General features: G+C 40.7%; 2 protein-coding genes across 3 annotated transcripts in view; one reads left to right on the top strand and one right to left on the bottom strand.

The window, feature by feature from the left end:
- hrh3 (histamine receptor H3) overlaps positions 1–662 on the bottom strand; it is a 3,652-nt gene extending 2,990 nt beyond the window's left edge. The window contains exon 1 of the mRNA XM_030048214.1: positions 326–662. Coding sequence (XP_029904074.1) covers positions 326–662 — 337 coding nt within the window. The remainder of the gene's footprint in view (positions 1–325) is intronic.
- An 11,274-nt stretch (positions 663–11,936) lies between these two features.
- shcbp1 (SHC SH2-domain binding protein 1) lies at positions 11,937–38,278 on the top strand. 2 transcript variants are annotated; one of them, XM_030076087.1, is made up of 13 exons: positions 11,937–12,244; positions 13,170–13,373; positions 13,688–13,803; positions 14,249–14,457; positions 21,155–21,250; positions 21,959–22,189; positions 23,829–24,003; positions 26,129–26,249; positions 30,648–30,779; positions 33,994–34,112; positions 36,095–36,181; positions 36,898–37,042; positions 37,145–38,278. In XM_030076087.1, exons 1-13 carry the CDS (start codon positions 12,082–12,084, stop codon positions 37,444–37,446), a joined length of 2,100 nt encoding a protein of 699 aa, XP_029931947.1. In that variant the 5' UTR covers positions 11,937–12,081; the 3' UTR covers positions 37,447–38,278. The 2 variants fall into 2 exon arrangements, with proteins under 2 accessions (XP_029931947.1, XP_029931937.1); XM_030076077.1 differs by having other exon boundaries at positions 37,142–38,276.
- Positions 38,279–72,089: the final 33,811 nt, after the last annotated feature.

Raw genomic sequence — 72,089 nt, 5'->3', positions numbered from 1 at the left:
TAAATTCAGCATTTATCCTTAAATGACCCTATGTCTGACAGTCTAGCTTACCTTACTCCAGTTGCATGCTGCTTACTATAATGTGCAGCCTATAGACCACTTGAATTTATGTCATACAAAAGTAGGCTATGTGAGCCTCCAATAAACTAAAATTAAGTGGGTTCACCTCCGGCTGTATCCTAACAACAATAGTAAAAAAAAAAAAATAAAAATAAAAATAAAAAAATAAAAATAAAAATAAAAAATCGAGATCTAGCCTATGGAGCATGGGCAGCTGTACACAACAAATGAGAGACAATACGGGAATATGAAGAGAGCAAAATACCGACGAGAAAGTCCGCTATGGCCAAATTTAGAAAGAAAAAGTTTCCTCTGTTCCTGAGTCTTTTCTCCACCAGGAAACACAGGATGACGAGCGCGTTGCCCAGCACGGTGGCGGCAACGAGCAGGGTCATGAGCAGCGCGAGGAGCACCATGGTGTACGGAGAAAATGGACGGTGAGGCGCGCGCGGTGGCTCCGTCCGCGGCTCTGTCCCGGAGCTGCTGTTCACACCGACCAGCTCCGACCAGTTCCCAGTGAAGAGCTGCTCTGAGCGGTTGCTGCTGGACGCCGGGGTCCACAACAGAAACCCCACAGACAGCGATAAGCACCCGGAGCGCATGGTGACTCCTATCCAAAACTGGGACATGAATGAGGAGGAGGAGGTGATGCTGACCAGCTATACGACGCGCTACTCAGTTTCTATTGGTTGGCTCGTGTTAGGGGTGGAAAGAGGACCAAAATCCTCTGCACAGTTACTGTCACTTTGCTGCGACTTCTATATGCCTGCAAAATCATAACACAACTAAAGCTTAATCAGATCAGAATCAGAAATGCTTTATTGATCCCCCAGGGGAAACTGGGTCAGTTAGCAGCTGCTCAAATTCTCAAGAGAAGAATTACATCATAAGAAGTAGAACAAGAAATAAGACTTAGGCTGTGCATTGTGTACAAAGTTTAAAAAAGCATGTGCATGATGTCTAAATATGTGCATTAATCCTCCAAAGACCACGCCAATAAATACAGAAATAAGCATGAAAAAGTATACCTATGGATATTGCACAGTTGAATTGTTGTCAAGTCCTGCAGGTGTAAAATTTATTATTAACAAAGATAACAAAGCGAAGGTTGAATATGGTTCATAACTGGCAAGTGGGGCTGTGTGGGAAGTATCTCTCCTGCCACATATATTTTTCTTTTCATGACATGTCTCTGTTCAAATTGCACGTCTAGATGCAATTGAGGACATTTGCATTGAAATAAATGGCATTAAATATTCTGTCAGTCGTCTTTGAGAACAGAATTTCTATAATGATCATCACCCACAATGAAGATATAGTCCCTTTACAACAATATTCTCAGTTTCCTAGTTTGGTGCCATGTTAGCACCATTACTGACAATGGCAATGCCACTAGCAATATTATTTATCTATTTATATTTATGTATTTATTTTGAGCGAGTGAGCTCGATGTGCTTTACATTGAAAGACAAAACATAAAAATGTTGCTATAGTCATGAGTGTATAGGTAACATAATAACAACATAGTATAAGAATATGACCTTTTTTAAATTGCAGTGATTCATGCGTCCAGCATACATCAGACACACCACACAGCAATTAAAAACACAAAAACATCAACACAACCAAATAGCACTATCATGTGTTTATGCCCACGTGCACTATCACATGGGCACATGTAACCAACTGCATGAGAAACAGTGCCACCACACACACAAGCATGCACACACGGATGCGTGCGTGCGTGCGTGCGTGTAAAGCACACACACACACACACACACACACACACTCAGGCACACACACAGAGGCAGTAATTGTAAGAATTATTTTAAGTTTGCTTCTGAACACTTGACATGGTTGTGATGGACCTCGGGTCACCAAGCAGTTTGTTCCAGAGATCAGGGCCACAGTCACTGAAGACAAACTCGCCAACCTTGCACTGACTCTCGGTACAGCTACAGAATCTCTGCCTGGTGACCTGAGAGGCCTGATTGGCTTATAATCAGCGAGCAAGTCAGACATGTACTGAGGAGCCAAGCCATTAAGAGCTTTATAAGCTATAATGTTATTCATTTTTCACATTGTAGAATGACAGACTATCTGACCTCACCATGGCTTTCTCTCTCTCCCTTGGCCTAGGCAATTCTTTTTGTGTTTCCCTCCTGCCCACTGTGCTCTTGCCTCTCCACTAGTGCTTCACACTAATGATCTCACTGTGTTATTAGTGTCCTGTGTGCCATAATCAGTCACTTCCCTGTCAGATCATTCTGCTGTGTTCCTTGTGGTACCTAGTACATACCCCCTGCCTGTTTCGGCTCTGTCTGCCTGTTTTAGACAGGTTTGCATGCTAGTCTGACTGTTGGGCTGATTGCCTATATGATTTCCTGCTTCTTGCCTGACTGTCTACGAGCCTGCCTTTGGTCTTTTTAAAGTAATTTTAGAAGAACGTCACAACTGCAGTGAGACATGGTCCATGAAAGGCCTGATCACAAACGGAACATGCGTCATTCATGTTGGGCTGCTTAGCTATAAAGGAGATAGGGCAGGCCTGGTTTGTGCAGATGTATGTTAATAATAACACCCCATTTATGCTTGACATGTTATGCATCTCTTATGCATGTGATATCCAGATACAGTTTATCCACATTCCATTTATACACGGTCTCATCAGTGCGTCTTTGTTAGACAGCAAAAAAACAAACAAACAAAAAAAAAATCTGTATTCCTGTATTTATGCTCCTCTCTGACGAATAACAGCATATCATGATGAATAAATATGAGAACTATAAAAACATACTGTAACACTGACAATGAGGGTTGCTGCTACCCATTAAGGCTGGATTGCAGATTGTACAGATAATTGCTGCCGTGTTTGCTGATTCAAAGGTATATTTTAGATATCTAGTGGAATACTAAATGGCAGGTCTAATCTGGTGCATGGATTTTCCGTCTTTAGGCTAATCTCTGTTTGCCATAAGGGTTGTTTTGAATGTGTCTGTGTTGTATATGAAGATGCTCTCTGAGTTAAGGAATCCAATCAGGAATCTAGCCAGGGTCCATTGAGATCCCTGCCAACTCTTTTTCTCTGTCTCTCCCAACTCATTTCTTATCCCACTGTACCTTTTTTTGTGTGCTTGTCCAGTTTGTTAGTGTGCCTGCTCTGTATGTCTCTGTCCCTCCCCGCCTCAACCCAGTCTCCTGGTTTCTCTGCTCCCGCTCTGCTCCCCTGCTTTGCCTCACCTCCACCATCCTGAAGCCACTTCACAGCCAATCATCTGCCAGCCCACCTGAGTCACCTACACTCACTTCACTACACTCCTCTCATTAGCTGCTTACACCTGTCTGTTGTTAGTTAAAATCTGCCACATTGTCCCAGTGGTTTCCCTGATCCTGTCTCTGATCTCTGGTCTCAGCCCTATGTTTTTTTTTTTTTTTCTTTTTTTAAATTCTGCTTTCTGTTTTGATACTTTTGCTTGGTTGGATTGGATTCTCTGGCTCTTTAGCTGGAGTGTATTTTGACAGTTGAAGACTGTCTTGGAAAGTCAGAGATCTGTGCTTGGTAAGCACTGACAGGATTTTCACGTTTTTGGCAAGTACCTAAATCTTTCCGCCAATATGTCCACAGCCCTGCTCCATGAGTCCACATGTCAAGTTAGTCATTCCTCTCACAGTGCTTACTTGTCTTCCAGTTGTAATCCTGTTTATTCCCCACTGACCAAACTAAGGTAGCTGATGTCATAACTCTGCTGTCTGGGAGAGACAAGAAATGGGGCATTATGGTGTGGGAGGCAAATTTTACAAGGTGCAATTCCCCAGATAGATTTTTTTCAGAATTTTTTTCTGAACAAGTTTTTTTTTTTTTTTTTTTTTTTTTTTTTTTGCAGTTCTGCCATAGGCAGGGAGAGAGCTCTTCCAGCTGTGGCAAGATAATCACACAATATCTGATTTTGCTATTGAGTTGGATTGGGTTCTGGCCCGGGTTCTTGACCTCGCCCTTACTCAAGACTTCCACTGTTGCCAACCTTAAAGATCTTGTAGTTTCCCCCTTTCTAGGGATTACTTTAGGGGGAAACTTAGCAATCCAGCCAGGGTCAGGCACTGCTCCATCCTCTCCCTCCACGGATAATCTTCATGGTCCTGAAGAGCCTGGCCTGATCTCCGCAGGATTAGAAGTTACACGTGATGCTGAGGTGTGAACGAAGTGATGTGTATTTAACTCTGTGTCTCCAGGTGTAGAACACTGAGTCTTGGGAGAACCTCAGCCTGAGTGGACGCTCAGCCTTCAAAGTTGCAAGTTTGAAGAAAAAAATGTGCTATAAGTATGGTAAAATGGGAATCATACTGTATCAGTGAGTTGGCCTGAGGATGAGAACCATGTAACTCAGACATCATATCATATGTTTACTCCACATTTCTCAGCTGAGTCTACAGGCTCCTCACTTGAAGCAACCCTCAACAATTTTGCACAATGCACCTTTAAGAGGATGTAGCTTGAGCCGTGTTCTCTCATCCCTTTATAAATGCATGGAAAAGACACCTAACACTGTTACTGTTCTGAAAAAGTAATTCAGTAACTTTTACTCTGAGAACTTTTTAAATGAGCTATGTTTTACTTTTATTTAAGTAAGTTTTTACAGTATAACTTCTACTTAAGTAAACTATTAGCAAAGTCACAGTGCTTTTACTTGAGTAGCAATTTGTAGTACCCTTTCCACCACTGGATCAAAGTGTAACAGGAGGGAGATGTGCTCTTCATACACCTACACCTACCTAGTTATACCTGAGTCAAATACAAAATCACACATCACTTTGTATTTGACCTCACTGCATTATTTCCCTCCTCCAGATTTTTTTTTTTTTTTTTTTTTTTTTTTTTTTTGCATTTCTGCTTTATTTGATAGTGACAGTAGAGAGAGACAAGAGGGGCAAGGAAGAGAGAGGGGACGCGATGCAGCAAAGGGTTTGGGCCAAATTCAAACCCAGACACACTTGATGTGTGGAACGTGCCTTACCAGGTGAGCTGCCCTGGCGCCCTGAATCTTATCTGACTGAAAATGAGTGACAGTTTTAGAAATTGAAATGTCACTCTAGAAAACATTCCTGAATATTGACTGAAAATGAGATTATTTGAATAATAAGAAAAATCACACTGAGATAATTTTCAGTGAGTCAAGATGAGAACATTTTTTCCATCACAATTTCATATAAGCCCATTTTGATTAAGCAATAATACTCTATTTCCATCTCATACCTGGAACTGCCTGAATGACAAGGGTTACATCCAGCCATCCTTGATTACCTGCTGCAATAGCGGCTTTTGATATTATGCTGGAAATGAGGGATCAGGCACTGATGGAAGTGAAGGACTATCACAGTATAATTAGTTTATGTTTCTTCTGCGAAATGGGGGCGCTGGTCTGCTCTATAATTTGTAAATCTATCTTGTCCTCTGACTTGTGGTTCAAGTCAAGTTTTTACTTGGCCCCTTTTTATAGCCTCACGATACATGGAGGTAAACAAAAACAATTTAATAATATCATAAACACACACACACACACACACACACACACACACACACACACACACACACACACACACAGTTAATGTAAAAGAGAGCTTGACCCTGTCATCTGTTAAATTAGGGTCTTTTGAAAGGTTTATTTTTCCTTACTTTTTTGCCATAATTAAATATTTTTGTATGTTTTAGCAATTTTCATATACTTTGATCACTATGACAATTTTACAAGGAATATCATACTATTTTAGACTCTTAGATTATTATTCCATTTGTTTTAATACAGTATGGAAATCACCTTGCAAATACTTAAAACAATGCTGCAGATAGGTAGGTAAATCTAGTTATTTTATCCAGTTATTTTACCAGATGTCATAATTAAGCAGACATGGGTATCATAAGATGGTGGTTTCTTTTTGCTTACAAAATAGGTTTTGATCATTTGTCTGGCTAACTACAAAGTAGCAATTTTGTTTTTCTGTTGTGTGTATGTGTTGAATGCACCGTCCTTCCGCTGCTAAACTTGAAAAAGGTTCCCATGAACAGACATGCACCCAGTGTCTCAGATTGTGCCACCAAAGTTAAAACTAAAGGTCTTCCTACATTGACAATTTAGTGATTCCTAATTATTCCACTATCAATCAGGTAATGATGCATGCAAAAAGCAGACGGTAAGATGTCTTTGGAGGACATGGTGGAGAAATTTGGTTGTTTAGTAGCATATGATCAATCATCAACACACAATTTGTAGACCAGTGAAGCAGTGATTCTTCATGTAGCTTGACTTCCTAAAAGTTGTCCTTGAGACTGCCAAAACAGCATCCTTGTATCTTGAAAATGTTCATGCCATGATGATGTAGGCACAACAGATGGACCAAGGTAAGCACAACAGTTTCTGCCAATTGTCGAGTCATTTTTGCGAGACAGAAACTGATATTTAAAGTCATAACACTGAAATTCCATGATGGTCAGCACTTTTTTTTTTTAAATTAAAAGTTTCTATATTGTGCCATAAAACATCTGATGTTTTTTAAAATCAGAAAACAGACATGAATTGAGCACTTTACTGAGACAATGTGGGATTGTGGGTTTTCCGGGACACTTTTCTTTGCACTGAAATGATAGAAAAAAAACCTACAAAACACTACCTGAGAGTTGGCTGACAAAACTTAAGTGACAGTTTTCAAACATGACTTGATTTTTTTTAAGTGTCATGTCATTATTTATTACAGTTTCACAAGTTATGCACTGATAAAACATAGCAGGGCAAAACATAAATCGATGGAGTGCCAGGTATTTTGAAGGATTCCCCACTCCTTCTGCAGTTTTCTGTGTTTTATTTGGAGTGGAGTTTTACTGCCATCTCCTGGAGACTAGTGTGGATCCACATTTGTTTGAAAAGCCAAGAAATATATGCAGCACATGAACACCTGCCATAGTGGCATCACTTCCACTGATAGGATTTTTTGTTGGCTGATACAGATATTTTTGGACTGAAGCAGCCAATAGTCAATATTTTTGGCAGATGTTAGTATTTATTTGGGTTTTCAGGCATAGAAATCTCCAAAAGAGGCATGACAGGTGTTTCTCTGCAGCCAGCCCAGACTCCTCCAGCTGCCCCTCACCCTCTAAAATCAGTCTTCGAGGTGCGCCACAATATCTAGTGACAATACTTGTCTATTGGTATGCCCATCAAACTATGCAGGTCAGATGGGACAATACTATTTTGAACCGATTTTTGAACCAATACTATTTTGGTGGGGTTTTTTTTCTTTTACCTGTTTAACCTGTATGGATGAGCTCTCCTTGCAGTTAAATGCTTGTAAAACAGGTTTGGTCACTGGTAAAACTATTATTTATCATCTAATGTATGCAGATGACTTTATAATGTTTTGCCCATGTAGTGTCGCTCTACAACACTGAATCTGTTCCAACGCTGATGATAAATGATACTGTTTCCTGCTGGCCACTGTATACCGCCCCCTCGTGGTGTAGGTGTAGAAAAGCTAGAGTGCAGAAACATAAAATGGCACTCAATGATGCACTGAGAATGCTTTTGTCTGTGCCTAGATTTCATAATGCTGGTCAAACGTTTGTCAGTATGACTGCACCTATACCTGCCAGGCTTTAATCAGAAAACTTATGTTTGAATGTACCGTATGTGCAGGTAGGACAGCTCAGTCAGTCACATCAGTGAAGTCTTGGTAAATACTCATTAGAAGTTGTATATGATTTACAGAGCTGTGGCTATTCTGGTGGAAACTGGTATTATGCAGGGTGATTTAAGTCCGATCTTGTCTGAAATGGTACCACCCCTTTGGGCTTTTATATTTTCATGATTGTTCTTTTTTTTATTTGTTATGCGTGTGTTTGTTTTCTGTGGACCTTGTAAAGCATCTGAAATAGAGCTATCAATCAGTCTACCTCTTCACCCCAATTATCTTGTTTTGAATGTCAAATAAGAACAATAATAACAACAACAACAATAATAATAATAATAATAATAATAATAATAATAGATTCAGTGCTTTGGCTACTTTCGTATACTTCCTATTGTTTTATTTATTTATTTAGAGGGGTGGTGGGGGTGCCTGGCTGCAGGACTACAAGAAAAGAAAGCATTTGGGGCCAGGTAGGACTTGTGATGTGAAGGCAGTGGAGAGGTTGAATATTACGTCAAACTTTTGGTGACATTTCTTTGAAGTGAACGTATGAAACATCATCTAGTAGTTGTAATATTGTCCTTTCAGCCTGTACTTCCTTTACTGCGCACAGCTTTCCAGGTTTATCTTCTGTTTTACAAAACTCACTAAAAGACTAAGTCACAATTTTCAAATTAGGATACCCAAAGTGCAGTACAGAATACTGACTGTACTGTTCAGTATGCAGCGAGTGTACATAACAGACAGATATAACAGACTGCATACATCTGCCAGGTGAAACATGTAGGTACGGCCAGCTGTTTTAACAGCGTTCAGGTCAGAGAGTGATTATCCTCTGCAGATGACAACAGCAGAGGCCAACAATGCCACTTTTAATTTGAAAATCCAAACTGAAAAAAATTCAGTGGCTTAAATGAATGTTTTTTTGTGTTTTGTTTTGTTTTTGTTAACAGGAATTTGCTGCAGACTCTCCACAAAATATTCTGAAAAAAAAAAAAAAAAAAATGAACAGATAAGTGCTGTAGGATGATGTGCTGAGGTTCACCTCCGTCTGCTGATGTTTGGAAACCAGTGCAACCTCTGAAATGAGGAGGCATATATGTTTTTTTGGAATTTGTTGGAAAAAGTAATTATACAGCAGTACCTTAGTGGTTAAATCCAGTCATATTTATGTATATGCTTACCAGCTTGATTCAGGTTCCAGGTACCATAACAGTGACAAACACATAATTACCAGTTTAATAGATGAAGTATCTTGTCAACACAAAGGAGTCTGTTAATTGGGTAAATTGATGGCACCTGTTACAAGTGTTTAAGAAAATAGTAAGAGTCGTGAAAAAAGCATGTGGGTCTCAAACAAGAAAACATAAACAACGGAAAACAAACAAACAACTAATGCACACAGATAATGGAGAGGAGCAAAATATTGTTCTGATTACAGGCTTCCCCACCTACAGAGAGGATAGTTACACAGTTTGCCACCGGATCATAACCTCCAACCAAAACCTTCTGAGTGAATTGAATCAAGCTCCCATCCATTTAGGCAGATAATGTTGACCAGCTGATGCTTCACAGGAAGGAAGGTGAGAGTCAGCACTTCCTTTTCTTCTGAGGAATTGATTCAAACGATGTAGACAGGCAGCTAGAAGTGATAAGTCATTTGATCATGGCATGCAGACAGTGTGGAGTGACAGGAGGAACAGGACCTGACACCTGGTACTGAAAAGAGCCTCCTGCTGGCGTCTGTCAGTGCCGTTAAAACTGATGTGGCAGCCGGTTGGGAGGGTTACACTCAAAATGTTATCTGATACAAATTACTATAGCTGCCAGCAATCACAATCAGTCTTGCAATCTATTAATTACTCCAAATCAGTTAAGTAACTCATTATGGTAAAAAAAAAAAAAAAAAAAAAAAAAATCTACAGGTGTGTGGAGAGCTGAGCAGGCTTCGCCCCGGCAAAGCTGCAGGTCCGGATGGAGTATCCCCACGACTGCTGAAGGCCTGCGTGTCAGAGCTGGGAGACCCTCTGCAGCACATCTTCAATCTGAGCCTGGAGCAGGGGAGGGTCCCACTGCGGTGGAAAACATCATGCATCGTCCCAGTCCCAAAGAAGCCACGTCCTGCAGAGCTGAATGACTTCAGGCCGGTCGCCCTGACGTCACATGTGATGAAGACCATGGAGCGGCTGCTGCTACACCATCTGAGACCGCAGGTGAGCCATGCCCTCGACCCTCTGCAGTTTGCGTACCAGGAGAAGGTGGGAGTGGAGGACGCCATCGTCTACATGCTACAGCGATCCCTCTCTCACCTGGACAGGGGCAGTGGTGCTGTGAGAATCACATTTCTGGATTTCTCCAGTGCCTTCAATACCATCCAGCCCCAGCTGCTTGGTCACAAACTGACTGTCATGGGAGTAGGCTCACACCTGACGGCATGGATCATGGACTATCTGACAGGCAGACCTCAGTATGTGCGACTGGGGGACTGCAGGTCAAACACTGTGATCAGCAGCACAGGAGCGCCGCAGGGGACTGTGCTCTCTCCAGTCCTGTTCACCCTGTATACGTCGGACTTCCAGTACAACTCGGAGTTCGCGGACGACACGGCCATCGTGGGATGTATCAGCGGTGGACAGGAGGAGGAGTACAGGAAACTCATCCAGGACTTCGTAGCATGGTGTGGTTCCAACCACCTCCACCTGAACACCTCCAAGACAAAAGAAATGGTGGTGGACTTCAGGAGGACCAGGCCTCACCCGGAGCCCATAAGCATCAACGGTGCCTGTGTGGAAATGGTGCGGACCTACAAATACCTGGGAGTGCAGCTGGACGATAGACTGGACTGGACAGCCAACACTGAGGCTCTGTGCAGGAAAGGACAGAGCCGACTGTACTTCCTCAGGAGGCTGGCGTCCTTCAACATCTGCAATAAACTGCTGCTGATGTTCTACCAGTCTGTTGTGGCGAGCGCCCTCGTCTATGTGGTGGTGTGCTGGGGAGGCAGCATCAAGAAGAGGGACGCCTCACGACTGGACAAACTGGTGAGGAAAGCGGGCTCTGTTGTGGGCACACAACTTGAGAGCCTGACATCTGTGGCAGAGCAACGGGCGCTGAGCAGGCTCCTGTCAATCATGGACAATCCACTGCATCCACTGCACAGCACCATCACCAGGCAGAGGAGCAGCTTCAGTGACAGGCTGCTGTCGCTGTCCTGCTCCACCGACAGACTGAGGAAATCAAGTCAATAACACAAACTGCAAGTCAATAACACAAACTTATGAACTTTTGCAATGAACATTTACCCCTAAAATGTCCAGGGTGCCACATGTATATTTCTTCTAAATTTGCACATTGACCTACCTCTATGCACATTTTATACACCCATGCACACGGTTTTTTCTGTTTTTTTTTTTTTTTTTTTGTTGCACATTGCTTTTTGCACACTGGCTTGTACGTAGATCTTATTCTGTTGTACTTAGATCTCATTCTTTAATTTTTTTTTCATCTTTTTTATTTTATTTAATCTGTAATCTGTGGATACTGCTGAAAAACTGTAAATTTCCTGCGGGATGAATAAAGTATCTATCTATCTATCTATCTATCTATCTATCTATCTATTAAAGGTGGTCTTTAACACTGCAGGATTTCACACGTCAAGACCTGACAAATTTATAGATTTGATTTTTAGCACCTAAAACTGACTTTTCCGAATTCAGGCATGTTTTTCAATCAGTCAATCAATCAATCAATCAATACCAACTATAACTTGATGAGTTTCTTTCTTTCTGCCTATTTGTGTATTTATTTAATTGTTTATTTAATCTAACTATGGCATAGCTGATTATAATTTCCAGTTTTATAATGACATTTGTAATCTCTTACTCCACAGCCCTAGTTGGAATAAAATCTATTCAGCTCCGAGCTGTGTACTATGGAAGCCCATTCCCATTACATACAAAACCATTTAAAATAGCCATATTGCGACTTGTTGTCGTTCTTATAATTTTGATTTCATAACTCAGAATTATAAATTATTTTTTTTCCCGCAATTACGACTTCATAGCCCAGACTTGTTAGTTTTGTTCCTTACAATTGTTTCAAGAAAGCGTATGAGCGTCCTCCACCAACCATCACACGCTGCGCATTACGTCAGAGGCTCTGATGGGTGCGTCTCTGCTGATTGGCTGCGGCGGCGCGGACCAGGGAAAATTTGAAAGTACTTTGGGCGGATAGAGTTTTTGAGATTGTGCGGAAAAGCAAGCAAACAGACAGAGCGACAACACCGGCTCTTTAGCTCTCAGGGACTTACTTAGCAAAGTGTGTAGCACCTCGCTTTACTTCTTCATGGAGCCAGAAGCTCGGGAAAACACGGTGTCGGAGAAGAATGAGGCTTCGGACGAGGTGGACGCGGTGGAGCTCAGTCTGGACTCCTTCGTCAACGTCGAGCTCAGCACGGAAAACAACAGCGGCTCTGATGTGGCACAGAATGCCTTCAGTGCAAGTCAAGGTGTGTTTAAGGGTGGTGCTGAAAGCTGCCTGTCTTCAGGCTTCAACAATAAATGGCGTTAAAGTTGCTGTCGTTTATTAAGCTAGCCGAGTTGCGTTACAACTTGATTCAAAAACCGGGTAATTTAGCCAATGTCGCTTTGCCAAACGACAAACATAACATTAACGTCAGACCTACGTACTTAAAGCATGACCTTCTTATTGAATCATCTCTTAACTGTTACATTATGAATCCATATAATTGAACAGTACTTATTTTAATATATATATTTAAAAACCGTGTATAATTTGTTCTGCTGTCATTCCCACCTCTTCTACCTACCGCTAGCTTCGCCTAGCTAAATAATATCAGCCATTGAGTGCAGCTGATGTTGGCTAACCACAGTCTGTACTTTTTAGCTATGATTTTATTGGCAAAGTACTGTTTGACGGCTTTATACACAGGCCGAATTCACCAGAACTCTGCAACGCTTCGTAAACATGCCCTCACTGTGATTACCAGTATGTGTGCGTTTTGCAATAAGCAAAGCAATATTAAAGTCAACTTTTTTGAACGTTGTTTAGCTTGAGCTGTGATTGTAACAGGGATGAGGGACTGTGCGCCATGGAGGGCCAAGAGGCTGCAGATTTTCATTCAAACCAAAACTGACATGGGATGATTTCACTGATTAGATCACCTTCAGCCACGGAGGAGGAACTTCTAATTCTAAGTCTGCCCACCAAAACTGAATTAGATTAAGATTAAGATAATGAAGTCATTCTGGTTAACAGTTGACCTTTGTTAAGTCACCTAACATACAGTACTAGTGTCCAAAAAGTTGTCTGTCAGTGCAGGCCGGATACCTTTTCTGCACAGTAAACTTTTCAGTTTATGACATCTTGCATTCATTTAGTCACTGGTTAGTATTAAATCTCCCTGCCCACAGCGCTGTTTCAGAATGATGATGAGGAGGATGATGAAGATGATGGTGATGACAGCGGCACAGACCACTGGGTTTCTGACCACAAGTCAGGAACCCAGCTTCAGAGAGCTGAGCGCCAGGGAGGCAACGCATGTCTTCCTGACACCTTCCAGACCAACCACCTCCTGTTCTATGAGAGGTTCAAGGCTTACCAGGACTACATGCTGGGTTTGTCTCTCTCACTCATTCACACACGCACACACACAGACGGCATGATATCCCCTGTTTCATTCATATCATCATTAGGTAAGGTAGGTTAGGCTCATTTAGGTTGGGTAAGGTATATTTTACCGTAACATTGGGCTAGAGAGTACTACAATCACAACTTGTCCATGTGCCATGGCAGGACACAGCGACTCTCTGGATTTTTGGTTTGTGGTTTGCATGGCTGATGCTGGTTTAGCGTTGACTGTTGACTGTTGTCTGTTGTCACCCTCTGATTTGGCTCTTGTATGTCAATCATGTTTGCTGTTTGTGTCCAGGTGATTGTAAACAATCAGAGGTGAAGGCCTTCACAGCAGACTACCTGGAGAAGGTGGTGGAGCCATGTGACTGGCAGGCCCTGTGGTCTACAGATGTCTTTGATGTTCTGGTGGAGGTGAGGCCAAGTCTAACACCTGTCTAACCCTCTTTTGCGCCTGTTGCTCTATGATGTTTTCACCCCCTTACTTTTAGACGACTAGAGGTCGGTATTTGTAAGGTTTTAACAATACTCTTAGCAATACTGCTTATCACCTAGGTACTAATTTGATGCCATTATTGGTTCTTTTTATTTTTTGGTACAACATAGAACTGCACATTTCTCCCCGACAGTGTTGTGCTTGCTGAACTGATGTTTTAATAAATTGCTGGTGTTGCCTCCCTTACTTGCAAGGGTTTTATTGCACTTCATGGCAACAAACACTATTGTTGCCAATGCTAGTAAAATGTAACCAAACTTTCAAATGTTTAGTTCTCTTTGCTATCACTTCCCTAGAGTCTAAGTATTAGGGTGATCTATGAAAATTCAGTTGAACTTTAGGTAATACTGGTGATCATTTTAGGTACAAGATGTGGACTTCAGCGAACTGAAGGCCAGTGTGAAGCTGGTGCTGCCTCTGCAGTGTGAGACCAGGGGCTGTGAGCTCACTGAGGAGGCCATGAATGCGCTGCTGGAGGCGACTCAGCACATGGTGCCGCTGCATGAGCTTCAGGTGGTCTACGAAGAGTCTGGGGACTTTGACCAGACTGCCCTTTCCATTGAACATCTCAGGTATTGCTTTGCTCCAGTGCTGGGGGTAAAAGCTTCCAAAACTGGGCATATGTAACTCATTCTCTCAGTGACTTCACAAATATAGAAATGGATAATGTAGAAATACGCTCTTTTTGGCCTCTTCTATTTGACTAATTTCTCTTTTGTGTGTGTTTGAGCTGGTTAAGTATGATGTTTATGATGCCAATATATCAGCAGATTGCCACAGTGTCTCCAGTGTTTGTTTTTCTCCTTTTTATACTATTCAGGGAATTGTTTTAGAGGAAAAAATCTACATAAAACACCAAACATTGTCAAGCAATTATTTGTAATGTATTTGGATGGGTACCTGTTGGAGCCATTGCACTTGCTATACACTTTTTAAGTCATGCTCAGTTATAGATGGTGCTCTTTAAAAAAGTTATTGTAGGTGCACAAACTGAAGGTGTGTATGATGGTGTCCTGATTGGGAGGGACACACAGTTTTTCGTGTCGTGTCAACATGTGAATGAGTGTGTGACTGATAGGATCTGGTTAAGACAGTCAGAAAGGTGTTAATTGGGTGGAGTCATGGTGCTTGTCTTGTGCAATCTAGTGTTTGTGTTGGTTTCATGTGACTGTCAGGTTAGAGAGTGTAAGTATGCCTCACAGTGTTTGTCTCCTAGTCTTTTGTCTTGTCAGGGCGGGACCCTTAGGGCTTAAACATGCTAGAAACTGGCTCTACTAATTTGTCTTTTAACAGGCGATCACATTTTACCTTCCCTTTATCTTCTTAATACACAGTTATTGTTAGCTATTGTAGTTGGAAATAGCCAGTTTTCTTATCAGAAGAAGCAATTTGCTGCCATTTTTTTTTTCATTTAAAAGACAAACTTCCACAGACTTGAAAATTGCCCTAGCTAGATAAGTCACATCCACCTGCAGAAATGCAGCCTTAATTTTGTTCAGTCAAGTTTCTGTTTCAGCATTACTTAATTGTGCCTGTTCATCATGAATGTTTTTTTTTTTTTTTTTTTTTTTTTTTTTTTAAATATTGTTGCTTGTTGCTCTGCTTACTGTCAGTCACCCATAGGAGGAAAATGGGATTCTTCACCAGGAAATAATCCCTCAAAAATATGCTGCCTTACCAGCTTAATCATGTTCGTGTCTTCTTGTAGGGCATCTTTGATAATCAAGACAGCGGTTAATTTCAAGCTAGGTTGGACAAATGTAAAGTTTGTATTTTAACCATACAAAATGAGTGAATGTTAAAGTCTTAATTACTTATGGCATGAATTGAAAAATAATTGTTGAAGGGGTTGGTAAACTAGACACAGTATTAAGTGGGCTATAACTCTACATGATGCTGGGATTTGATGTTGACATTTGTGGACCTTAAAATTTGATTTGTTAGAGCTCAAAACTCTAGTATATTCAAGATTACACAATCAAGACTGGAGATGGATTTTGTTTACTCATTTCACAGACTGTTCTAATTGAAAATATACTTTTCTTGAACAGCATTTCATCAGGATTTTAGAGAGGCTTCAGCTTTAAAGTCATCACTATTAATTGGTAGTTTATGAGGAAATGAGTGGTTGAAGACTTAATAAGGACACTCTGCAACCTTCAGAAAGACACATGTGGTCACTGGAATGCATGCCAGGTAACATAAACAGCCACAAACCATGTGTTTTCCTTATGACCTTCCCTGCATACAGTCCAGTCCACTTTTGAGACATTTGTATGTTCAATTTTCCTGATAATGTGGACTAATTATTGTAGTGCTGCTCTAAATGTAATCAAATCAAACTTGTAATTAAGAAGTTTACTGTCCGCAAAAATTTCATCCCAATGTAATCAAAAAGCAATTTGGCTACAGTTAATGTCATTACAACAAACTATCTAACTTAAATGAACTCTACAAGTAATTAAATTTAACATGATATTGAAAGACAACTATAGGGCTACTAGTTACCCTTTTTGAATTATGAAACTTTGAAACAGATAATGCTTTTTCAAATTTTATGGCACAAACTACGTTTGGATTTATTATTACTGCATAGTATGTCCAGCATATGTGCTTATGCTTAAATTAAATTATGCTTTGCACAGATGTGATTAGACTTGCTCTAGAAACGTGTGTAATACATGCATTGGCTTCCTTTGTTTGAAACACTGCAGACACCATTTAGATTGCCAGTTACTAAGGCTGATGAAGCTCATTTCAAACTGAGGCAAGCACACTTCCAGCTGCTCTCACATATCCCAGATACAAGTGGATGGTAGATTTCACATTCTTGTTCAGGTGCTCATGAAAAACTCTGAGAATGGCAGCATAACAAGCAGGGAAAACAGCACAATCCTTAGAAAATACTCTCTGTGCACATCCTGGGTAAAATGAGACATCAGAAACTGTTGTCTCTGGTTATCTTGTGTGCATAGAAAAGATAGCAATGGCTGTTCACTGTTGCAGACTGCATTGTCCTGGGGCACATGAAAACTGTTTGAACATTAAAATGCAGTGGTAGTCCCTGATTAAATGAACTGTATTTAGACTGCACTAGGGCCTGCAGCAGTAATTAAGTAGACCATTTCATTGTCTGCTACCTTCCTACCTCATCGAAACACGTAGCTCAGATTTGACTGTGTATGCGCTAGGGCTGGAACCAAATATTCAACTATTCAGATTCGTTTATTGGGTAGGTATTTGGTTTTCATTTCTGGGATTCAGATATTCGCATGTCGGGATTTTTTCACCTGTAACTTGAGCCAACACGGCCACAATAGCAGTCAAATAGGAGTGAGCTACACATTGCATGAGATAAGAAAGTGACATAGCGAGCCAGCAGTATGAGAAGACAGAGAGAGGAGGTGGTTGAACGAGATAGACAGTGAATTGCAGAAAGAGAGAGTCTCTGCCAACACTAACGACGGTCGTCACAACAGGGAGGAGCTCAGTTGTATCAATGACCTTGATAACCATCCCACGTTAAAAACGTGGGACTCCCCACCAGTTTGTTAGAACTGCAGAAACTTCTTGGGTGAGAAAAGAAAACATCTTCTACGCCTATCTGAGGTGCATTAGTATCAGCGTCTCCATGACCCTCATTATGTGAGAGGTTAGAGCTCCCGGGCTGTAGTCATTCAGGACTGCAGGACGACCCTTTCAAGGCACTGGCAGCAGACATGAAGTTTTCCATTGCACCAAAGACTCTTGTTGAAAAGGTGTTTGAATACTCGACAGAGCTGGTCAGGACATGCCTTCAACACCTGGGGGCTGATGCCGTTCGGTCCAGCAGCCTTGCCCTGCTCTTCCCAGATCTCTCTTCACCTGGTTGGCTGTTATGTAAAGTCCAGCCTGGGGGATGTGGCGTGGTCTGCATTGTGTGTCAGTGTAGTTGTGGTGATTGTGAATGAAGGGGATGTGAACAAATATGGCTGCAGCTGAAGGTGGTGGTATCCTCAGCTTTATATGCGTTCCATTTTAACTAGGAAATTGAACCTTCTGAGTTCACTTTCGGAAATTTCAACTTGAAGTTGGAGGAATCTCACCAGCGCAGACCTTGAAATCCAATGGCTACTCTGCCCATTGACAGTAGTGAAAGCTATAGTCATGTACTGTTCAGTATCACTTCTGTCTTATTTGTGTGTCATTAAATCACTTGTACACACAATTGAGTCCAACTTCTATCTGTGGACATGTTGCTTTAGTGTTTGTATGTGCAATATACCACGTACTGTGTGATTATCAACTGTTATTGCTAACAACAGCTAACTTGGCTAGAATCTAGCGAACCTAATCACTGCCTGCTCCCTTGAGATGTCGATCTTTGGTGCTCCCACTTTTTTGTAATTGGATGCAGTCAACTTGGGTGTGTCATTCCCTGCTCTGACATTTGATGTCAAAAGAATGTAGTATTGATCCTCTCCAGTTTGTCCTCTAGTTTGTCCTCTAGTTTCCCTCTATCAAGGGATCCTTTCTCTCCTTTACTCTGTTTTGGTAAGAGCTCATGTTTGAGCTCCACCCGGTCAGCTGTCCTAAAGGCTCTCTCCTTTTAATTAAGTAGGGCCTTCAGGTCACTGATAACCCAGGATTTGTTGTGTTCGTAGCAGCTAACATTTTTTTGTGTGGGTGGCGTTGTCAAAGCAGAAGCCGATATAATCAGAGTCTGTTATGCCCTCACTGTGCTCAACATGTGGTTCATATAGGGAACTCCAGTCAGTGGCCTTCAGGGTACCGCACAGTATCTCCATTGCCTCGTGCAAACATTTCCTCACTGTTCTCACTGTCACTGGTTGCTGCTGAACAGCTGGTTTGTATGATGTTGTGAGTAAAATTAGGTTCTAGGCATCTTTAACATTTGCACACAGCAGATCCAAAGTCTTATTTTGTCTAGTTGTGCACTTGACAAATTGATAGAAGGTAGGAAGAGTGGTAGAGAGAGAGAGAGAGGCATGATTGAAATCGCTTATGATTGCAATGAAGACTCATGGGTACCTTGTATGTAGTTTCACAGTTACTGAGTGAATTAGGTCACACGCTGCTGATGTGTTCCCTGATGGTGGATTATAAACACTGATGACAATGTTAGTCAGCTAGTAAATTCCTTTGGCAGATAGTATAGACAAAGTCTGATGTTAGTCATCTCAGTGGCTGGGCTGCAGACACACTCCTTAACAGCAATATGTCCTGGATTCATTTTCTGTTGGGAAGATGACATTTCTTAATGTTACAGTCTAGTAACAAAGATCATGCCGTGGCCTGGGTAATAAGGCTTACCTATTCTAAATTGCTAGAGGAGTCTAGTGTGCCTTAGTAAACTTCAAATCCAATTTTAACATATTTCTTCACATCTCAGGAAAAGCTCTCAAACTGGAAAAATGTAGACCGTTCAGATGAAGCGAAACAGTTTTTGTGTAGGTGTCCACAAACAGAACTTAATGGTAGGATGAATTGGACAAGACCAGACTTTATTACTTAACTGACTAACTAGCTGGCTGCCTGGTGACAGACTATAGAGAACTGACTTTTTAAAAAATATTTTTAACTTCACTTTGCTTTGGAAAACTTTTTTTTTTTCAGCTTAGTGTGTAGACCTTTTCATCTAACCATGAAACTATGAGCTGCAATTGTCAGTCCAAGCTAGGATTAAGTGTTTACCCAAAGTCAGATTTTAGATCTGTTTCACATAAAATAACTTACCCAGTCTGATTGCTACACAGAACTTACATCAACCCCTGTATAGGGCAGATCCCTGTAGACAGCACTCGTAATGGAGCCTGGATGTGAAAGGCCACAGATATTTTGAATGATGGAAAACCTGACACATGTCTTAAAAAAAAATCAATATTGTGGGGTAATCTCAAAACATTCAGGACATGAGTCCCAAAATAAAACCCTTGGCAACATTACTGACAATGATTACTATACTTAAAGGATTGAGGGGTCAATGCTCAGGTACAAGTTTAAATTTTGAAAATCACAACAGCACAAGAAACTAGACCAAAAACCAGCAATTTAATTGAGCAATGTAGATCCTACATTTATAAACATTTCAGTGAAATCAGCAACTGTTTGTGACTGTCACCTTCACATGAACATCTGACTTAGTCTTGTGTTTTCTAAATAACATTTTTGATATTTGTTTGCTGTTAAACTTGAACAAAGCCAATATATTAGAATCACAAATAGCATTGTGTTTTATTCATTCATTGGTGACCACTTTCAGAGTTGCTTCAAAGTATCCCCAGAACAACTTGAGTGCTAAAACTAACCCCTGAGGGACATCATAGGAAATGCCGTTTTACCTTGATTCTTTATTAGGGTGGATTTTTCGTATCACTTGTCAAATTTGTACTCATTTTTGTAGTCTTTATGTATTTTCATTGCTCTCATTTTCAGTTGACATACATTTTTTAATCACAACTATTATAATTTAATAATACTTGTTGCTCCCACCCCTTATGGATGTAAGTAGATTCTGAATAATTTAAATTTTAAATTGCATTGCATAAACAACTAAGTAAATAATATAGCAATTCAAGAAACTCAGTTGCATAAGCAAATGGTAAGCTTAATTATGTAAGACAACTCTGCTAAAAGCTGAAGAATGTGTATAATTAAGAATTTGTGTTGCTGTGACTATGCTGGAGAAAAATGGTCAAAAAGCAAAGTGTGGATGCTTAGCATAGCCATTGTAGTTTGTTAGCAGGGCGTAGGCACACAGAGCAGTCCGCAAAGAGATCTTTTCTCTTGATTTTAGGGCGAAGAGAAGAAAAACATTTTTGCTTTGCCAGCTAATGGTAGGTTGGAGCATGTTGGATCCAAATGGAATCATGCTAATGATGCACATCCAGGTCAAAACATTATTTTGAAAAATGGCCTTCAGCAATTACGTACACTCATTACTTTATTTGTTATTCTACCATGCCTGCTTGCTCCCACCTCTGCCACCAGTTTTCACTTTGGTAGGTGTCATCCTGGAACTTCATTCCTGAGGTCTGCTTTTTAAAAAAAAAAAAAAAAAAAAAAAATGGCTCCAGTATGCGATGCACTGTCCTTTGAACATGAATGTGTGATTATTCATATTCTAGTGAAAATGAATAATCATTCTAGTCAATAAACACCAGTCCACCTGTCAGCCTTTTTACAGTGTTCACTATCATGAAGTTTATCCTCTGTATGTACTTGAAAGTATACTGCCCCTTTTGTCTCTCTTCCCACTTCTGTTCACAGGTTTTTCTACAAGCACATCTGGAGGAAGTGGGACGAGGAAGATGACGATGATGATTTTGACTATTTTGTTCGTTGTGTGGAGCCTCGTCTCAGACTGTGAGTGCCGCTTTGTGTTTGAGTGATGTGACAGTGACGGGTTGGTCCAGCCTCATTAATCTAAATATGTCATCAAAACCATTCACATGGAGCAGGGAACTGAAGTGTGGTGAATTGTTGTAGTTCAACCATGCTTCAGAAAGCTCTAGATCAATTGTACAATCTGACAGAATAATCATAAGACAAATGCTGTTTTTTTTTTTTATGTAAAATTGTAGTTGTTATTCTTACCACAAGATGACACTATGCACTAGGAGATCACAAGATGGCAGTGCTGCGGCAACATGTTTTTAAACTGGTTTCACAGAAGCCACTCCAGGGTGGTATAAAGCTACGGCTGAGGATAGTTTTAGATGTGGAGAAGGCAGAACTTTCTCTCTTCAATTTGCCAGACAATTTAAAATACTTTGTTTTGTTGTATGCTAAAATCCAAGCACATTACGTAGCTGATCTGTATGTCCCAGACAATGTAATTGTGACCCATAAATATATATATATATATATTTTTTTTTTAATTACTGCCTCTTATCTCACCCTCTACTAATGATCTTCTGCTTTGTTTCTCATTACTTTTTATCACTCTTTCCTCTTCTATCTCACGCCCATGTACTTCTGTTGAATTCAAAATTTTCCTTCCTAATTCACCCACTGCTCCTGCCTTTGCTCCTCTCCTCCTCTACCTCCATTCCTCTTCATCCATAACTCCAGCTACTACGACATCTTGGAGGACAGAGTCCCAGCAGGCCTGGTGGCAGAGTACCAATCTTTGCTGGCCCGCTGCTCCCAGTGCTTCCATGAGTTCTCCTTGCTACGTAGTGGGCTCAGCAGTGACTCTGACTCGGAGCTGGATAATGTGTCCATGGTGGAGGGCTTGAAGCTCTATGAACAGCTGGAAACCTTCAAACGCAAGCTGCGCATAATTGAGAACCCATTGTTAAGGTAGGAGATGTCTGAATCATTTCCTCCTTGTTTTCTTGTTGGGCCTCATATTGGATACTTTTTTTTGACAGATTTTAATATTGCATTTTGAGGATTCAAAGAGGAATTACTCTGCAGCCCAAATGTCCCAAAGCACACAACATCAGCAATAGCTATACAAAATCATAGAACATTTTGTCTGTGCCTCTCACTGCCCCCCAACCCTGTGAACTTTTAGTCTATTATTATTTTATGGTCCATATATGCATACATCTATAGTACTACCACATGCAGCCATGTGCACATATTAAGTTCAAATACAGTAATTTAGTGTCAGTATTTAAATTACACATGTAACACATACACATTAGTGTAATTTAATTGGAATTGAATAAGAATGTAGTGCATAAACAATAGATGAGAATTTATGCTGGATAAATTTCAGATTTCAAAGTGGAGAGCCTAGTTTCTTTCCAGAGTTTGTGAGTGGAAGCCTCTGTGGTTGCCTTTCGCTTTCAATGAGGATGCACAAAACAAAAATGAAAAGTCTTTATTGCATTGTTAGTTCAAAAGACACGGTGAAAATCACACATAAGCATTTTTTGAACATGCTGTAGTTGTCATGAAGGATCATGCCAAACTGTTTTAGGAGCTCTATAAGGAAGTTTGAAGTGCTTGGGATTAGAAAAGGCTTTTACTCTGTCTATTTATCTATCTGTCTGTCTGTCTGTAAAGGTTTCTTTAATATTTTTACTTTAACTAGCCATGCAATAAAGCCTTTAATAGTTTTACTTTTAAGAGTATCTTGGAGTCCCTTTTTCACTTGATAGTTTGTCTGATTTTATCATTTTGGACTAGGAAAGGAAACTGACTGCTTGTATCAGATTCATGATGGGCAGCTCGAATATGAGTTTGGTGTGTTTCCGAAGAGTCCTTCAGCTCACAAGGGGCCTTGAGGCTGGTAGGAGAGAGAGGGGATTAAAAAAAAATGAAAGAGTGAATCTTTTCTGAGGCCTTTGGCTTGACCTCTGTTTTGTGAAACAGTAGGTCTTGACCCATCCTAGCCCCAGAGTCCAGAGCTGGCGAGACAGCTGGTAAACAGGCCAAATGATAAAGAGAAGTGAGGACAATCTCAGCAACTCAATTGACTCTCTTACCCACTGGTGGACTTGATGAATAGTGCTTTAATTACTTATTTAACAGCTATGTTCTTTGTGAAAAGAAGAAAAAAGATAAGTTTAAATAAAGAAAAAAACTCAAATTAATAAATGCCTTATCCAAAATACAAAGGCAGTATTAATGTAAAAATATTTCATTTCATTTCATTATTAATTTGGAATTCAGTGTTTCTATACCCTTTCAAAACTCCAGGGATGTTTACCTTGATTAAGGTCAAACTAATTAGCTCAGCTCTTTTTGCAGGTGGAAAACAGTGTTTTGTGTTGAACAAACAAGGACACACAAAAAAAAAAAAAAAAAAGTGACAAACAGACATTAGTTAATTTGTCTCTTTGTCAGCAACTGTTTTCACACAAATTCCCCAGCATACTCTGTTAGGTTCTTCTGTGTGTCCTTCATGAGTCCATTTCCACCACCTCCTTCACCACATTTTCCTTCAACAATTTCTCTTGTTTCTCCACCCCTGCTACGCTGCCACCAGGTATGTGCTTGGCTACAAGGGTAATGCCAGGCAGCAGTGTGTCCAGCGGGGTCCCAGAGCAGCAGGGATCAGGGTGGTCCACATAGTCTCAGCCTCCACCACTGCCAGCCAGCTCCAGTCTCTCCTCAATGACAGACTGCTGCCGCTGTGCTCTGCTGGAGACACTGAAGTCCAGGTAGGACCTGCTGAAATCACATTTCCAATGTAGAACACTTATTTTTGGAAAAATAAAAATCAAATGAAAATACTAAAGTAAAGAGTTTAGAAAACTATTTAATTCCTTTGCTACTGGTATGGGTCAACAACCCTACTTTACCTTAAATTGTCCCATTTTAGATAAATTCAGTTATGTGTTAAAGAATGTCTTACGACTACATTTTGCTTTAGTAGCAAATAGTACAAAAAAACCTGCTTTCTGTTTTCCTGTGCTTGTTCTAATTTGACAAAGCTGACAATTGAGCATCAAGGACCATTTTAATGTGTGTGCTTTCATTGAATAATATTTTAAGAACTTGTGAAGGAAGGCCCTTTTTGAATTTCAGTATTCTCTTTGCAAACTGAACAAACTGCATCATAAATTTTTTAGGTGAGAGATTTTTCTCTTTTCTGCAATCGTGGTTGATGCATGCTGTGCAGTGTTTCTCAGTGAATTCCTTCAAGTACTGAAACACTGAAGTTCACCTCCACTTTTTTTTGGAGGAAATCCTGCATCCATATGCATTTTTTCGCTGTCACAAACAACTACACTTTGCTCGATTCAACTCACACTCTTCCTTTGTACTGTTTCTTACAAGATACTTTGAAATGTTTTTCAGAATATCCCCTTCATGGAAAAATGAGTATTCTTAATTTTTCACATTAATTCTTCCAGTCTTTCCACAAACCTGAAATGAAAGAAGTGCTAAATTCACTATCAAACTTTTAAAGGTACGTTCAAGTTATTATGCAAAAAAAGGTTTTTGTGCCTCATCCCTGTTTGTTGGAAAAGAAAGAAAAAGAGGAGCCTGAAAAAGAAGATGTGATTGAGATCAGCATCATAGATGATATTCAGTCTTTCCCTTGCTAATATATTTCCTCTATAGAGCCTTTTGATCAACACCACTCCAAGCAGTCATCACAATATTGGAATTTTGCAAACTCTCCCATGGAATGGCCAATTCAGCAGGGCACTTGTAATTTTGGCTAATCAATCACAAAATCAATCGTTTATATTGGTGGACTTCGACTACAAGCAGCAACAGCGTGTAGCTTTATAGTGGGTGGAGGAGGATACAGACACCATGAGCTTTAATTGACTACGACTGCTACTACTACTACTAAGGATAATGATAATGATAATAATGAGAGTTTTAGTACTCAACATGGAAGAGCTCAAGTTACCTCATTCTAACTTGTATTATTATAGTTTTACAATTTATTTGCAGCCACTGATTTTCATACTATGAGAAGAACTTCTGGCAACATGAAAGGACCCTTTTTAAAAAAAAAAAAAAAGAGAATAATACAGTTTTTTAATCACAAAACACATTCAAAGGCGTTGCTTTTACTTGCTTATTACTGTGCAGATGTAAGGCATATTTATTAACGCCGGTGTCCAAGCACAGCATTTTCCTTTGAAACTTTGAGCCCATGTTTTTTCTGGTCTGAAAAAAAGGATGAACTCTGAACTATTGTTGGTTGTCCTGCCCCATTGACTAGTGGCACAAAACAAATTTCCATGTGAAGGGACAAATGATACACTGCTTCTGTGGTACTCAGTAGACTTCTAATCACAGGAAGTGATTGTATAAATCACACCTCTAATGGAGGGTGGTTAGAAAGCTCAAAGCTGAATACAGGTCTGTATGCTGCCTTTCAGGTTCACCAGGAGCTCCATCGCTGAGACTTGGAGCTTCTGGTTTTTTTTTTTTGCCTTATTGGTTGTGTGTTGTGTTCACAAAACAGCTCTCAAAAACATAATTCTAACTACATTAAGTTAGTAACAAACATGACTCCCAGAGTATCTAATAGGGAAGCCACGGTTTAATAGGTTTGAATGCTGACCGGTGCATTTTCAATACATGTGAATGAGAAAGTAGATCAGATTCACTGGATTTACTGCAGTTGGTTGCAGTAAACACAAAATCCCAGACCGATTTCAGTGCATAAGACTGTTGCCATTCAAGTATTTTAATGAACAAATTAAAGTTTAGTGAATAATGATCTTGTTTCCAGAAGAGCAAACACTGTGAGATATTTGAGGTTAGTCTAGTGTCTGTCTTTATTTTATGTGTTTTGTGTGTTTGTTTATGTGTATGTAGTTCCATAGTGACCCAGTGTTGGCGGTGGGTTCGTGCTATCAGAACGATATTGTCATTATTCTCCCCGGACACTACAGTGTTACCAGCTCCATCTTCCTGCCAGACTCCATCACTGTAGAAGGTATGAAGCTGTTTGTCTATCGGAAAATCTTAACCAGAATAAGTATGTATGATGATTCTTTTTATTGTGCCATTTAGAAAATATTGAATATCTGCACCAGCATTTTGGCTATCAGCAGTCTCAGTCCAAGAATACCAACATCAGATATTTCAGTCTGAACAAGCAGTCCCATTGTGAAGGAATGGGTCTCTTTATGCCCCCCTTCAACCTTCTCCACAGCGGGCTCTTAGATAACCCTAACACTTGTGCTGATAAAACCAGACACAATCTTAGTTTGGAAAAAGTCCTGATCCTGCAGGACATGGCCTGGGTTTGTAGACCTTTTCCAAAACAGTAGTCACTCTGCTTGAGTTTTACTTCATCAAATCCGTAGAGAGTAAAATCGGGGGAAGTTGAGGAGATAACACGAATTAGTCTCAGGCAGATTTCAGGACACTCAATATTTGCTGATGTTTGCCAACACTTTCTATCACCTTAATCAACTGTTTACACCTACAGATGATTTTGATGACTGAACTTTTCGGTAATTCCTAAAAATGTGTATAGGCCAAGCTTGGTAATTATGTTAACGTGAAATTGACAAAGACAACATTTCCCCATTATAATTTTATCTATTCATATTTATTAATGCAAAAATCCTCTATCGGCTGGATCCTAGTGTGAGTCTTCAAGCAGGTTTGCTAGTGAGCTGGCCAACCACTGGGGCACCGACAGGTCTTATTTCCACTTCAAAGTACATCCATCTCCTCTGAAAAATCATCGTGGAGATGGATGGAGGCAGACTGGGCACAGTGGGAGAGAGAAGAATATATGGCAAGAAAATCCCTCAGGGAGAGAATTAAACTCAGGGGAACAATAAATGCCTGGCCATGATAATGACTCATGACAGACAGGCATGTTTAAGGCGGTAATCCTTGAAATCGCTGTGTATGTTACATCTTTTTTGTTAGTTTGTGTTTTCTTTGTCTGGTCTTTTCCTGACCTGCTGTCGTCGCCTGTACTTGCTATCCAGTTTTGTTTCCATGTTCATGTACATACTGGAAGCGTAAAAGATAAGACAGATAAGATAATAATCCTTTATTAGTCCCACGACGGGTAAATTTGCAGTGTTACAGCAGCAAAGGGATAGTGCAATAGCAAGCAACATCAGTAAAAGGATAAAAAGGAAGACATAATAAATAAGTAAAAAAAAAAAAAAAAGAGGACATCGTAAATGCATAACCAGACTGATTTGACATTATTGTGCATAAGAAATATTGGTTTTGCAGAGTTAAAAAAAAAAAAAATCACTTTCAGTGCAGTGTGGCTGTGTACTGAAGGTGGGCACTTTTTTGCTCCTTACTGACTGAATCAGGTCAATTGTACAGAAACATATTAAACACAGAACAACTTTTGGTGTGCATTCATGTGCCAAAGGGAGAAGGATTTAGGCCTGCACTAAAGATTTGCTCCTTTTCCACCAAATCATTCAGGGGCCAAGTTACTGGAGCTTGCTCCTGGAAAACTGCTCTGGGGGAAGAGTGCCCTAGGCTCTTGTGTTTTTCTTCCCACAGATCCTCGAGAACAGAGAACGTAAAGCTGCAGTAAGCGATTTCTGGCCACTAGAGGCTGTTGAAAGTTGTGTTTATATACACACAGTCACTCCTGCTCCTGGGTTCATGGTAGATTGCCTGTAAATAAAAAAACATGTTTTTGGATGGAAATAAGGGATATATGTCACTCTCAAAAGGCTCTTGTTGGATTACTTGGATTATTTTGTCTCTGAAATCTGAAATTTGGGTAACTTTATCTGTAGAATGTCTGGTTTCTGAGAAGCTTTGAATGAAGTTGAAGCAGCAAGCAGGTGATGTGGAGGAGGAGCTTATTCTCTTTACTCTGTTTATAAAGCTTTAAACATGTTTAAATACATGTGTAAAGTTCAAACCAGGCAATAACAATTAATGCATGCAATACTGGTTAGTGTAGCTTTAATGCAAATAAGAGGGAGGTGTCTAATCATTCTGAGTGCGACTGTCAAAAGCAAAACGATAAACACGAAGATGTCGACAGGTTATGTTCATGATCATTTTTATTACTGTGACACTGATGTTGAATTTGGTTTTGGTGATCAAAAATTTAAATTTCAAGTGCTAGAAAAGTAAGAGCTGAAAAGACGAAACTGCGTTTACATCATGGAGGTTGACTGTGACATGCCATGCAGTCGCAAACGGACACAAACGTTTTTTCTTTCCATTATCAGTGGAATAATCTCTTCATGGAATGATCCGTTTCATAACTTGTTTGTGGTCTCTTGCCCCTGTTTTTAAAAATGCAGGCAGGTATACTCAGGTTAAGGCAGACCTTAACCAATCAGGGATGTTCTGAACTAAAACTCAACCCTGGTGGCCACAAGGAAGCTCAGAGAGTACAACCTTGGCAGTAGGGATCATTTTGGGCTCAGGAACTCAACCCCAGAGCAAAAAGAGGGACTGCTTCCTTCAGTGTGGGTTGGGGGTTTCTGGCTACACAAAAGACATACTGTGTTCTGGGGGCAGTTCCTGTTCTGGATGTGAGGTATTTGGTTGCCTCATTAATGATTACCAAAAGTATTAATTTGGGATCAGTATCTAAATCCAGGTACCAACCCTAGTAGTTTTCAGATGATGCCCAGGTCTATGGTGCTGCACAGGATTTTTCCTGGGAAGAAAACAGCAAATGTAGGCATTCATGAACTGAGTATACATTGAGTCACTATTGTTTTTTGTCAGATAATGACAGAGTAGCAAAAAAGGACATTTATTTAAATGAAAGTAATATTACTTGAGTGTGTTTAAGTCACATGCTGTCTCCAGACTCACGTATACCACAAATGCGTAACATGAATTTTTTTCTCTTTTTTTTTCTCATTCAGTTCTTAGATGCAGTTCCCCATTTCTTCCTCTTATTTCTGTGGTTGTCTTTCTCCTCATATGCATAAGTATTATATGAGGAACGTCTTGGGAGTGGAGATAAAGAGCTGGTTCAGACAGACAGTAGAGGAGCGGCTCAATTAAGACTTCACCGCCAAGATTACCATAATACAGCTCTCCTTCTGCCAAAAAAGCACTTCAATATCCAGCTACAGCTGGCAGCACCACTGCATGCACACATATGCACACATGTGCTTTTGATCATTTTTAGAATAATTTGTAAAATGAAGTTTCCAATGGCCAAAAGACTTTTGATACATTTTTTTTTTTTTTTAAATCTGACCATTTTCAAACCATGGATTTGCATGGATATTTTTGCACTTTTCTCCCTGATTTGTATTTTTGTGAGGGTGGAAAAGCCTCTGAAACAGCGTGCAACATTAAACCTCTTGATAACCAGATACTGATACTAATGCTTAACGTATTCAAGAATACTTCTGTGGAATCTGATCAGAATGTTGCATTAGTCAGGCAAAGGACTTCCTGTGTACAACCAGTGTAATATTGATCAATTTTACAACTGCACCATATCCAGCATGACAGATGGGCAACAATAAAGCGGGCTAATCTCAGCCTGATATATTGGTCTGACTCTACCAGCTATAGTGATATCATCACTGCATGGGCTGCATACACACATGCTGTGCTTTCTGGGAGAATATTGTTGGCTATATTAAAGCATAGGATATTATGTGATCATTTAGTCAGATTTGGTTGGTACTCAGGAGGTATTTCTTTGAAATAATTTAACTTTCTCTGGAAAATAGGGAGTTTATCAAAAGAACATCAAAAGGTGTGTGTGCACGTGTACTCTATATTATGCCCTGATCTGCAGCACTACTTTCTCATTCAATCAGCGCAGACTTGCCAATCACAAGGACAAATTTAGGAGCAAATTACTTTCTTCTGTGCTTTTAGTTAGCAGCGTGATTGCCATAATAGCTGCACTATGTCCGCCATCATATGTCACACACTGGCTGTCAGGACTGCTGTTCCTTTCTTACCTCTCTCTCCCCCACAGTGCCTGCACCCATGGGCGCAGAGCTTTTGTTGTTGATCTTACAGTAACATGGCATCTTGACAGCTCTCAACACCAGAAGCAGTTAATATTGCATCTGAATTTTGATTTATTTTGATTCTTTGCATTGCACATCAACTTCTGTATTTATAGAGAACAGAATTAGTAAAATCATATGGATCATATCTACTTTACCAAACCCAATCTGACACTCCTGTTCTTTTTTTTAAAATTATTATTATTATTATTATTTTTTTTATCCTGGCTCTCAATTTGCAGTACATATGGCTTTTTTCAGGTGACAGGTGTACACTGGTTGTGACAGCTCAATTTTATCTTAATTTCTATGTAGCTTTTAAAGAAAGTCAGATTCAGTTGGATTCTGTTTTTTTTCCATGCTGTTTATTTCTAATTTCCTCTCTGTTTGTCCAGGTTTCGGGCTTCCTGACGAGGTAGTGATCGAGAACAAAAACAAGGGTGACTCGTTTGTTGAGTCCACGGGAGCTGAGATCAAAATCTCCAATGTCAAGTTCATTCAGCATGATGCTATTGAAGGCATACTGTGTGAGTATTGCTGTTGCACCAGAGGCCAGTACCACAGTTATTTCTGCAAGATTCTTGTACAGGTGTAGAATGTATGGAAAAGGGCTGAAAATCATTTTCATTATTCATAAAAGGGAAATATTATTATGAAAAAGGTATTTAAGTCATGTTTCCAAACTTGTGTTAGGCTGCAGACTGTATGTTAGTAAGACTAAACCTGGAGGGGAGGCACATGATTGTGATATTGAGGCTATGTGGAATTGTAAATTTGCAGAGAGCTGACATAGGTCCTGTCAGGATGGGATTAGTATTGGAGGACAACGTCGGTAATGCAGTTTAGTACATTGCATGTCAGTGATTTTAATAATCCAGACGGCAACATGTATTACTTTATTACTCTCATAAATTACTGAGGCGGGACAGTCATTGCTGTCAGACCCTGGAATACATCTATGACACAAAAGATTTGTACTGTATGAATCATATATCACTCCAGACTGTAGGAGAAGACAGGGGATGTGGCAGTTTACTGAAAAACAGTAAAGCTATTACCGAATCATCCTGTCAAAAACTACATCACCAGACTTCTACTGTTACTAATGCTGCCTGAACAGGTCTTCTGTTGCCCAGCCTTAAACATGTAAACTGGTTTTCACTGAAGGCTAAGAGAGACCTGTAAGAAGACATTTGACATTTTGAACATGGGAAAAGCAACAGTCACAACCCTTAGAACCTAACATTCATAACATTCCTACAGACAACATTTTTATGATTCATTTTATGGTTGTGTTTCACTGCCTGCACTGGACAAGTTAAAACCAGCGCTCTACTAAGGGCCCACTCACATTGGCAAGTCTGAGCCCGTATCGTGCTAAAGCCAAAATCCCCCCCTCCCCAGTCCCCGGCTGGCCTGCACTCACATTACCTTTTCCCAAACGCGCCCAAGCACGATTGCCCCCGGTGTGCACGTCATCACGTTGAAATAGACAACAACAGGCATGGCCCGACCTCATTATAAATCAATGTAGTTCAAATACATCATGTCTTCCTTTTAACTAAAAAACGTTTTTGGTCCTTTTAATCAGACATGGGATGTTTATTTACCTTGACAGTTTCGGAGGTAACTTCCTCCTTCTTCAGAAAGGTCCAACTGACAGCCGGAGCGGCACCTGGCAGATCCGGCAGACCGGGTGACCGGGTGGCCGCACACCGCGGCCAGTGCCGGCCGGTGCCGACGCGGTGCTGGCCAGCACCAGGTCTGCCGGATCTCCGCACACAGACTGCTGTACTTTCATTATAAACCGACTTTTGTTTATACGCGGTTGCAGCAGCACAACGGACACAGACAACATGGTTGATTATTGATTGCGCAACGCGGCCATTCGCCGGTAATCGCGCTGCGCACATTAAACAATTTTGCAGAGGCAGGAGGAAAGTTGCACGATTTACATCCGCGCACTGCGTGTGTGACCGTGCATGTGCTCATGTACGCGCCCGTACCGTGCAGAAGCACACCCCTTTCAACCGTGCCAGAGCGGGGGAAGTGAACTGTATTCAAGCACGATACGGAGCGATCACACTGGTCAAAGAATCCGGATTTTAAGGGCAATCGTGCTTGGGCGCGGATCAAACTTGCCAGTGTGAGTGGCCTCTAAGGGTCAAAGAAAGTTTTTACCGCCTCTCCAGGTTTTAACATATACATACTTATAAGGCCTTGCATGGTCTTGCACCACCTTACCTATCAGAACTAATTACACCATATACACCAGCACGCCCTCTTCGTTCTCTTAATGCTGGTCTCCTGGTCACTCCTTCTTTAACAAAAAATTGGCTGGCACGGTAGCTTTTTCCTACCGTGCCCCATATCTCTGGAACCGCCTCCGTTACATGTTAAAGAAGCGCATTCAGTGGAAATCTTTAAATCAAGACTGAAAACCCACCTTTACTCACTAAATTACAGCCTCCCCTAAAACTTAGCTAGACATATCACTTTTTAACACTTACTTATCATTGATGTTTTTTCACTTTCATTTTTATTATTTTAAACTGATTGCTGTATGTTGTACTTTTTAACTGTAAAGTACATTCATTATAACTTGTCGGGCTTATCACCTTTTAACATCTATTTAACACCGATGCTTTAAGGTGGTTGCTCCACTTGTAATAGTTATTGTTAATTGATTGCTGTGTGTTGTTCTTTTTAACTGTGAAGTGTGTTGGGACCATGTTGCATGGTGATTCCACATTCTAAATAAATAAAATTGAATTGAATTGAATTAACGTGATGCTGAATTCAGCTTTAGCCCAGTATTGTAGTGCAATGAAACACTCATACCTCTGTTCTTCTATAAGTGAGTAGAGGAGGTCAGGATAAGTCGATCCCTTGGTGGAAACCACTGATGTACATGCACAGTGTCAGTTTTGGGTTTCATTACCACAGTTTCGTAGTAATGAAACCCAAAACTGCACCACTGCAATTTTTTTCAGCATTTTACAGCTTCTGTACCTCCGGTACTCATGTTCAATCAGAAATAGGCTCATACAGACAGCTTTATTTTGATTCATTATTTACAGTATTTATTAAAAAAAATAAATACTGAATTTATTTCCATGTGGCATTACCAACGTCTTTATAAAAAGTCTTGCACTTAGCTGCAGAAAAAGACCAAAATGTTAGGTTGCATTGATCCCTATATACAACAGAACACCTTTGGTGCAGATCATGGACCAGCATTCATATTTATTCATTACCTGAGAGGCCAGACTGTCACTGCATCAGCACCTGTGAAGGCTGTGAAGTTGTGAAGGGATGTTAAAGCTTGTGTCGGTAACTTTGTGGACTGGGTGGAATTTTGTTGAAGCTTTTTAACTCAGACCCCCTCAAAGCCACCCACCTGAGATTCAGTGCCTCCTTCAAGTCCCTTCCAACCACACGCGTGGTTCTGATGCCGATGCAGTGGGGAATTGCACGAATTTTCAACTTGACTCCTTTCTCTGCCATTGTAGCTACGGTAGGCTAAACTAAAGTACCGTAGCTGAGGTAGCTGAGTTTTTTTTTTTTTTTTTTTTTGGGAGGGGAAGTGAGCGTTCACCACAGCAGTGCATGGTGCTTGTGCACAAGATGTGATTGGCACTGAGGTAGTGATCGCCCCTTGAAGTGATAAGATATTGACACAGGTTTTGATATAGGCTACTGAGTTTTACCCTCTGCTATATTGTCCTGTCTGGTGGCCAGGTGTGCGTCAGGGGTCTCTGCAGATGGAGAACTGTGTACTGCAATGCGAAACCACCGGTGTGATTGTCCGAACGTCTGCCCAGCTCAGCATGGACATGTGTGACATCTATGGCTCTAAGGTGAGGATGAAAATCCTGAAGGGACAATTGATTTTGTCAGCAGGAGCTACCAAAGAGAGCTATGAAGCCCCTTTTTGTCTGCAAGTCCCCCACCATCCCTCTGTTTTCAAATATGTTTGGTTTATTTACTTAGATTTCATATCTTTAAGCATTTTACACAAATCTCAGCTTTGCTGTCTTTGTCAATACATGTATGTTTACACTGGCCATGCTTTCACAGTGGTATTAAATTCTGTAAATGTGAAGCTTTTTTTTTTTTTTTTACATCAAAAGTATTCACTGTTCCCATATAATTTTATTCTTGTCAATTTTGAGAAACTTCTGAAACAGCATTTACTCTTAAGGATGCAAACATATAGCAGTTTTTCCTCATCAAATACATGCTCCAATCCCGCAGTGTCTCCACTCGTGTAGTAGGCTTTTTTTAACACCTCTCCAGGCCACAGCATACGCACGGCCGACAGTTTGATTTCCACCTGCCATCTGTTTCCCAAGCATGAAAAGATGATATCGTACCAGGACAAATATCTTGATTCTATTCTGAAAAATAAAAATCAATGCTGAATGTCACAAGCAGTACACAGAAGTATTGGGCAGTGACAGGCCCCAGATAAATATACTGTTGAATATATTGATGTAGTGACTCTTAAATTAAAAAAAAACAAAAAAACAAAAAAACTCAAACTTAATCTGATTGGCTGGTTTTCTGGTCAGTTTAGTGCCTTTAAATGTGGGTTATTGCATCGGTAACAAGTTATAGTGATTTCAGTAGTTTCAAATTGGCATGTCTTCATATTCCACTCATCGGTATAACGGCAGATTTCCGTGATGTAGGGAGATGTGTTGAGTGATGTCCAACAATCGGTTGTTAGTGCCACATACAGGTCGGATGACAGGTCATGTTTGATGACTGACATGTAGTCGTGGGCCTGCAGTGTGTAGGGTGGAGGTAAACTGGACTGGTTGCTTCCATTCTAGATGATTAAGCACAGTTACTCTATTTTTTAAGATACATAATTTCTACTTGACGCAGTTTACCTTCCACGTCATCTCCTCCTCCATCCAATTCAAAATAAACCATGTGATACATTGCTTGCTGTCAGCCGTGTGTGTGTGTGTGTGTGTGTGTGTGTGTGTGTGTGTGTGTGTGTGTGTGTGTGTGTGTGTGTGTGTGTGTGTGTGTGTGTGTGTGTGTGTGTGTGTGTGTGTGTGTGTGTGTGTGTGTGTGTGTGTGTGTGTGTGTCAAATCTGTCAGCGCAGTCAGTGACAGAACGCGTCGGCCAGAGTGGAAACAACAATGGATGTTTATGCAAAGGTGTAGGCTTTAAGATCTCCTGTCCCATAAATTTGTGAAATACATGTATAAAACATTTATGACAGGTACTTGTTTACTCAACTACACGTTTGCACCCCTAGTTTACACCATTGGATACCAGAACTCTCCAGTGAAACCAAGAACTAGAAAAAAGCATTCAGTGTTCACCACATTCACCAGGATTCACCGCAATAACTGCTGTCCCAAACCACCCAGCAGGGAGTGGAAGTGGACAATAAAACCGTCAGGTAGTGAGTCTACATGGATACAGACTCACAGCATTCCACTTCCATTAAACAAATACAGAAATATGGAGCAAAAATACAAATTCAGGTTCCTTTTCGTGACGCGTTACTTTGACAAATCCTGTTGTGTCCCCACACAGCCTGTTCACTTAGTTCAAATGTAGAATAGAATGACCGAGATAGAGATAGAGATCAAATGCCATTTAAAATCGAGGAATGTCTAGCGATTAAATTTGATTTAAATTCAGTCACTAACCCTTATACTAATAATACTAATGCTCTGATTTAAAATCTAAGCCTATGCTGTAGTGTGAGGGATGTGCGCATAAATGTTAGGAATGTGATGTGCAGGGAAAGTGTCTGTGTTTCTGTAAATGTGATCTTGTGCTGTGGTTCATGATGTTGCTTTTTGTCATTTGCAGGGGGCCGGAGTGGAGATTTACCCCGGCAGTGTGTGTAGACTGGTTGGCAACGGCATCCACCACTGTAAGGATGGGATCCTCATCAAGGTGAAAGAGGGAAACATGCTTCTTTGAGCTGCTCATTTGAACAAAAATTATGTATCAGTGATGAGTTTCTGAATGTTGAAATTGTGTCCCGATTATTGAAAAAAGGAAGAAAAAAAACAGTTAAATTCATATCAAATCTGATTCTGGTCCCTGAAACTTCAGCTAAGAATGATGCACTTGTCTGTGCTCTTTGCTGTAATTTATCCTCTTGGTGTTCATGGCTGTTAAGAACACATGATGAAATATGAGCATCAGTCCAGGCTGCAGTTTGCCTGCAGTTCATTTTGTTACGCTGCTTTCCACGCACGAGTCACTGCTGACTACCAGATGCCAACATCCGCCTCCTTATACCTGCCCAAACAAATGGAATCAAAGTAAAATTTGAATACACTGCTCCAAGTGTGCAGGGTGTAAACCCATCCTAAAACTCTCTTTTTATACATTTAGAGGCTCATTAAGGTGATCCAGCCCGTCTTTTTAACAGCAAATTCTTGAATGCATAACAGCATTTAAATGAAGAGTGTTTGCACAGAAAATAAAACTTTGTTGCAGTCTTTGCAGGGAGAGAAAAATTAAAGTAAAATCCTTAATATATTGTTATTTTATTGTTTTTTTTTTTGGGGGGGGGGGGGGGGGGGGGGGGTTGTTTTGGTTTGTTTTTTTTTTTTTATTTCAATTGATGAGTGTGTTCAAGTCTGCTGTGGTCGCCTCTCCAGGACTTTGCTGATGAGCATGATGTAATGCCCTCCATCACCTTGGAAAACAATGTGATCCACAACAACGAGGGCTACGGGGTGATCCTGGTCAAACCCAACAGTGGAGAAGACCAGACGGACCAGCCAAACCAGGACAAAGCTGGAGGTAGAGATTATTACCCCTACTACTGCTGCTGCTGCTGCTGCTCCTCTTTAGGCATTATGATACTAAACAGAATCTGTACTTATTCGATGTCTTCTCCAGAAGAGCCTGCAGCGGAGGAGCGTGGACAGACAGCTGAAGAAAAACCGGAGGGAGACGTTGCAGATCTTGCTGTCATTAGCCGTGCTTCCCCGATGTTAACAACACCGACCAGCGGTGGCGTGGATGGTGACGTAGCCGCCAGCTCAGCCAGGAAGTGGCGTCTTTGTCGCCAGTTGAGCAGAAACAAGGAGTCGTCCTCCAGCCGAGCTGTGGAAGGTCTGATCGACCACCAGATGTTCGTCTCTATCCAGGGAAACCAGTTCAAACGTAATGGCATGAGCGACTTCGGCACCTTCCTCTACTAAGTGACCACACTCTGGACTGACTCGAGGCCGCTATTTGGTTGTAGGGGTGCCATATCATTTGTCATGAGCTTAAAAGAAAGGTTTACTTTTGACAGTGAGGACATTTTTAAGAAATATTTATTTTTTTGATTGAAAAAAGGTTTCATTTTCATCATCAAATAAATATTACCATTAAAAAATCTCACTGTCATCTATGAGGTGGCACTCTGACAGAGATTATCTTTTGCAGGAAGTCAGCACATTGAATTATGCCTTTAAGTGACGGTGGTTGATCCTCACTTTTGCACACACTTTTATCTTATTTATTCCTGTCGGCGCTCAACTTAAAAGGCTGCACTGGCTTGTGAGTGTATGCATAATTGTAAATGTTTTAAAAGTGGGTTTTAACAAACGGCTAGTTTCAAATACACTTTTTAATGAGCTTTGCAATGATTGAAATAATTGTAATTTTGAAAGTTGTTGACAAGCCTTAATGTAGATGTAATAAACTGAATTATCCTTGAGATGTTTTTTTTTTGTTTTTTTTTTTCAACAAATATGTTGTGAATTATGTTGAGTTCCTATCAAAATATTCACCAGAAAGTTCCTTTGTTACACTTTATTATCATGAATTTTGTTTGATTGTCACACACGGTGCCTAAGATGTCTTACTTTGAGTGATGTATTTGATGGTTATGGGGAGTCACTTTTTTCTGCTTTGAAAGTTAATGATTTCACATGAATATGTATTTTTTGCACTTTTCAGACATCTCTCTGTGAACACCAATAGCCAAGTGTAAATAAAATTAGTCCATGTGTATGCCTTGACCTTCCCTTCTTGCTTTTAGCAAAAGTTTTTTGGGGGATTTGAATTGCCTGTGGCAGACAGAGCTGAGAATACAATCCAGGTTCTCTGGGATTCAAACTGCAACTTCTGGAAGACAATTTAAAATTGTTTAATTTTAGATGATTAATTTCCCGGAGATTAAAAAGCGGCTGTTGAAACCTCATTATGCCGCAGCGCAGTATGATTAATGACATAATCCTCCTTCTGTGTGTCTTGAGTGTTTGTCCTGTTGTAATGCCTGCGCAATACATTTTACTGCGGCTCCTGAGCTTTTCATTTGGTGACCTGACTAGACCGACTGACTCCGCAAACCCAAAGTGAATTAAATAGATGTAATAATTATTTCCCTGTGTGAGAGATAGACTGTGTCTTACCTGCTGAATAGAGTTGTGTGAAACGTCTGCTCTGAGTCCCACATGCAGGTGGGTGATGGATGAAGGGTTCAGACGAAATTTATTTAACTTTCTTACAGGAATTCAGCACATTTTTGGGAAATTGTTAATCTATTGTTAAGTGATGGGTGGCTGGTTATTAAAGGCCACAAGAGTGTTTTCATCCTCCCCAAGAAATCAAAACACACCATGTTTTACCCAGTCTGGAAATTAAATGTCTGCAGCTCCTTCTGCTAAAAAATAACTGCACAAATTGTTAGACATGGGGTTAGGCCAGTGGTTCCCTGCAGGTTTTTGTTTCAGCTCTACTCTTTCACACATGATCCATTTAAGGGCCTCATGCTGATTGGCTGAAACAGATCTACCTGAACAGGGCATTGATGAAGCTGCGTGGGCCTTAACTGGGTCAGATGTAGAAAAGTAGAGCTGGAACAAAAACCTGCAGGACAAGGGGGGGCTTGAGGATGGGGCTGGGAACCACAGGGGGCAGGCCAAAGTGCACTGAGGAGCAAGTAGAGGTACTGGCGCCTGTAAATACAGTTTAAACCTCTGCCTTCACTTGCACCATTAACTATGATTAATTTTGGTGATATCTGTTCTAGCAGCACAGAGAGAAGTTTCACCTGCAATTCTTCTGGAACTGCAGACCCCACAGAGTTGAGCCCTTACTGACACAGTGGTGCACCTTGTGGGTGAAAACTGAACATTGAATTACTTAATACAGATGAAAACATGTTGAATGATCACATTACATGGTGCATGAACTCACTGACCCAGCAGAGTCTGTGGAGGCCGCCGAGCAAAGTGGATTGAAGAAAATCTTCATCAAAAAGCTATAAAAAGTTTGTCCATTTGCCATAGGTTGCATTTATTTATCTGTTCATACATAAACTATTTGAGTATTTGAGACTGACAATGAACAAGCGATTGACAGTATGTACACCATGTGGCTTAAGTACCTGGGAGCTTCATAACACATCTTACCTCAAGGCCGAATCCTGTTGAGAGGGAAGACAACTCAGGAGCTCATTGTTTTCCATACTTGGTATTTCTGTTGTAATCTATTTTCTGTACAATACAACTCTATTGCTTTTATTAGAGGGACAATTCAGCATGAAAAGAAACGCTGACAATGGAAAACTCTCCATACAATAGCCATGTATAGAATAGAATAGAATAGAATAGAATAGACTTTATTGTCATTACACGAAATGCAGCGAAAATTCTGCTGTGCCATGCCTGAACAAAAAAAAAAAAACACAAAAAAAACAAGTGCACAACACATGCATACGATATACACAATCATCCACAGATAAAAGAACATTAAAAGCCATAAAAAAGCTATACTAGACTGTATATACTATATACAATATACTATACTATTGCTATTTCAGAATGATTAGTATTCCTAACAATGTATCATCCCTCTGGTTTGCACATGCTTTAACATCTGAGCTGCTGCACTCCAGTTTGTGCTTCATCTCTCTGTAATCAGGACATGTGCTTAGATAAGGATGAGCATAAAAAAAAAAAAAAAAAAAAAAAAAAAAACAGACTTGGAAACATTTATTTTTAGACAAAAGATCAAATCACATTGTACTCTGCAAACACACGTTGCACAGTTGGTTAGCTTCACATGCTGAAGCGCCCACGTGGACTAAACTGCAGGTACTGACCGTCGAGCCCCAGAAATAGCATTTGCTAGTGGAAGATCTGAATCCAAGAGGAAAACAATTTCAAAAGATTTCTGTAGCTGTTTATTCACCGGTTAGCTGTGATTGGTTCATAAGTGAAACGAGGAGCAGGGCCTAAATGCCTTGGATATGCTGGAATAATGCTGAATCATCATCTGTCACGTGGATTGATTGTAATAAACCAAGAGGCAGTGACAAATGCTTTGATTTTAACGTGGAACCGAAGAAATTAAAATACAGGCAAATGAAACAGATTCACTGAATTTTCAATCTAAACTAAATTTTAGTCGTGCGTCGCACTGGGACTCAGCTGTCCGATCTCACCGGCCAACTGGGCTCGTGCTCCGACCCCTCAAGCTCAGAAATATTCGCCACAGGCAGGCTTAGGTCGTCCCCTGTTTGTTAGTGTCCACACACTGAATCCTCCATTTCAGAGGAGCACTCTGGGAGAAAAAAAATGAAAGGTTTCAGTGTTGAAAAAAAAAATAGCAGTGAAGGTTATTATTGATTTTCTGCCACCCTATAGATGTGAAGCAGAAAATGGGTGGAGACAGAGGCAGCAGGTCTGCACTGCAATGATGGTTTTATCTTCAATAAGTAAGCCAGAAGGCAGGAAGACCAAACCTATGGCCCTAAGCAACAAAGGAAGACAGGGACATTAACTCTCTGTGTGTGTGTGTGTTTTTGTGTGTGTGTGTGTGTGTGTGTCTCCAGTTTCATGTGCGTATCCCCTTGAATCTGTGTGTTTGTGTGTGTGTGTGTGTGTGAGTGCAGCGTCTGCAGTGGACTGAGAGTATTCAACCCAGGTACAACCACGACAATATTATTTCCCAGTGCATTTATTTTGTATTTTTTTGGCTCGAGACCTATGTACTTTGTAGAAATAAATGTGTAAATATAAAATTCTGTTGGTCTAAAGTGGTCTAAAGTGGTCTAAAGCGCCACGGGCAAAAACAGTATTTTTCAGATCATTCAGATATCATGCTCTGATTGCAGTCACGGGGATGTTCTCCATTGAAAACTGTCTTGACTAAAGGTAACAAAGCAGAGCCCGACCCACTTCACTGTACTGCACTGGGGGGCTTAGCTCTGGTTTCTCCTGATAAAAAGGAAGTATGGGACTGCGGGAGGACACATCACATTATTGAATTCTGTTAAGTGCTCATGGGTTCAGCAGCTCATTACACTGTATTTGAGGAGGAAGCAATTAAAACAAGGAAACGGCGATGAACAGATTTTATCGCCATTCTTGCTGTAACTTAATAGGATGTGGTGCCTTGTTTAATTCACTCGGATGCTAATCTGTGGTAATGATGAATACTGTGTACATGTAACTTTGGTAAGAAGTCCCTGCATATTGCACCTCTGAGGGAACGGGTGAGTCAGCCGTTATGGAGCCTTTGCTGGGAAAACTGAGAAGAATACTTGCAGGCGTTTTTTGAGTGCATGTTTTGGATTGGCATAATTTCTGTGATTTTATTTCCGGTCTGGATTATCTCCCTGGAGAACCTGGTTGGCAATACAGTTTGATGTGGGCTTACTTTGGAGGTTTACTTTGGACTCTCGGTCAGCATGATGAGGCATTGTATTGGATATGTGGTCCCATCGCTGAACACAAATAATTTGATTTATTGGAAATAGGGCATGTGACTGCTTGTTAAAATGCTGCATGCTTTCTTACGGTGTATTGCATTGCAACCCCATCAAACTTATCAAATCAATTCAGTCACCCACTGCTCTCTCTCTCTCCCTCTGTCTCTGTCTCTCTCTCTCCCTCTCTCTCTTTCTCTCTCTCAAAAAAAAGTATTTTTAATGACACATACAATTTTGGTGGCTATTTCCATTCAGTACCAATCCAACAAACCCCAATTCAAACCCTTACCTCGTGATTTAACGTGGCATTCAGCACCAGACTTGTCTGTTTTTGCGCGTCCTCATCAGCACCTAACTTAATACTAATTGTAATTCTACCTTCAAAGTGGCATCTAGACTGAAAAACAGCAGGATGCCCGATGTTTGATACACAAAGGCATGAGTAATGGCCGCTCTGTAATTGGAAGACATGCGTTTTGACTTATTTTCATTCCAGCAGAGAGGAAAAAGAGCCAGTGAAGTGAATTTTAAGATTCCGTTAATTAAAAGCTACTTCCAGCTGCTGCTTAATTAGATTGTTGTCCCGAAACTTATATCCAGCTCTCTGCATAATTCTCTCTCATATTTTCCTCTTTATCAATTTAGAGGGTGTTTGGAGTGTGTGTGTGTGCGTGTGTGTGTGTGTGTGTGAGAAAGAGAGAGAGCTAGGGCTAGAATGTAAATTCACCCGGTGGCGGGGGGGGGGGGGGGGGGGGGGGGGGGGGGGGGGGGGGGGGGGGGGGGGGGGGTTGGGGTTTCACCAGGTGTGATTTTACAGTTTTTCTCAATTGCTAAGACACATTTCTTGAAAGTTGCTCTCCTTTTCTCTAACCTGTGAACACAAAACCCAATTTTCAAGTTACATTCACAAACCTCAGACTCCTCTTGCAAAACCAAACTTTCACCTGTGCTCAAAACTGAACTGTGTTGTCAAGTGCCGGAGTTGTTGCAATTACATTTCACTGCTGCTGTACCTGTACATTCATGCATGTGACGAATAAACCTTGAATCCTTGAATCCTTGAAATTGTGTCCCGAGTCAATCAAAATTAAAAACACTACTAAGCAGTCACTAAACACTACATAGAAAAATAGAAAACACAATGCTCAGGACATGAAGCTGTAGAAATAAATGTTTATTGTTCACTGTAGGCTAAATGCATGTTGCAAAACAAAAAACCTGTGCATTTAGCACTTGTATATAGTAAAAAAAAAAAGTACAAAAAACAGAAATCTTGTGCATTTCCACATAGCACTTGCAGTAGAAAAACAAACAGAAATCTTGTGCATTTAGCACTTGTATACAGTAAGCCTACATAAAAATAAAGTACAAAAATATACATGGAATAGTAGGCCTACAAACAGTTAGCCTAACCCTCCATTACAATACTACAGTACATTGGCACAGTGATGTACTGACACATATATTTACTTACAGTATACTGTGGTACAGTATATAGTATAGTCATACTGTAATTGCTGTCAACATTTACATACTATAATGTCAAAAAAGGTAATTACCTGTTCTCTTCTCTAAATCTTCGGATTATGGTGGACACAGTGAGTCTACTGATGTTTGGTTGTACCCTTTGTCCGGCCTCCCTCATGCTCATACCATGGACAAGAACATGGTCAATCACAGTAGCTCTGATTTCATCAGATATTACTGTTCTTTGTCTTCGCTGACCACCTCGACCACCTCGACCTCCTCTCACTCAAACTCCTCCTCTCAGATTTCTATCCATTGTAATGCCTCACAAAGCAGTGCTCTCTGATCTGGCTTATATATGTTCCCTCACATCATTAGCCACAAGTGAGATCAATTTTGAGTTGTTGTGTTCAGCCAGACACCTGTGCTTTACTTGTGTTTGACTTTTGCTCCCTGTGCTCACAATTATGCAACACAAGTGCATAACAGTGAGAAAATGTGTATAAACTTGTCAAAGAAGTGCAAAATGTGTTTTAGTGGCTGAGAATATGTCTGAAAGTTGTGTCTAACTCTGTGAAAAGTGCTTAAGGTTCTGCCAAAAGGATGACCGATTCAATAAATGGGTTCAGAGCACTGTGAATTTGGTTCAGACAGGCGGGTTTAGTGTTTTAGCAATTGAGAAATACTGTAAATGTAGTTGGTTTTAGTGTAATGAGGCTGTACTTCAGTATCACTCAATAGTCATTTTGTCATCTCCTTTTTTTTTTTTTTTAAATTTTAACTAATCTTTCCTTTTCTCCAAAGAGCATTGCCTACTCTTTTGGTCACTAAGAAAAACTGAAAAAATAATGACTTAAATAAAAAACTTAATAAAAACTGCCAAAAATAATGCAAATACTCCATTTTACTGCACGATAACGTTTTTTCATTGCTTTGAATTTATTTTAATATTTATTTGCTGTATTTTTTCTTTGTCTTTGGTCAGAGTTCTATGTGAAGTACTTTATATGTGAAGTGAAAAATGGGCTAAAGAAATATAAGTGAAAGTACATGCAAATCATTTCACCCCTTTTACTTCACCTGCCACACTTACAAAATGTAGCTCAGCATTTCATATATGTGACGTAGATGTCATCGTTAGATTTTTGTTGGGTGCTGTTTTTTTTTTTTTTTTTTTTTTCATAACACAAAGATCACATCAGTGCATTTTAATGGGGCTTAATGGGATTCCAGTGAACAGGGTGGACTCTATCACTCACTCAGCGCCGCACGGAAAAGTGGTTTTGTTATGGACGGCTTATGAGTCACATCCTTGAGGTTTCAAAGAGACTGTAAATTATCCAAACTACATTTTGAATTTTACACTTTCACATAAATTTGCATAATTTCCTTCTGCTTCAGATACTGGTACTTTGCATAGAACTCAGAAAAAAAAAAAAAAAATCCTGTATAAATATATTTTGACTGAAATGACAGCCGCAGTTTAAATTCAGCATTTCCACTATTTTTCAGTGCTTATACCTTGCACTGTCAGTGTGAGTGCAACAGATTTACCCTCACCAAAATAGGTTTTGCAACAAATACAGCAGATATATAAAGGGCTTTGTTGGATGCAGGTCTTCTGAATAATGAGCATTTCTGCCTGCCGGTGAGGGGACGAGCCGGCTGTCAAATCTCGCTCTAATGTTGCCTTGCTCGCTGCAGCGGTGACATTAACTGACATCAAGCCCGTCTATTGTGTCCAACGCTTTGCTTGAAAAACAAATGAGGCTCGCAAGACAGTGTGTGTGTGTGTGTCTGTTACCCCGGTACAGTGATGCACCTTTAATCATCACGCCACACACAACTTTCCTGTCCAACCTTGCCACATCAAGCCTGGGATTTCAGATCTGCTCTTTGTCTGACAAGTGTCTCCTGTCTTTTGTCTTTGTCTGATAATTAACTTTTTTAGATACAAGATGTAACACTGTCATCCTGTCAATATTGTGTCTGTTTGTTGCGCTATGTGATTTCAGACTCTTTTAACGATCCTGAAATGAACGTGTGCTCGGTGGAGACTTTGTAAGACGTAATGATATAAACAGCTACCAACTCGCGTGTTGCTGTTTTCAGCACTTTTGTCCTCTTCTGCGATATTTTCTGACAAAATCAATGCCGGACTCAAATTTCCTCTCTCTCTGCTTGTCCTGCTGTTTAAAAGAAGCACTCCCTCCTTCCCTTTCCTGAAAATTCACCGTCGCCGAGCCCAAGACGCAGGTGAGTGCAACAAATGAGGTAAGTGGTGGCGCTAGGCTAAAAAGGTCACGTTCTGCATCAAAATATTTAGCTATTATCCTGCAGCAGAGGCAATAAGAGCCCAGCCTGGGTGAGCTGAGGCCTGAGCCCACCCTCACCTGCCAACTGGGAGACAGTAAAAGGTGGGAGTGGCTGTTTAAAGAGTTTATAAAGCTGCTGCTGCTCTCGGCACCACCTAGTGGTTAGAAAAAGTCACACCGCATTAGAAAAGTAACACTAAATCATGTGAGGCAGTGAACCTCTGCTGCACTGCCCTCTAGAGGTTGAACCTCTAACTGGGCCACACCCAGTCTGTGATGTAGCCACAGGTGCTTTGCCATCGACCGCTGCTAAAAATAAATATGTGCTGCCACATCAGTGACCGCAGTGCAACAGAATATTTCTGACTCGCTCTTTAAAGGGAAGTTGTAAATAAGATACTCATGATGCTTAGTCCAATCTTGTTTTATACAGAATACTGAATAAATGACAGGGTGACTGACGCTCATTTTTCTGCCTAAAAATACCTTTTAGAATCACAGCTGAAATCCTCCACTCAAAAAATCCATATAAGGTTAAGAGACTGTCTCTTTTGGAGAGTGCAGCTAACACAAACCTTTGTGTTAAATGTGTGGGTTTCTTATTAGAGTTTTTGGAACACTGAAAGCAAAAAACAAAAACAAAAAAGAAGAAACACAAAGAAATTTTTTTTTTTTTCTTTAAAAGTGAAAAAAGCACATGAGTAGTCAATTGCCCCTTGGTTACAAGCTTACAAAATAAAAAATAATAAAACTTGTATTTTCACAATAAATAAAAAAAAAATTACTTGATTAGATCAAACGTGAAAATTAAAAAGATTAGTAAAGCAATCAAGTCTAGCTGAGTGTTCATCGTGCACTGCAGCGCCCAGCTCAGCCACTGCCAAATGAAAGTGACATGGAATCGAATTACATGCATTTCTTCCAGTTTTCAGTTTTACACTCCTGATCAAAATTTTAAGACCAGTTGAGAAATTGCAAGAATTTACATTTTGCACTGTTGGATCTTAAGAAGGTTCTAAGTAGAGCTTCAAAATCCAAAAAGAAGAGATGGGAGTGAGACAAAAAAAAAAAAAAAAAAAAAAAAAATTGAGTTTTTTTGCCTTTGCCATCAGGAGGTCATGACAGTGTGGATACCTGTCAGAAAATGACATTGAATCCACATTTTTGCCAAGATTTGGGCTTTTAAAGGCTGTGGTCTTAAACTTTTGATCAGCTGATGAACAGCCTATTTCAGTTTAATGGTTGTTTGCAATAAATTGCTAACTCAATTTTTTTTTTTAAATTGAAATTTTTTTAATCCAACAGTGCAAAATGTAAATTCTTGCAATTTCTCAACTGGTCTTAACATTTTGATCAGGAGTGTACTGGCTATGTCAGAGGTGCACCATGTGAAACTGAGTTGATTAATGACAAAAACCTGGAATGCATAATTAAAAAATACCTGAGCACATTTACCTTAGGAATCCCCAAACAGTGAAAAAGTTCATAGTTTCGGTATGTGCGAGGTCTTCCAAGGCTTCCACATGTTCTTTCAGTCTATTGAAACTTAATAACCCTCATCACCGCTTATCGCCGCACGTTTTGCCGCGGCCTCGTCTGAATGTGAACGATGAACACGTGTCCTGCTGTGACCTGCGTCTCTCTCAGCGTTGCCAGCCTGCATTCAAGTCTTTTAATTTCTGTTTTGAAATGTTTGTATTACAGCCAGTTCTAGGAAAATAACATTTTTCCATATCATACAAAAAGCCTGAAAAAAAAAAGCAAAAGGAATGAATGTGTTGCTGGTGATCGCTCTTGATGACGAGAAGAGAATGAGGAAGATATTTTTCCTCCAAATCCACCAAGGTTGTGTTTTTATACAAACATTTAGCAAGTGCAGCAAAGGCTGAGAGGGCATTATCATAGCTGGTACAGTGGCAGGAATGTGGGGGAGGATTGTTGAACACAGACACAAGTACACTCACACTCACACACACACACACACACACACACACACACGCACTGTTGGCTCCATAGGTATTTGGACAGCGAGATCTTGTTTGACCTTTTTGTCCCCATGTTCTGTTATTTTTGGACTTTATTTTGGTGACACACCGCACTGACTGTCAGCTTTAATTTTAGGCAGTTTTAACCATGTTGAATCGATAGTAAACAAAGTTCAGATCCTCTTTGTACACTGTTCCCCCATTTCAGAGAGCCAACAGCAGCTGCTGAAGTCGTTATTTTTATTTTTGCATCCAAATATTGTTAATGTGCGGTGATGTGTCGATGCCAGTAACCCATGATCATCCAAAATTTAATTTATTGTCAGAATCTGTGAGCTCATTCAGTTTATCTTCAGGATGACTCTTGATCTCTGTCTGTATTTGTGTTAAATTGCTAAAGAGGTCCACGGCAGTGTGTAATGCATGGATGGTGAAAATGAGAACAAATCATACAAGACCTGAGATATCAAACCTATAATCATCACGGCTATTACTTTAACGCTGGCATGTGCTGATGTTTTATTGAGGTGAATTTGTGCCAAATTGAAGTGCAGTCATTACAACAGAACAACAGGAAATGCAATGCACACATAAAGAAGCTTTTCTTTATAGATGTGCACAAACCGTAACGAAATGACAAGCAAAATCTTCATGACATTGCTTTACATCACTCTGCATCTATCCTGAAAAACGCTTGGTGAGGACTGTTTTAAGAAAAAAAAAAAAAAAAAAAATCATGTCAGCATTGAATGCAAGCCACCTTGAAATCCAATCCACTCACCTTTATTGCATTACACTGTGATGCTTTAAAGGTCACACCACTAAATACAGACCATGTCATTGCATTTCCCCAAATGTCACAGTCGGCCCTGTATTTCACTCAAAACAATGGAGCAATCGAGCCAAAATGGAGTGTAATCACTGTCCAATCACAGTCTTCTGCTGAACTGGGGGTGTGCTTGAGGTTAGAGGGCTTACACACAGACTGCTAAAGCAACGGTCACACCAGTGCCTCAAAAAAATCTCTGCCTATTATTCACTCCCATTCAAAATGTGGCGACGGATGAAAAGTGTATTTGTTGTGGTGGCACAGAAATTTCATGTCTTGCTTGCTGGGTGTGCAGAGTTCAATTCTGATGTACTCCGGTACTAGACCTGCACCTGACAGCAACGGTGGATCTAGGAGGAGGCATGGGGTGGCAGCTTTCACACGAAAACAAGGCCTTGCCACCCCAGCTGCCACCCCAGATTTGGGCAATCTAATTTAAAGAAATATTGCTGGTTGGAAATTTACAATACCGAAAGTCAAGTGACCTTATTGCACGGCTGGATTAATGAAAAAATCAATCAAAGGTTGTGCCCACACCTTAACCCTGCAAAGAGATATCTCTTAATAAATATTAATTTTTTTTCTTTTAAATCACAGATATAGCCATAAAGTTTGACAGAAGTATATGCAGAGTGACAAAACATAGACTTTGCATCAAGAGTCGCCCAGGAGATTATTTTGATTTGGTTTGACTAACTCAAACTGTCTTCACACTGTTTCCATGTATCCAAACCATGTACTGTAGAGTAATTTAAAGTCAAACCTAGTCACAGCTGCCATCCTTAATGAACAGCTTACCTACTTAAGTATCACTGCCATAGAAACCTAAAGGAGAATACTGCACATATTCAGCTGCAGAACAGGCTCTTTTCCACCCTTCGGGGAGCACAGTAATCAGGCAAAAAGTCTGACTTGCTTCCAAAGCCAGAGAAGCCAGGCGCAGCCCAGCTGGACCCAAACTGCAAAAAATATGGATATAATGACTATGATGTCAACCACTGTTTTCTGATGGGCTGTTTTTGTAGCCTCGATGTTATCACGTTTTGTCGCCAGAATCTGGAAAGCAGCCTGATTCTGTCCAATGTTGGACCAAACTGAGCAATAAACACTCAAATAACACAAAAGGGATACAATCCAGATGTTGTATATACAAACTGGCTCACAGTGATCCGGCTTTATTGGTCCACTTGTAACCTCATTTAACTTTATGGAAATACCACACTTGATAGATAATACCAAGCTACGGTGACAAGTTGGTTTGGTTTGCTCTGATATTTGTAATCCACACTAAATCTTACCATTCCTGTCAACATTTTTGAGTCAGCAGACCAATCCTTATACATTTCAATTTACTGAAAACAGCTGAGGACAGAATTCCTGGAAAGTCTGTTAGCAGGCTTGGGACTCGCAATCTGGCAACTCTGGCAAATGTGGGCTGCAACACCAGCAATGTGGGGACAAAAATGTGGGAAAAAAATTGTGGAGCAGGAGAAAAAATGTGGGAATAAAAATTCGACCTGCTGACTGCGGCCACATGATGTTGGAGCAGCCCATCTGACTGGGGGCTACATGGTCCAAATTCAGTCAGTAGTCTACTTACTGTAAGGCAGGTGCAGGAAGTGCTACCCTCACCCTATTCTCTTCTATTTGCTGCTTAAGGCCGCTGTGCTGTGCTGTGCTGTTTTTTTTTTTTTTTTTTTTTTAAATGATGTCATTGGTGAGAGAGTTATTATATCTCAGCTGATTAGTCACTCTGGGTGGCTCCAGTAGGATCCATGCACGGTGCTTGTGACAGCGTGACAACAGCAGAGAATGAACCCATTTAAATAGTGTCGATAGCATGAGATCCTGCCTGATGTGTGAGTTGCATCAGATCAGCTGCAAACACATCAGATGATTGACTAAATAGAGCGCTGTTGATTCATGTCCAACTTCAGACACACTACCAGATCATCATGAGGCCAGGCCAACATTAAGGAAAGCTTTTGTCCCACATGAAAATCGAGTTTGGCTAGTTTGTCATAACAGTGGTGCATTTTGTCATAGATTATATTCATGACATATGACTTTGTAATATGTGTTTTATTTAAGTTACAGATTGTAACATAAGTGCGCCGAGAGTTGGGTTGCCCATCGTCAAACGAATAAGTGCGCCTCTTAGGCTTCCAAATTTTTCTCTAGGCTGTTCCTTGGTGATTTATTCATTACATTATTTTATGAAACCCTGTACGAACACCTGTTGTTAGGGTGCCAACTTGATACCAGTTGCTTAACTTGTTTATTACAAATAGCCTAATATTGCTTTATGCAACTCTTAAGTGTGTAGGTGGGAAAAATGCGGGCAGGTCCAGATGAAAACTGAACGTGAATGATCAGCTATGTACATCAAGGAAAACAGTCCTGACAGTTATTTCAGGACAGAACTTAAGCACGTTCACTGTCATGTAACTCATATGTCCACATGAGGACACCTTGAAACATATCCATCTTTTATTCATTATATTCCCTTCATGGTACACTTACTTTGAAAATCACCATACGGACACACATTAAGAAAAGTGAAATTAGCTACTGAGACCCACTTAATATGGAAAGAAAATTTATTGACTTTCTAGTTCTTACAAAAAGAGTGGATTGGAGGGGTTTTTTGGTGCCAGGCTCTAGTGGATGTTTAAAACAACCTCTGCTGTCACCTCTGCTCGGGCTTACAAACTCATCTGTGGTGTTGGCCGCCTGGTCAGGTCACCTCACAGCTTGGATTTCTATTTGGCATGTCCCTTTTTCATTTCAATACAATATCAGTGGGAGTCTGGATTTATGATGTGAACCTAGTTCTTTGAAAGCAAACTCGGAGATTATTTGAGCGTCTCCATCCATACGAGTCAAATATTTCTGAGGTGCTGTTTGTGCACTGGGTTCATACGACCGGTTGTGGCAGAGTCAACACATTGGGGTTCATGTAATCTTTCAGGTGAATCTAAAACATAAAAATAATCAAATCACAAGCTTTTGACTTGACAACAGCAATATAGGACTGAGCAAGTACATGTGCAAACAAGGCCAGGAATGGATTGTATGTTTTGTTTTGCATCATGAACTCTGGGATTATGTATGTTCTCTGCACACGGGGCTTAAACAGGTTGCTGAATGTGGTGATGGAAAATGACAAAATGTTTTCATTTGTTACATGGAAGACAGAAGTAGGTTGGCTCATACTAATAACACCGCATGCTGTAAAATACAAACAGGCCATAAAAAGTGAAGGTTGACCGATCAGAAAATCAAATCAACTTTACTGGCTCAGTGTGCTCATGCATTAGCCTACAAGAAATTTGACACCAGTTTATAGTAGCTTCTACTGCTTACATGTATCACTCAAAACAAAAAAAGAAGGAAAACAAAAAGAAATAAATAGGACTGTCTGAATTATTTAGTGTTGACTGATTAAAGTATTGTTGGACTGAAACACTAGTTGGTGAAATGTTGTGCCAGTATTCAATATCTTTAATGACAATTGTAATGCCAAAAAAAAAAAAAAAAGAAAAAAAATGGAATAAAAAAATATTTTGATCTCCTTTAGCCCTCTTGGGTGCATAGTGCATTTGCAAGGCTGTACTGAAGACTGAAGATTTTTTTTATTTTGTTGACATCTTTGGTGTAAAGGGATGATTGTGGCCATTACTGTAGCTCCTCATGCTAAGTATCCAGTTCTTCATCTATTTATGAAAGCAATTAATAAACCGATACAGTGGAAATGTAAAACATGTCACATCTTGTGTGCCAGAGAATACTCCCTGGAAAATGTTCCTATAGCTAGTTCCATGAAATGAGTATGGATTGAATCGCGGTCGTGTCAGTGATGTCAAATGTTGCAAAACTTGACATTCATTTATTATGAAAATGTCACCGATTATCATTTTAAGTATTTTTCTGTCTCTGCAGAAACCATATGCCTTTGCAAGCATCTTTGATAGCTGTCACTCTTATGAGCAACATGGCCGTGTGTGTCTGTTTCCGCCCAGATTCAGCCCGTGCACAGAGGCTTTGCCAGGCTCCCATCAACAAGCAGACTGTGCTGTGAATGTGACTTTCCAGTTTGCTTGCAGATGGTTACGCACCGCTGCCAAAAATCAGTGGCAAATGCTACAGGCAGGTGAGAGACTATCCACAATGAGGGCTAAAGGTGATCTTTTTATTACACAATGGAGCCGACTTTGTTGCATCACAACACTTGACTGTTGGTAAGCAGCCCCAGTTTGATGTGAGGTGAATGCAAATAACCTTTCTTCTTTTTCTTTTTCTTTCAAATTCGAGCATTCTTGGTCTCTTATTCCTCTGATCCTCTCACTGTCTGTTTTCAATCCCTCCCAGCTACTGGCACGCTGCTGATATTCATCATCATTCACCCCAGCAACAGGTCTCTATTGTCATGTATGTAGATGCTTTTGGCTCATTATCCTCTGGTATTTAAATCCACCTGGCAACCAAAAGCCTCAGGCGGATCGTCTGGAAAATAGTGTATGGATTTCTCTTTCATTACTTGTTTGATAGCTGCTTATGTTAGTCCACATTATTTCATCTTGTTTTCCTGCTTCAGAGAATAACGTGTATGACACTTTGTGTATGTGTGAAAACAATTTTATGACATGGATGTGCACATGGGATGTGTGTGTACAGGTTGTCCCTTTTTGTCTCTTTACTTTGACTTCAAACTGTTTATTTATTTATTTATTTTTTTGAAGATATTAGATATAAGATATTTTTTAATGTAGACCTGAGTCTAAAAGCAGAAAAACTGCGTCTTAAACTTTGCTTTGAGATATTAATCCAAGAACTTGACAGCAGGTGATTCCTCGGCAGATCTTTGCTTTAGGGGGCGAAAACTGAATGATATTCTGTCTCAGCATACCAGGACATGTGATATTACAGTTTTTTTCAATCGCTTTACCTCCTTTGTCAACTCAGAAATGCTGGCATCAAAACAGTTAATCCATAGGCCTAATGAGAGGTGCACTTCCCAAAATAACACATTTTGTTTGCAAAAGGCTCTTACCATGACAAAACATTTCAAACATGCAGCAAAAGCACATTTTGTCACCGCCCAATACAACTTGCAGTCAAGCGACATAATCCAGCCACTCACTCACTTCATACTCAACACCAAAATGCAACATACCCTTTTCAGTCTGAGCAGGTTCAACCTCACTTTTTTCCTGTGTGTATTGCAGTCATATTTTTGACAATTTACATAGTTACATATTGTAAAGCAAGTAGAAAAATCCAATATTTCCCTCAAACAACTCAACTTCTGCCCAAATGAGTAGATTTCTTCTATCAGCTTTACTGTACTGTAACACAGCTGACAACAGAATACAAAATACAGCTATCAGTGTGAACAAGGTTCTCCTGTGTGGTACACATTCAAATGTGAACTTACAATAAAGAATTGCATCCAAACTCAGAAAGACTTTGAAGTGAAATTATACTGTATTGATGGGGAAAACTGAAATACGGTAAGTCACATACAGTATTACACAGAAAAACTCAAAGGAGTTGAGAAAAAAAAACACAGAATACAATTTATAGGCCCCTTTTTTGTAGGTGCATCCTGATTGATTGGTGAATGGTGATTTGTGGAAAGGGCAGTGATGCAGGTGCACTAGTGATTTCATAGTGATGCAGGTCATTTCTATCAGCTGTGAGCAGATGTTTTGCTTTTGACTACCACAGTGAAGTCAATGGAGTCAGGGCCATGTAAATGACACATGTGAGAAGTGTTGTGCAAAAGAGCCTGAAAAATGTGTGAATCCAATGAAAATGTATGAACACATTTGCAAAAGAAAACCTCTGCTGTGGTTTGGAGGTGAAGATGATGACAAAGTGGATCCCAGTTTCATTATACTGGAAAAAGCGAATGAAAAAAACTGTAACACTACGAACACTGGCAAACCAAATATATTGATCTAATGTTGGTTTTTATCCTAACAATTTGAACAGACAGAACAAGTGTCAATATAAAAATCAATTACTTTACTGTGCATTACACTAGCAGAGTATTTAGTTTACTGTAAATAGTTCTCATGTATTTTGTTGCTCAGCATGGTAACCAGCTCTGGTTGTGTACATTAAACCTTGTTCAGGTGTAGAACTTGGTGAAGTTATCCTTGTTTTTGCTGTGTGTGTGTGTGTGTGTGTGTGTAACTGTGTGTAGCTGAGTGTTCCTGCACATGTGCCTATAGGTGCAGTATACTATTGTAAATGGAAATGCTGTGAGAGTTCAGCATCTACTTACGCCTACTATAATTATCACCCTGCAATTGTGCAACCTTGCATTCTCTTTGTGTGAAAATCGTTATTTGTCAACATGTCGACTGATCCACCTACTCCTTGCTGTTCTCCCTCCTACTCACATACATATAGCGGGCAATTACTGCTGAAACCTATAGCCTCAGCTATCTGTGTGATTCATACATGTGAGTTTATTTATATTTTGGCCAACATAGTAAGCACACACATCCAAACCTTTACACTAGAGCTTCACCGTGTTAAGTTGCTTCAGGGCTGTGGGCGGCTGGGGTGATAGGGTGGGGGGCCATAATAGTATAGGATGGCATAGCAATTCCCATAAAACTTTTTATTATTATTATCATCATCACTGGGTGTAAAAACCATCACGCCACTGTGAGAATCTGAAGTGCAGTTCATGCAGAATTGCAAAATCTATCAGTAATCTGAGCTACTTATTTTAAAAGCTATTTCTTAAACATGCAATAAAACATGTCTTTACCCCCGGAGGTACTTCTGAATACACTGACAGTGTCTCATCATCATCATCATCATCATCATCATCATCATGTCCACCTGAAGGATGATATCACAGTAAGAGAACTTCATAAAACACATCAGCAAACACTGGCAGGAATATGAGCCCCTGCTTTAACCGTTACCTGTGTGCAAGTGGCTCGTCTAAAATAAGAGGGTCTCCTTCAACTAATGGACACAACAAAAACGCTTTCACTGCCTTTTAGTACCAAATCACCCGTACATACCCTGGATAAGCATTTGTTGCTTTGAGGTACCAGCATCAGGATCAGCAGACCCTCCAGGATTATAGGAGGGGGCCAGCACCAACATGCATCTTGGCCAAACTGTTCATCTCACCTCCAAAACTCACTCAAACCACCAGAACACTTCGTACATGTCTCAAACTAAGCTCACCTTTGCTCACCCACAAGCTTGCTTTATTGACTGTACTAAAGTACTGTATATGGAACAAGAATGAATCAGAAATGCAGCATTTTGCTTCAGTATCCTTTTTCCCCTCTCTATCTTTGCATATAGTAATTTACTTGTGCAAAATAAGTTGAAACAAAAAACTGTACAGTATAATCACTCATACTGTACAGCAGTGTCTCATCAAGATCACATCTTCTGTCTTCTCTGGTGATGCATCTTGGAAAGAATCTTCTGGAACGTCTAATCCAACCCTGGCCCGTCTTCAGGAGAAGTGTCTCCACACCCCAGACAGACGTCCAGTAAGGACATGTGGTCGTGTGAATGGTGGTCATAAACCTTCCACCTCCACGCAGAGAAAAGCTCCTCTGTGGGGTTCAGGAAGGGGGAGGATGGAGGCAGGAATGACACTGACGTCCTGGGATGTGCAGCAAACCGGACGGTGACTGCAGCAGAGCGCTGGAACGCCACATTATCCCACACAACAACCAAGGAAGGAGAGTTTCTTGCCCCTCGACTTCTCTCCTCCGCTGGTTCAAATCGATTATGCAGGTCATCCAGAAAGAAATGAACCTCTCTGTATTGTCGAGGCCAGTGAGAGGTTTGTGTAACAGCAAACCATCAGAGGACAGAGCTGCACACACTGATGTTCGCTCCTCTCTGGCCTGGGACGTCCACAGTTTCTCTCTGTCCAGTCACATTACTTCACCTGTCGTGTGTTTTTGCCAGGTTGAATCCAGCTTCATCCACAAAGATGAATGTGTGTGCACTTTGCCTGGTTTCCATCTCCATTACTCTGTAAAACACAATAAATCCACAGTTTTACAGTACTTTACATTAAGTATAGCTGTGTATGTACTCTGTTTGGTTATTGAAGAGGCATCTTACCTGGACATATTGATACTTGGAGTACCAGAGTACAACTGCTTCATCCTTATTTTATGTTTCTCTAGGTTTCTGGTAATTGTCATTGTGCTGACTGTATTCACATTAACAAAAGTGATATTGTCTGCCAGCACTCTGTCCCAAATGTCCCACAGTTTTATTGCATTGTCGCAAATTACCATGTTAACAATGACAATTTCCTGTGCATGTGACAATATTCTGCCTCTCCCTCCTGCGGTAGGCAACCTTTAGATCCTACTGTAAAACACAAAATAATCAATGTTGCAAAATGTCAGTACATGTAAAAAATGGAAACACACTGTATTGCACTCTAATATGTAGCTCAATTATCACAGACGGGTGCAATCTCACCTGTTGTTTTGTTGGAATATTGAAATTATTGATGCAACTGTTGAATGCAGCAGTTTTGGTTGCAAATGGTCGAGAACTGTGGCCCTTATCTCATCAGAGACCAGCGCGCTCAGTCGTCTTCTCCTTTTTGCTCTATTCTCCCTCTCCCTGCCACTCCTCTTTCCCCACCAACCAACCTGTCCTCCAAGATCCAGGTTTCCAAACAAAATCATTCTGGAGCCGCCCCCTTTTGTCCGTTTGGTAACGAGACTAAAAACAGGACACCTTTCACCTTTCAAAGGCTTTCAGCTGAAACCGCAATCAGCTGTGTTTGGAATGGTTACTTCATTTTAATGAAAAATGTGAAAAGTGATTCACAGTTTGGTCCACATAGACTTCTGTTTCACTGAGTGAGGGGTTTTGACAATGTGACTTCAGTGTTGACCAATGCATGTTTGCAATCGAAAAAAAAAAAAATACTGTAATAGAAATAAACTGGATGATAACTTAGGAATTAACATAACGCACAATTTTCTTCAAACATTCTTCTCTGGCCTCATTTGCAGCCACAGTATTGCTTTTCGCAGTAATATTTGTTTTTGTACTCCTCATGGCTCTCCATAATGACAGTTTATTCCTCCTGAGTGAAGTAGGCAGCACATGATCGGTCCATTTTGTGCAGAAGAAGAGTCAAATGAAGCACCAAACACCCCTTTTAATGTGAGCTCACACACACACAAAGAGCTCAGAGAAGAAAGCCAAGATTCACAAAGCCAGTTGATGACCACCGTCGTGATACCAGTTATCTCTGACTGGGGCTTTAGGTTTTATCAAGCCAGCTCACTCAAAGAAAGTCGAGCTCTGTTGAACTTGCTTTGTAGCACAGCCCTCAGGTGAGCAGGGCAAAACAAAAGGTAAATATGAGTGACGCACAGAGCAGGAACAAAACTCAAACAACAAGATGCCAGAGTCTAGGGGGAAACGCAACAGTCCATGAAATACAACACAAAAATCCATTGAAAAATCCATAAATTCAGAACCATGACACCAAGAGATGATTAAGATAGAAACAAATCAATTGGAAAGCCAACACAGTAAGATGAGATTTTTAGCTTAAACTAATATGTAGTGTTTGTCCCTAAATTTAAGAGTGCTATACAGCATTGGCAACATAGCCTGAGTTTCCTAGCTAAAGTGATGCGCCGTGCAAACACATAACATAAAGCAAAAGTCCATCTGTCCAGGCTGGGAGGGGCAGCCCAGGCATCCTTTTCTCTAGTCCAGAGGTTTTCAAAGTCGGAAGTGGGCCTCCCCAGCTTCTAAGCTTTATCGGAGGGCAGGCCCATTCTCTCAGACTTTGAAAGCACCCGCCCTGGCAGCCTCCACCACCACCACCTGCAGGGGAATCCCGAGGCATTCCCAGGCCAGCTGCATTATATGTTATCCCTTTAGCGTGTTCTGAGCCTGCCCTGGAGCTTCCTCCCAGTTGGCCGTGCCCAGCTCACCTCCACGGAGAGGCATCCTGACTCAACACAGAGGGCTCTGCACGGAGCTGTGTGAGCTCCTCACCCAGTCCCTGATACCAGGCACATATCATACAATATCAAAGCCGTCAAACTGTGGAGTGAAAATGGTGTGTCATTGCTCTCATAGTGTGACACGGACACGCTCACAGTTCAGTCTGGGACATCCCAAACATTTTGAAACATTTTTGATATTTTTGTCGCTGCTCTTGCAGCTTTAGAGAGAACAGCGAGCCAATTAGAATGCTGCAGGATCAGTGATGTCATCACTCTGTTTAGCCACTGGCAGCCAATAGACTTAGACTTAGACTTAGACTTAGACTTCTTTTATTGTCATTGCACAAAAAAACACAGCAGTGAGATTTTGGCAACGAAATGTCGTTGCTTGGCTTCCGGATTACAGCAGAGATGGAATTGTGGGACCGTTTAGGTATATATAAATATAAATATTATACATAAATATAGTCTATATAACTGGTATGATATGGTCTATATAACTAGTGCTAAAAAACAGGAGCTAAATAGTAATGAGTGCAATTTAGAATAGCTAGATAAAACAGAATGTACAACAACAGACTAAACAGTGTAAACAACTGAATAACCAGTATAAATAATAATGAGTGCAATTGAGAATAACTAGATAAAACAGAATGTAAACAACGGACTGAGCAGCGTAAACAACTGAATAACCAGTGTAAATAATAATGAGTGCAATAAGAACAGAATGTAAACAACAGAAAAAGAAAACAACTGACTAAACAGTGTTAACAGTGGAAGATTGCACAGAAATGTATTGTCCATACGTAGCTGCTGGGCGGGCGGGGGGGGGGGGTTATTGCACAAATAGGAGGTAATTAATTCTCCTCATCCCAGGGGTGTTTCCCGGACTGGGCTACACACCCTGGGCCTGAAGAAACCATACCTCCATAAAGGGATATTGCACAGAAATGTATTGTCCATACGTAGCTGCTGGGCGGGCGGGCGGCGGAGGGGGGGTGGGGGTGGGGGGGGGGTTATTGCACAAATAGGAGGTAATTAATTCTCCTCATCCCTGGGGTGTTTCCCGGACTGGGCTACACACCCTGGGCCTGAAGAAACCATACCTCCATAAAGATATATTGCACAGAAATGTATTGTCCATATGACAAGTTATTTGGCATTGAGCAGTCTGATGGCCAGGGGGAAGTAACTGTTTCTGAGTCTGGCTGTTCTGCAGCGGATGCTGCGGAACCTTCTGCCAGACGCCAGTCGGGAGAACAGTCCATGCTGGGGGTGGGTGGGGTCAGAAATGATCCGGTGGGCTCTGGATAGGCAGCGGCTGTCTGCTACGTCCTGGATGGGGGGGAGCGAGGTCCCGATGATCTTCTCCGCCGTCCTCACCACTCTCTGCAGAGACTTCCAGTCTGAGGCCCTACAGCTCCCAGACCAGACGGAGATGCAGCTGGTCAGCAGGCTCTCGATGGTCCCTCTGTAGAAGGTAAAGTAAACAAAGTGTGTGAACAATGCTAAAACAATATCAAATGGTCTATTGTCACTAAAATGTTGTGTCCAGTCACTGCTATTACAGGGCGTGTCCACAACTAAGACAAATTTAAATGTCTGAATTTCTTTATGAAATGAATTGTTGTGTGAAAGTGTGTTTGGTGTGTGTGTGTATGTGTGTGTGTGTGTGTGTGTGTGTGTGTGTGTGTGTGTGTGTGTGTGTGTGTGTGTGTGCATGTGTGAGGGGTTTATGTGTGTCTCCTAACACACAGGTTATAGCTTTGTTTGTTATTTATTTTTATTTTATTTGGCAAAAATGATTAATTAACTTGGAAAGTAACTGTGTTTCTAAAGTTGTAAGCTGTCTACATGGTATGGGTCCAAGTCTCACACCACTATTGCTTAGAAAACAACATGAATAAAAAGAATCAAAGGCATAATCAGGGGGTCCTTTGCACATTTGTAAGGTTCTTTTATATGTTTATTTTTAATTTGTATTAATTTAATGATTATATGTTGGCCCATGGCCTACAAAACCAGTTGTCCTCGGATAGGAGATAATCATTTCAACTTGATTAAAACAACAAAAAGTAATAATTTCATTGAATAATATCTTTACAACATGAAAGAGTACATCATAATATGTATTAAAAACTACAAACGATGGGTTTTGAACAATATTTACTATTATTTTGTGGTTGCTCAAAATATGTCCCAGATATTCGTCACCACCGTCAGATATTTATTTAAAAAATGATAATAAAAAAACTACAAGGTCAATTACATTCCTGAGGATCCCTTTTCAAACCTTCAGCTCTACTGCATGCTTCAAGACCACTCAGGCTCCTGGAAGTTTTCTATTTTCTCTTAAATCTCTTCATATTTTTGGACACTGCTACTGTCACAACCATAAATTGTCAACACCGTCACTTCTGTATAAAAAATATTAAATTAGATTATGGAATAAATGTATACTTTTTAAGAAGAGGTCTGATGCAGGTAGCAACAGGGCGAAAACAAGCTGGCTAATGTGAACAACTCATGCTTATCATGTGAAAGAGGAGGTTTTTGTCACCACCGTCAGACGTCACCACCGTCAGGTTTTCTGTCTGATGGTGATGACTGAAGTCTGAAAAATGCTTATAACAGTGCTCAGGATTGTTATTTTTTGTACCAAATAGTTAAATAAAGTTGTTAAGCAAGAAGCCATTGACTTGAGTGGCATAAATTTTGGAAATGTATGTTTTAATGAGGCCACTGTCACCACCGTCAGATTAGTGTCACCACCGTCAGAGGCAGTTATATTGGTTTTAAATGAATATGCTTACAATATGTTTCTTTGGTGCTGTTGAATTATTAAAGTAATAGTCTCTTTAATACAAAAATATGTTTTTCAAATAATAAAAAAAAAAGCATTACAGTGACGGTGTTGACAAAACCAAAGTAGCCTAATAACTGGAAAAACCTATTTTATGAAAAAAATGCAAAATGAGGAGGTTGCACCCAGTGGCGGTTCTGCCCATGTTGCCGCCCTGGGCGAAATTACTGCCTTGCGCCCTTCCGTGTGACAGCACAATGCTGCGATTCGCCGGTAATCGCGGCATCAGGCGAGCCTACCTACTGGTTTACATATGCAACAATACATGTGTATTTGCTTAGACCCCAATATTAGAGGAGGGTGTTTTTTCAGGGCATTTTCAATGGAAAAAATATCGTCTTACACAGGGACGGTTTTTGCTATAGGCAGTGTGGGCAACCACCCAGGGCGCAATCTACTTGGGGGCGCACTAGAAAAAAAAAATCGCCTACCGTATTGACCCACAATATGCTGCGGCCGGCCGCAGCACCGGCCGGTACTGCTTGCGTGATGCCGCCTGATGGTGCCACGGGGGCGGGGGGGTTGGCGCTGTGCCGCCCCCCACGTGACATGAAAAAATGCCCCGTTCGCCCGTGCCTAAAACCGCTACTGGTTGCACCGGTACATTGCTGAACAGCCAAGACCTTGGCCTATAATGATATACCTTCAGATTTTGTAAGTTAACGCACTTTTTTTTTTTTTTTCAAAATTAAAACCTGTTTTATCCACATTCCCAAGAATCAGTGCTATGCAAAATACACCAGATCTGTTTTGCAAAACACAACTTCATATCCTATAGAAAACAATTTCCAGTAGTCCATTTTGCTGTATTGCCTTTTTATAGTGTCAGAAGGGTTTGCCAGCTTTGTTTATTTATCTTGGTTTTTAAACTGGGATTACATTTAATTCCAGGAAGAATTAAAATGGTCTTAAAAAGTCTTAAATTTGGCTTTCTGAGAGCTACAGCAATCCTGTGCTGTGGGCTTGTATTGGAAAATTAATGACTTCCTGTTGCTTCCTAAACCATAATCTGAATGCGCTGTTAAGCTGTGGTGTGTGAGAAGAAAAAAAGGACAGGGAGAGAGAGAGAGAGAGAGAGAGAGAGATAAAGAAACGACGTGTTTGGAAAAAAAAAAGAAAAGTTGCTCTTCAAAGATAACAGTTGCACTAACTCCATTTTTCCAAGATTCAATATATTGGCAGGATGAAGGCTCATTTCTCTCACTGAATGGGAGACGTGAAGGGAGGAAGAGGGAAAGATCAGAGGGGCTTATTTCCTTGGGAGGGTTTGTTAATGCCACATTATGCATTTTCATGGCCCTGTAAAATTAGAACATTTTCTCATTTGTTTAAAGTGATCTATATTTTCATCTCGTTTGGGTCTCAGTTCACCAGAAAATATGCACTTTAGCTGTTACCATTTAATGACTGAACACATTTCTTTGAAGAGAGAACCAGTCGTGTTCTTTAGAAAAGGAAAATGTGCACTCTGTTGTTGTTTATTAGAGAGCAAGACAGATAAAATAGATTCTTTACTAATCCCACAACAGGGAAATTTGCAGTATTAATGCAGCGAGGGGACAGCACAATAGCAAGCAGCATCAATAAAAATATAAAACAGCAAGAAATAATAAATCAATACGTAGGCAAAAACAAGCAAAAAACAACAACAACAACAACAAAAAAAAACAAACAAGATATAGTAAATTAATAACCAGACTGAATGGTTCACATCATTGCACATGGTTGATGCCACCATAGAGTCATAAAAGATGCTCAGGAGTGCCCCTTGCGCTCCAAAGGACCTGAGTCTTTGCAGCACATTGAGTCTACTCTGTCCTTCCTTGTATAGTACATTTGTATTGTCAGTACACTCCAGTTTAGTATTCAGGTGAACACCCAGGCACCTGTAAGATTTCAACATGTCAGTGTCCTTTCCCTGGATGCTCACTGCTGTAGGAGGAGAGTGCTTGCACCTGCAGAAGTCCACCTCCAGCTCTTTGGTTTTCCCTGCATTTCCCTGGCACCGATCCACAAAGCCCCAGTTCTCCGTACTCCATGTCGTCGTCCCCCAACTGTGATGAGGCCGACGACTGCAGAGTCATCAGAGAACTTTTGCAGGTGGTAGTTGGCTGAGGTGTATGTGACTGACCTCAGCAGTGTAGAGGCTGAAGAAGAAGAGAGCCAGAACTGTTCCCTGACGGGCCCTCGTGCTGCAGACAATCATGTCCGACTCACAGCCGAGTGTCCTCACACACCGTGGTTGATTAGTGAGGTAGCCCTGGATCCATGCTGTGAGGTAGTGGTCCGCCCCTGTCTGGCCCCTCAGAGGCGTGGGTTGTATGGTATTGAAAGCATTGAAGAAATTCAAAAAACACGCAAGTCACAGTGCTTCCAGCCCTTTCAAGGTGAGAGAGGGATCTATGCAGGAGGTAGATGACAGCATCATCCACCCCAGTGCCAGTTTGATAGGCGAACCATTGCAGGTCCACTGACAAGCTCAACATGGTTAGGGTTAGGGTCAGGTGTGAAGTCAGTGCAACCGGCCTGTGGCTGTTGAGGTCCTTGGGATGCGGGGTGGCACTGCTACCATGCAGGGTGTTTTTCACAGCTGTGACAGTCAACCCAGCTTCAGGCTCAGGCTGTGAATGTGTTCAACTATCCCACAAAGCTGGTCAACACAGGACTTGAGAAGAAGAATTGTGAGTGGGTAGGGTATTGCATAGGGAATGCAGTGGATGTCCAGGGTGGCTGTCAGCTGAATGTTGTGGGAAGGGATGGAGGACGGGACAGTGGCAGGGGCAGATGACTGGTCAAATCTGTTGAAGAAAAATCTCAGATCATTTGCCCACTCTCAGTCACCCACAGGCTGGGAGTTGGGTTCCTTGTAACCAGACATGGCTCTAAGGCCCCTCCAGACTCTGTTGATGTTGTTGTTCTGCAAGTGATCCTCTATCTTCCTCCTGTAGCTGTTTTTTCCCCTCCCTGATCCTCCTCCTCAGCTCCCTCTGCTCATTCTTCAAATCCCCCTTATTTTCTGGCCAAAAGGCCCTCTTCTTTTTTCTTGTGGAGAGCCTTTATGTCAGGGGTAATCCAGGGTTTTTTGTTAGAAAAACACTGTGCAGTCCTGATGGGTACAGCATTCTCCACACAGAAGTTATACAGTCTTTTATACAGTGTGTGAGACTGTCAGTGTCCTCCCCATGAGCGTCACAACGTTTCAAAGCCTCATCAGCCTCATCAGACCATCTTTTCACTGTGAGAGGCTGGCTGCATGTGCATGAGAGGTTTGTACACAGAGGTGCACCGGTTTGTGATCAGATCCTCCCAGGGAAGGGCGAGGTGATGAGTTAGATGCCTCCTTGGTGTTGGCATAAATTAAAGAATTTTATTGTCTCACATATTAAGTGAATGCAGGCAGATGTGGAGGACAGAGGGGCATGATTAAAGTTATCCAAAATAAGAGCATGTGGGTGCTGTGTCTACAGCCTGCTTGAGGAGCGGATGATGTCACAGGCGGCATCAGTGTTGGCAATAACATACCAGAACTCTCTCAGTCGATAAAAACTTAATTCAATAATAATTTAATAATAATTTGGTTTGACCTCACTTGACTTCAGTTAAAAACTGCAGCACTGCATTGAAAGTATGAGAGACCACATTAAACAGTCAACAAAGACTATTCGTTGAAATATACCAAGGTGGTTTCACCTGCTTTAATTGTCAGAAAATACCATCTTAATATATTTGTTTATTTATTTTTCATGATTTTGTTTCCATTTTTCATCCATACTTTTCATCCAGTTCTTATTGCTTAATTGAGGTACTTTTACTTCATTGTTTGTTTTGTGAATTATATGAAAAGCATTTTATAAACATGGGTTTTCTAAGAATGCGTTATGAGTACAGCTATCAGTTAAAGTTATTGTTATTAATAATAATAATGATAATAATATAACAATAACAATGACTTGCTATATAAGAAATTTGTGCAACAGGACCTGCTGGAATTTAAATGAAATGAAATGGACTTGATTATATGCAGTTCCTGCTGAAACAGGAGGTTTGGGAAGGACAGGATCACTGTCAAGTGCAAACCAACAGGGTATCAGTTTGGTAGGGAAGCACAATTTTACTTGAAAGAATTGGTGGATTAGAGAGGACGTTTAAAGATTTGTTTAAAGATTTAACCCACTAGTGCAGGATGATGTTACCATCTACGATATTCTGTTTTAGTAGAAGTCATGTGAGGTCATGTCATGGGGATCTCTCTCATCAAAATCTTTGGCCATGGGTTTGTAGCTGGAGGAAGAAAACCCTCAATCAAAAAAAATGTCCAGACATACAGAGCTCAGCAGAGGGCAGACCTCCCTCAGCACTAGGCAATTGACAAGACAAGCGAGTTCTACATGTTTGATATTCAACAAAATACACACCCCTTTGACCCTTCCACAAAGTTTGATGGTGCTGTGTGAATCAGTTCAAAAGGTACACACATTTTTATGTGATGCTTTGCCCCACTTTGTCCAGTCAGTGTGAAGATAAATCAGTTCTTTCTTGACCCATAACTGACCTTTCCACAAAGTTTAATGCAAATCCTTTCGTAACTTTGAGAAATTTCCTGCTAATAAACAAGCACACAACCAAACAAATGGCAAGGCGCGATAACAAAACCCCTGTCAAACTTTGTTGGTGGCGGTAACAAATCACCTGTCCATTGAGCCACTGGAGGATGAGACCTATCCTAGTAAGGTGTAGATCCTTTAAATTTGGACTGTGGTTACACTTTTTATCTAGTATCAGGGAGTAAAATCCAGCTTTGACCTCCTATTCTGTCATGTTGTTGTTTTGTCTTGAGGATATTTTGTGATGTTTGGTTGGAATCAACTATCCATTAGTGTGTGGTGTGGCGAGCTTGTGACTCACTGATCTAGTGTATGATGCACTTCACCGAATAGAGAATCTGAGAATCGGTGAAGATTGTCTTTACTTGTGCCATCTCTACTTGGGAGCTGATCTCAGATCTTGTCCAGTGTGTTGCAGACTGAACATTAGTGTTGGTTGCTTTGCTACATTAGTTTACTGGATAGTTACCTAGCCAGCAAAACCAGAAAAACAAACGGTTTGAGCTACAACTGAGGCTGTTTTGGAGGAGAGCCTCGGGCTAAAGACAAGACAGCTGACTGTGTCACAGCAAACTACATCGCCAAACAAATCTACCTTGTCACACTATTCCCTGACTGAGCTGACCTACACCCACACAACAAAAATATCTGTCTCCTAGCCTGGTTGCTACACATTATTTGCCCATAGCCGTGTGACATGGGACAGACTATCGCCTAGTGGCAGGAAAAACTTCCCCTGCTGTGGACCATGCCGTTAGAGTCAGCATGCGAGACTACTGAGGCTGGAGTTATTAAAAAAAAAAAAAAAAAAAAAGATCATAACTTCACTTCATGACCAATAATAACCTCAGTTTATGGAAAATATATGGAAGGGTAATTTTCTGCCTCTTTCTTTGCATTTTATCTTTCCCTGCCTCTCTGGCAGAGAGAATTTATCTGAGCCTGGCCTGCAGCTAGAGAAAAGTCACATCGGGGTGAACTGTGCAGATTTTTTAATCAAGGCCAAATCTAAAGTGACAGCACCTTCTTAGCCCTTAGGAAACACTGAGAGAGGAAAATGTGCAGTTTTGAGACAAAATACCTTGTTGGAATTTGGGCATATGAAATATTGGAGAGTACACATAGATATTAGTGAGATTATGTTTGGTAAATTATTCTCTCTCTCTCTCTCTCTCTCTCTCTCTCTCTCTCTCTCTCTCTCTCTCTCTCTCTTCATCGAGGTTTGGGTTCTGGGTTTCATGGTGACACAAGTGAAAAAAAAACCTATTTATTTTATGTTTTATTTAAAGAACTATTCATTTATGTCTATTTACTTGAAAGTAAATCATTTTATTGACACATTTTAATAAAGTAGTCCGAGTGAATATAACTGCCGCTATAATAAAAACACATTCATAATGAAAGGTTGTAGGACAGTTTTTTTCTGGCCTGTGGAAGTGAATGGAGAGATAGAAACACAATATTCTAGATTAGCAGCTCAGGGCAGCACAGAGCAAGTAATGAGGATGTTTCACCAGCATGTGGACTCATTTCACATCCAGGTAGCTATACAACCCTCCACCACAGTTCAGTTTTTCTTGAAAAAGCATTTAAAAAGAACCTTTTATGAAAAACTCCATTCAGGAGCGTCTCAGAGATGAAATACCACATCCCTGTGTTTGTGCAGAATTCATTGTTTGGGTTTCTTTTCCTCAGGCTGAGTTTGCATGGATCTCATCGTCAGCCTGACTCACTGATAAATGAAGTGTTTATTCTACTATTCCATTATTTTTTGTCAGGTGAGTCTAAGCGCACGATCTACACATGATCAGTTGCTGTGGCACGGCTGTTATTTTCCTGTGGAGGTATCAGTTGCAGTGCTATATTTGTTGTTGTTCGTCACTGAAAATCTGAAAATCTACCTGAGTTGTTATGTTATAAGTGACCCGGTTTGCTGCTGATCTTTACATGTGCTTCCAGTCAAGTTACAGCTTTATATGACACATGCAATGACTTACAAAGATGGAGGAGAAAACCATCCTGTGCATGTCTGACTTTCCACAACTATGAACTCTTTGGTTCAACATTTAAAAAATAGTCACAACCTTGGTAAGAAAAAAACTATTGCATGGTGACATGTTAGCAGTCACACAGGGCTACATTTAGGCAGGGAGTTTACTTTCTTTGGTGTACACTGCATTTTAACTTAACCAAAACCAGCGCTAAGATATTAAATCTTCATTAAACAACATATCAAATGTCTCATCTGTCTTTGCAGAAAAGTAGTGTGAAGTGACATGGGAAATAACAATGGAGAGATACAGAAAGGAAAGAGAAATACAGAATGAAATTGAAGTGGAGTGACCGATTGGAAAGATTGACAGAATGGAAATGTAGCTCTGTGTTAAGCTTCCTTGGCAATATAAAGGGAAATTATACTGATTAAAGAAAATAGGATGGGAAGTGCTTCTAATATGTAGTATATGTAGGTATGACAGCATCTAATGAAAAAAATGGAGTTGGAGACACACTTCAATTAAATAAAAGTCTTCAATGCATGTATGCAAAAGAGTACATTACATTAGAAAGTACATTAGAAAACTTCAGTGTGTTTCAGCTATGCTGTGGCCTCCAATCACGACTGACTCTGCCAGATGTTTCCCAGCAGTTTCCCCAAACACCCCGTCTGTCCAACTCTCACACTCGGCTTTCGCACCAGAGGCAGGTTCAAGCCCAAATCTTTAGAGCCACCTATTCCTAACAGGCATCCAAACATCCCACCAGGCGGTTCAAACTCCCACGGTGGATACCACATCCAGCCTGCAGGCTTTCTGCAGGCACGAGAGCAACTGCAAAAAGAGCATGTTCAGGTCGAAATGTCTGCTTCGCAGAAAGTCTTATGTCTGTGCTCAGAAAACAGCGTGACCCAGAGGAATCAGTCATGCTGACCTTATGCTAAAGAGTCTGGCAGAAAAAATGAACTCAGACTTATATATTTATTTTACTTAGTTGCATAGAGCACAGCTCACTATCTGTTGAGTATATGTTACAAGAGACCACATAAAAAGTTGAATGTTCAAGATTACATCAGTATTTTAAACGTGTTTTATATTCACTGCAATCTTGCAATACATTACATCATTATGTGAGAATTAATCCAACCAGCAAATTAATTGAACAATGATTGAGTCACAGTTTATCACAGTTTGTTGGGTGTGTGAGTACAGTTAAAACCTACACAATGATGTGCAAAATTTTTATGGGTATAAAATACTGGTGGTAATCCCACCTTCCACCTTTTACACTGAAAAGTTACTAAATGTTATGTTTTTACTGAACATGAGTTGTTCAGATGTTACATGTTTTCCAAAAAACAAGCTGCACTGGTGCAATGAATGCATTAATAATAGATTCATTGCTGTACACTACACCTGCCGCCTCTCATCAACATAGTTACATAATATGAAATATGATTAAACAAGTATCAAATTATTAATGAGTGTAGTAGAAGAAATAATGACTTGAAATGTCTTTAATTACAGCAAAACTTTAGTGCACAAAATTATGTGAACAAAAGGCCATAAATAGAAATAGAAACTGAAATAGAAATGAAAATGAGCAGGAGAACCATGTGCATGAAAAGAAAATAAAGGAACCATAAATTCCATGAATTTATGGTTGGCAATTGAAACAGTTTTGACATACAAGAAAGCAAAAAGACATAAGATAAGATAAGATAAAATAAGATAAAACTGACAAATCACACTGAGCCCCGTTGGAGAAATTCACATGTTACAGTAGCTCAAAAGAAATAGAGGAGAATAGAAGAGGAAGTCGTTTGGGCATACGTGCATCTACAGTATATCTGAGTCTATATCTGTCTATCTATCTATCTATCTATCTATCTATCTATCTATATCTATATCTATCTATATCTATATATATACCGTAGTAGTATAGTATATAGTGGTATAGTACAGTAGTAAACAAATACAGAACCAATTTCTGTGATTCCTTTCACTCCCAAACAAATCAGTTACGTCTGCTCCATTTGTTTTGCTCAGTTTGAGACAGAAAATAAAAGATTCATGATCCAAAACAAAGGCGTGGATTCAGCAACTGCAAGCTAACCGAAAGCCAACAGTTCATACGCTGCAGCAGCCGAACTGCTGAACAAACTGAATCAGCCGTGTGCCGTGACGCTTGAAGTCGCATGTTGTTTGGGTGTCATGTAAAGACAACAATAAATAAGTAAATAAAGATGTTTGGGGATTTGTGATTTTGTTGCAACTGTTTTTGACAGCCATATTGGAGAGAGACACATGAAATCACTGCCAAGGCAGGCATCAACGCTCACCTCGTTTTCACACGCGAGTCAGCACACACACAACTGTTCTGATGACCAAACACACTGTAGTTTGTCATACATGTTGTAAACACACACACACACACAGGTATCCAAATGTGTAAAGTATGGATGTGTGTATTCCAAATATAACACGCTATCAGTACAAATGAGGGGGAATTTTTTTTCTCAACATATTCTACTCTAACTCCTCCTCTTCCTCCTCCTCGTCCTCCTCAACTGTGCTTGAAAAAAGAACAGAAAAAATTAGACAAAATCGTGCCTTCCTTGTGCGTCTGGCCATGAGACTTCGGGCTCTAGTTTCGCAGACCAGGCGAGGCGGGGGCGTAGCGCAGATGCGCTTCGCCAACTGGGTGTGGCCAGGCGGATTTTCCAAGTTTGGCACGCCGTTCTCGGTGGCGCAAGTACTCCGCCGTCCCTCCTACCGGTGGAGAGGAGGAGAGAAGGCATGGAGTGGGTTTGACACAGCCGATTCACATGTAACCAATCAAATGAACCCCTGTCCTTGCCTTTAAAATGTGCTGCGGGAAGGCGTAATGAAAGTTTACACAGCTGACAAGGAGGTCTACTGCCGCAGGCGGAGCGGAGCTCAGGAGACAGGCGCAGAGCGGAGACCGGCGAGCAGTGCGGACACGTCACCAAAACCTCACAGGCAGGCTTCCGGAATGTCAGGCACATGAACGATGCAATAAATACCGAAAAAAACACTATTCAATGCTACGATCACAATCAGCACATACATATATCTCCATATCAACTGTCCCGTCACAACTGATGTCAGATCAAAGGAGATTGGCACCGTTTGTGCTGACTGTGAGGTTTTGGTGATGTGCGCCAGCCAGCCAAACTTCCACTGCGCCAGCTCCGCTCCGCCTTGCGCTGAAAGTAGACGTGGTTTCAGATGGCGAGCTTTTGGCGCACCTCGGCGAAGCCTTTTGGCACGAAACTGTCACTGTGCCAAGCCGAATCTGACGGCACCTCCCCCCGCTGCGCCGCCACTCCCATCTCGGCGAACCTCCGCCTGCGAAACTTGGAGACTGTCCGCCTCTGCCGTTTCACCGGTCGAAACTAGCTCTGCGCGGGGTTCGCCTCACTGCGCCACCCCGCGCTGCGCCGGTAAACTAGAGCCCTTCATCTTACTTCTTCACCTCCTTGTCCTCTTCCTTCTCATCCTCCTCTTCATCCTCCTCATCCTCCACTTGTTCTCACCGCTCTTCCTCCCTGTCCAACATTGGCTTCCATTTTTCTCCAAACCCAATGTTTCCCTCTGATTTGTAAGTGAACTCATTATTTGCATAAAAATGTGTAAAGGCAATTGGCAAAATTGTGCAGCAAAGCGGAGATTTATGTTTTCAGTTTTGCAAAAAGTGTGTTTGACACTCTTGGTAAATGCATCGGCTGCAAGTGTGAATGGTTTCAGAGACACTGCTTCAAGAATCACTGCTAGTTTAAACATTCATAAAAAAAACTGTAATGTTAAAATATTAACTTAATGTTATTTCCTGAGTCACTGTTTCCCCGCTGTCTTCATCTGTGATCAGGGCAGTTCTGTGAGTAATGACTCTCACCGGCTAAAACATCTTTTATCCCTTCCAACAACTGAAGGGTAATTATCTGAGCCAGGAAATCATATGTTATCTTCATGAGAGACGAGATAAGAAAAAGCCAACTTTGTTCCTGGCGTGTGTGTGTGTGTTTGTGTGTGTGTGTGTGTGTGTGTGTGTGTGTGTGTGTGTGTGTG

Source organism: Myripristis murdjan, chromosome 3, assembly GCF_902150065.1.
Source record: "Myripristis murdjan chromosome 3, fMyrMur1.1, whole genome shotgun sequence".
Taxonomy (NCBI): Eukaryota; Metazoa; Chordata; class Actinopteri; order Holocentriformes; family Holocentridae; genus Myripristis; species Myripristis murdjan.
The sequence above is the reverse complement of the archived record's forward strand: the minus strand, read 5'-3'. Positions and strand labels throughout refer to the sequence as shown.

Coding starts and splice junctions, on each gene's coding strand:
- shcbp1 (XM_030076077.1), top strand. CDS start 12,082: ATGGAGCCAGAAGCTCGGGAAAACACGGTGTCGGAGAAGAATGAGGCT. Junction 22,190..23,828: donor ATTGAGAACCCATTGTTAAG/GTAGGAGATGTC, acceptor CGCTGCCACCAG/GTATGTGCTTGGCTACAAGG. Junction 30,780..33,993: donor TGCTATTGAAGGCATACTGT/GTGAGTATTGCT, acceptor TCTGGTGGCCAG/GTGTGCGTCAGGGGTCTCTG.